Raw genomic sequence first — 62126 nt, 5'->3', positions numbered from 1 at the left:
TATATATATATATATATATATATATATATATATATATATATATATATGATCACGTTCAAATGAGACGGTGCGCCAAGGAGAGAACTCAGAACGCATGACAACCGTCCACGTGTCCTGATCTAACGAAAGAGAAACACTGATTTTTTTTTTTTAAAAAAAAAACGCGGTGACATTTTCGTAAATAATTGAACATCAAAGTGCAAGTAAAATGTATCACAAGTGCAAGTAGCAGTTTCATATAGTGAACCTAAGTGCAAGTAAATTGTATTACAGGTGCAAGTAAAATGTACACTGAACATCAATACTAAGTGCACCTAACGTTATAATTAGGTGCACCTAGGTGCACGAATGTTAACAAGGTAAATCACTTGCACTTGTAAGTGATTTTACTTGCACTTTTTACTTGCAAATGTGCACCAACTACTTGCACTTATAACACAGTTACTTACACCAAAGTTTGAGTTATTTACGAAAATGCCACTACATCGTTTTTTAAAAATTACATCTAATTCGTTGATCTGGACACGTGGACGGCTGTGAATGGTTCTTATTTCTCTCCTTGGCAAGGGTTCTCACCTGAGCGCGCCCATATATGTGTGTGTGTGTGTGTGTGACTGTGTGTGTGTGTGTGTTAGGATCTTGCCATTACTAAACTTTCAAGTTTTCAATAATTATAGAATGAACCCCGCTTTTAAAAATTTTCAATAATTATAAAATTGATCACATATTTTTTTTACTAAAACACTCAACCATGATGAACTATGATGGATGACTGAGATCAATCCTCACTTTTGTTGAACCATGAAGTGTTGTGATGGGGAGAAAAAAGTTAACAAATTTTAAGTTTAATTGATGATAATGTAGGAATTAACAAATGTAGGCTATTCCTAAAAACTCAAAAATAGCGTAATATCGCTGGGCTTGGAATAGTTAGGGGATAGCTCATTACTTGAAATAATATTCTCGTGAATAAAAACCATCAACAATTAACGGAATAAGACCTATTTTTTAGAATGTCATTTCATTCCAAGCCTATTCCATAAACCAAATTAGTGTGCTCATCTTGATTATATTGGTGCTCATATGACTTCATTAACGAAATGCTCAAAATGAAGTAAACAAGCATATAAACATGAATTGCACAAGCAAGGGCTTTACTATGCCTGGTATTTTATTTTACGGCCACACCCATGCTGGGTTAAAAGCGTTGCATGAGTCTGCGTCATCAATACTTGAAGCCAATGCAAGTTGCCATGTCTTGGACCACAGAAATTAGGCATAGGATAATTCACTGCCAGCTCCGAGAAGTCTCCGAGTCAATTACTACGAATAGCTAAGCTAACTGCAAAAAGGTCTAACAGAATTTCTTTCTTTCTTTCATATCATATACGGAGTACATAAATACGAATTTTCTTCAATTATAGAATTCTTGTCTTCAGGGAATCAGGGGGTAAGTGTAAAACAAAGAAAAAAAATCAATTGAATACCACAGCAAAGTGCCTATAGCAGTGCGGCGCGTTAATATGATATGAATAAAAAAGAAAAACCAAAAATTGCAACGTCGCCATTAGATCCCTATATTTAAAAAAATAAAAATAAAAATAAAAATAAAATGTTTCTACTCCGATATCAATGGAACTTGTGGAGTCATTGGGTTGGTGGAATTTCGTCGTTACCCTTTTGTTTGCCCCTAAGCATGTCAGTGAAACCGCCCCTCATGATCCGCCTCAATCTCGTGTCTTCAGTTGGTGATGGCAGTGACGCTGACTTCAATGGCTCCACCGGCTCTGTTACAATTGGCAATGGATCCCCGCTTTCTCTTTTTCCTAATAAACCACCTTCACCAAAGAAGCTGCTTACGGATGAAGCAATTCCCAAATGTGCACCCATCACCTTACTTATAGTATCCAATGTACCACCGGATCTTTCCTTTAATATGATTTCAAGAGCTTCTTTGTGTGCTGGATCAATAGAATCAAAGTCTTTGAGTACGTTCTGAATTGTGGGCATCAGGACATCTCTCACACTAGCAGCAGAAAGATCTGCACCAAATCACACCAAGAAGATGAAATAATACATACATAGTTACTAGAGATACTGTTGAACTTGATAAGATTTGTTTACCAAACCTGTAGCATCAAGTGCACGAATTGCTTCACAGAATGCATTTGCTCTCTCACGACGACGCATCACATCATTTGAAGGGGGTGGTGCAGCTGAAAACTGGAAGATCTTGGATAGCAGATGTATAAAAAGTTAAAGAAAGATTTACTATCAAAGTTTTGGAGAAACAATAAGAACCAACGGGCCAAACCTTAACAAACATTATATCTATCAGTAAGGGAGAACTACTTCAAGCACTAGAAAAACCAAGAGAGATAAGGATATAATCTCGAAGTGTATCTGATGTATGTGGTACAGCAATCACCAAAGAACGAATTACAGCAATTGTAGCTTCATGTGACCCATCCTCAATAAAAGCATCCATTTGAACACGGATTTTGTCAACAATCTGAGAACAAAATTTGGTGATATAATGAGATCAAAGCAGCTTGAATGACAGGATAGCATTGGCATACATAAAAAAGACACACCCATACCGAATCAGTTTTAAAATGTTGTGCTACAGCTCCAAACGCATCAATGCTTGCAAATTTCACATGCAAGTTTTGGTCAGAACCAAGTGTTACAAGAGCAGGCAAAACATGAGATGAGGCAACCTTAACATCAACATATGGGACCTATCCAGTAAAGAATGTATTGAGTCAATACATAAATGCATAATGGACATTGCTTAGCATACACATAAACTCTGGAAGTTCAGTTAAATGAAGCTCTTACAATAACTTTTAAAACATTGGCAGCATCTGTTTTCATTCTAATGTTGGAACTCAGTACCATTTCCCAGAGGATGTTAAAAATCATATAATGATGTTGTTCATACGTGCTGTATACAGAAAATAGCACAAGCCAATCAGCAAAGTAGAAAGATTGGGATAAATCCATTCATGATTTCCAAAAATATTTAAAAAGGAAAAAGTAAAAATAAAAATAAAAAATAAAAAAGACGAACCAAAGGAAGCGAACAGAATTGAAAATCTCATGCTTCGCAATTTGTCTTTCTGGTTCTGAACTCTGCATCAACAAATTTCTCACGTATTCCGTCAATTGTTCCCGCTTGGTAGGGGAGCCCAAAACACCTGCCAAGAGAAGAGGTAGGACACAAATTGTAGCAAGTCTCTCCGCTATAGCAGTTTTTGGACTCAAACCTGTGTCATGAAAGAAAACTCAGCTGTCATTTCCAGGAAATTACAGAAGTTAGGGCACACAAGGATCTAATAGTAGTAAACAAATCTCAAAACTAATTACTTCTTATTTTTGATTGGGATTTATTTGGCAGGTATGTCAAATCACCATTATCACCAACTGCTACCAAGAATACAGGAAGCATGATGTGGGAAAGATAAGGTTCCCCAAAGCGATTTGATACCTCTAGTAAGATCTGCAGTACCAAACCCATATTATTAACAACTAAATGCAAAAAATGGTCAAATCAAAAAATCAGAGTTCATGCCAATAAGAGATGAGAGTACCCTTGTTATCTGACTTCTCAAATTATCTTCCTTTTGAGGTAATAAAGATGCCAATTCAATGAATACAGGAAAGCAGTCAATATGCAACCACTCAAATGAGGGCCACTCTGTCTTTCCCCTGTATAAATAACATAGTCTTATAAGAAGAAAATACAAGAAATAAATCTTACAAATACAATCATGACAGTAGACATTACTCTGCGTAAAGTTCAAGCAGGGAGGTTGAGAAAACTTTTATATTAGTGTCTGAGACTGAAGGGAAAGGACAAGTGTCGAGAACTTTTTGGTGGACAAGTGGAAGCAACTCTACCAGTAACCGCAGCAGGACGTCAATATTCCAGCGCTCTCTTTCACCTAAAACTCGAAAATGTGATTCAATGGAGCCTTCAACACCTGAAAGAGGGGGGCACCGCTGGGGACAAGACAATATATTAGATCCATGTTATCAGAGAGGTATCTGAATCTTGAGAGAAACTAGTGCATAGATTATACCTGAGCTGATCTCAAGACATGAGAGAGCAAAAGTTGTAATATATGGTCCAAACTTTTCCCCCAATTTACCAGAGCTGGAACTAGTTTTTTCATGGTTGTTTCTACGACAACTCCAGATGGATCACAGACCAATTGAAACATCATCTCCTCAACCTAAAACAGAAATGAGGAAAAAGGATTGGACAACTCTATTTTCCTTATCATTCTTTTTATATATTTATTTATTTTTAATTTGACTCATCATATTGTGACCAGGGTGAAATGCTCCATTTCTAGACCACGGAGCTTACATTGTAGGCAATTCTGACAAGTCAGGTTTCTTCTCCATGATTGCCTCGAAGCATATGTAGTGAGGCTGACCTTGAAATATTTGTCCGTATTTGGAAAGAGGGGCAGCAGCAAAGCCAGGTTGTGGGCAGCAGCCTCTCGAACAACTGTTGCAGAATCCTCTATCAGCTGTTGCACAATGGACAAGATAAGGGAATCACGAATCTCTGGGCGAACAAATTCAGCGAGCTCTCCACATGATTGAGCAACCAGCAACCTGCGCTCCTCATACATGTGATTGATCTACAAGCCACAAGATCACCATTAAATATAAGACAAGAAAATGGGTATGGTCAGCATGGGATGGTTTCCAGCAGAAGAACAATTTCTCACTTGTTCCCAGCATTGAGGAAGCAGTTCTGTTTCTGTTCTCATCTCTCCAACATTTCTGGCAAGTGTAACACAAGCCTAAACATGACATGAAAAGTTAAGATAGCTCAAATAGTAAGAACATTTGAAACCACAAATACAGAGTTCTGATATTCTTACATCCATTATAATCCGCCTCTGCTGCTCATCTGGACGCTTGATTAAATTGAATAATGTATGAGTCAAGGAATCACGAGTGCTGCTTTCTGGATGGCGCTCAATTGCACACATTATCAAAGGAAGGAGCTCCTACAGAAATACAACATTTTGGCATAAGTAAGACTGCTGGAAAACTATAAGCAATCTTAATTTCAATGCATGGTTAGCACTAGTGAAATGAAATGGGGCAGAAACAACAACTCACACACCTCCCTATGGTTTATCAAAACGTAAGGTACAATTTTAGGCAATGAATCTGAAAGTATCTGAATAGTCCCCAAACCCTGAAAGTTAAAAGCAACATTAGGGAGGCATGATATATAAATATTCACAAAGTGAACATAGTATGTTGTGGCTGAATAAGGGAATTCACCATCTTTTCAGGAATGGGTTCAGCCACTAGACTGTCTGGTTTTACAACTGGTGAATTTGTTTCTGTGGGTACTTCACCATTAAAAGCAGTAAAATTTTCAGGTTTTTCAGGAAGACTATCGTCAACTAAAGGCACTGATAGTTCCTCAGGTTTCTTGACAACTTCTGAGGTCTGATCTATCAGAAGTTGAGAATCTTCAGTTCTCAAATCACTCAATGAGAGACCATTTCTACATTCTGGAATATTGTAATCATGTAATCCTCCAACTTCATCTTTTTCCTCTGCATTTCTCTCCTCATGACTGGCTTTCAAACTCTGAATTTCATTCACCAGCAACTTCATTTCTTCATTGTACCCATCAACAGAAGGTGATTCATATATTTCAGAAGTACTGGCTAATAGATTCTGTTGAGAATGAGCTTCTTCAATTTGCATTTTTAGTGAAGTTATTTCAGCTCTACAGTCATTCAGTTCTTTCCTTTTTCCATCCAGAGATTGCTTTAAGTTTTGGACCTGAAACACAATATTTTAGTATAGCACTTGTGGTGCATGAATGCTGTCATAACAATAACAACAACAATAACCTACCAGATTCTCCTTGTCCTTAATATCCTTCTGCAGGGACATGACGCGGGCCTCAACCATTTCCTTACTCTTAAACAATGCCTGCTTTTCATGTTTCAGCCTTTCATTTTCTTTTATCAATGATTCATTTTCTCTAATCATAGTTATTTTCTCCTGTAATAGAACACAGTTACATTGCATGCCAATTTCAATTTGAAAAGTAGACATACCAACTTTTTAAGTTTACAACATCACTAAGATGGATATGTTTAATAATCCAAGAGTCAACAGCTAGTCAGTTGAAATAGTGGTCCAGAAAGTACCTCAGCAGCTTCTGTGGAGGAAGACAGGTACTGGTAGTAGTAATGGCGCAAAGCATCTGGGGCACATGCAGATGAGTTTGGCCAAACGTCTAAGCTCTGGTCAGTCACCTGCCATGATTTAAAGTTAAAATATATGCATGTCTTTCTGAGTTTTTACTTTCTTCACTCTCTTATTCATTAATCTTTGTTTTCTTTGTCATGTATGCTAGTAAAATTGCAGGATCAAAAACCACATCTAACATCACTGACTTATGCCTGAAATCAATATGAAGATATCATTTTGACAAAAAAGGAAAGATCTCAATCTTCAAAGAATACCTATAGAATTGAAAAGGTTAGGGGTGCAGGGCATGGGGACACAGATGTATGCAATGGAAAATTTTAGTATAATTTAAATACTCATTGACAGAAAAAAGTTCCTCATTAAGGTTCAATTTATGAACATTTAGAAATAAGAAAGCCACTCTTGTTTAAGATTAAATACCTCTTCATAGAATGTCATGGCAGTCAAACGGTATCCTGCTATCAACAGATACTCCTTTACAGCACAGTTTAGATATTTACGCTCATTATCCTTCAAAGGACCCAAATCAGAGAAAGAAGCTTCCCTTTTCTGCTGCTGAAAATCATTTTCAAGTTTTTCAGAAACATGTACCTTTGACTCTGCAAAACGACATCGGCAGGAAAAATGACAAACAGAAGAAGCATTTCAAGTATTAAATATGTGACAAAAGATTTAAAATACAAATCAAGTTGTATACTACTAGATAATCCAAGTCAATCAGGGAACCAGACAGTTAAGGTATTAGAAACTCTAACCATGACAGACAATTTTGGATGTCATACATTTCAGTAATGAAAAGAATCTAACAACAAAAATAGAAAAAAATTTCCGAATAACATACAAGGCCAATGGTACACCTTATAATCCATTACTTAACTACTCCATATTTTAATCTTTTAAACAATTATAAACAAATGATAGTACATGCTTCAATGAAACAATTTTATCTAAAATGTTTAATAAAATATATGACTAGCAAAAGCATAATCCAAGTGATTTCTGAAGATGAAGCTGTGTCGAAACAAAGAAATGCAAAATAGATGCAATGATTACCATTTTTTTGGTCAAGGACACTATGAGCTCGCCTCTGCAAATCATCCTTGAGTTTCACAATGTCTTCTTGAGCTAAACGAAGATCATACTCTGCAAGTGCCAATTTTTCTTCTAGTGATTCTCGATCTTCCAGAAGTGTCTGGGGGTCAGTAACTGTTCTCACCAAAAAAAAAAAGGTACTTAGCTGACAAATACATTAGATTATACACAAGAAAAGATATGCTTAACTTTAAAGAATCAGAATTTTATAACTCTCTTTTAAATCCTACTTCTGATTACCAATGGAAAAGTTCAACTACAAAGTTAGAGCAATTGGTCTCAATCATATGCTTCAATAGCCTTGAGAATAATTCAATTATTTCAGTCAGCATCATGACTTGGTGAATTGACACCATTTAATAGTAGGAAATTTAGAACAAAAACCTTAGTCCAAATTATAAATTCTAAAGATTGATCATAGCCTCATAGGGAATTTCGAAGAAACCTCCTTCAATTGAAAAACAAAACTTAGTTTCAGTGCTGAAGCAAGTTCTACTGTAGAGGCCTATACAACTAAACAGAACTTAAAACGGATCACGAGTGTTCTACAACAATGTTCAGAATAAAGAAGCTCTAAATAATATGAATGCTAAGAGACGTATCAACCTGAGTTGATTTTTCTTTGGACCCAAATTAAAAAGCAGGAAAGTTCGAAGCACTCAAGAATTAGCATAGCATAATGATTCGCAGGTGCAGGATTGTGCGAAATTTTGAGCAATTAAGAAAAAAATTCGATTATTACAGCTAAAAGAGGCATGTAAAGAAGGAAATAATAAGACGAAGAGCGAGCTAGCAAGCTAGAGTCACTGGACTGAGTGAGAGAGACTCAGAACCTCGAAGCGAGTTGAAACGAGCGATCTGATCAGGAGGAAACTGAATTGGATCGGCGAAGAATTCCTTGAGGCGAATGGCCTGGTCGTCGCGGCCATCATCTAGAAGCTCGTGGAGAAGCTCGAATGCCGTTAAAAGGTAGTTCTCTTCCAACAGGAAATTCACGACGCAATTGCACAGAGACGATCTTTCGACGTCCATTTGATCGCCGGCGATGCAGTGGCGAGCGAACAAACACCTTTGTGTGTGTGTGTGCTCAAATGTATTCACTTGCACCGATCGCATTCGCTCAGATCGTCGGTGAAGGAAATTTTCTAACAGAAACAGATATCGTTCCGAGAAATGGAGACACTCAGACACAGTCCGTGAAGACAGAATAAAAAAAATGATTCAGTGTTTCGCAAGGGAGTTAGAGTTCGTGGTCCGATATGTTGATCTCTAATACCAACCGTGGATCTCATGATCGGGGATCTGCATCGAAGTTTGTTGGTTTTGGCAACGGGGCGCGTGCTATCACTTGAGATTTGCTGCCAAGTCAGTGATCAACAGTCAACGCTTTTTGCAGAAAAGTCGAGAACGGGAAATAAATAAGCGAAAAATTGTGATACTTTTGTAATTAAAAAAAGTCGAGAATGGGAAATAAATAAGCGAAAAATTGTGATACTTTTGTTATTAAAATGTTACCGATTAATTTTTATTTGAGTTAATTTCACTTTGATCTTATGATTATGGGTTCTTGTTAAGTTTTAATCTACGACTATTAAAAGTTTAAAACTATCAATTTTCTTTTTAGTATTATTGACTCTGTTACATGTAGTATCTATTCATATATATATTTTTTCAATCTATTAAAACTCAAAGAGTAAATATCGCCTTACTGAGACTCAAACTCATGACCTCCCATTTGGGAGAGTCACTTCATATCGAATATAGTCATTGACTATAGCGATTTTACTCAATTTAGTTCCAAATGACTTTTTGTACTTTATTTAGTCTTCGACTATGATGGTTTTACAAAATTTAATCCTCTGTTAAGAATTCTGTTTGTTCACTATTAGTAGTAGGGTTAACATGGTAATTTCCTCTCCATTTTATTTTTAATCAAATTAATTACATTTTCTAATTTTCCTAATTTCCTCCCATATTGCCAATGCAATTCCCCCTCCCTAATTTCCCTCCCTCTTCCTCAAGCCCTAGCTACAAAAGTAGAAAACGCACGACAAATGCACAACAAATTCACCGGAAGCAAGTACACAGCAAACTCACTAGAAGCAAAAGCATGCCAACAATTGTTGAACCTTGTTATGCATTGTTGGCATCGGAAGCAAACACCATGGGGGATTTAAGACGAAGCATTGGAACCAAATGCACGCTAAAATACGGTACGCACAAAAAAAAACCTTGTTAGTAGGTTTTTTATGTGGATTTAACTCATTTCTTAATGCTGTTTTTTTGTTTTTTTGAAAAGAATTAATTGTTGTTTAGCATATAGACATTCTTTCGCGTGCAATCCTTGGGACTTAGATTTTCTTTCTTCACTAGTGCTGATTATTTGGACAACTTATTCACCTACATAGTTTCCAATTAAAAATATTCCATTTTTACTCTATAATGTTTGAAATTGTATCACTTTATAAAATATTATTTGATAGTATTTTGGATATTTTAAATTAAATTTGCAACATTTTTCAAAATAAAAAGCAATAAAAGAAAACAATCAAAATTGAGAATCACATCGTACTCCAATGACCAAAATAAGAATAAACTTAAATGAGTTCATGAAGATTTTTTTCTCTTTGCCTTTGTAAATTTTCCTTTAATTTTTGTTTAAAAACAATCGTACTAGTATATTTTCATGAAGAATGTTATTTTTGTTGGAAACTTCACTTCCAATTTAGGTCGGGTTAAAGTGAATTCGAATTTTTTATAATGAGATGAAGAGATTGATATGTTGTACGCTCAAAATAGATAGTGGGTGAATGAGAAATTGATTATCTAAGTAGAGCCATTTGAGTTGGCAAATGAATGTGGAAAGGCTTATAAGTAGCTTTTGACTTTTGTCCACCATTTTATATACAAGAGCTTTTTTAGAGCATCCTTAGTAGTGGAGTTATTTTGCGGTTTTTGAGCAGTTTTTGTAAGTGTGATTAAGAAAGCGAAAATGGGATGGGAGGAAAAAAATAAAACAAATATAGTTTAGAAAAAAAAAAAACAAATAAAACAGTCGCATGTCAGGCGCGCCTAACGCGCTCGCATGGGCACTGCTGTGCGCGAAACGCGCACAACAGATGAAGTTTGTGTCTTCTTTGATGTCAGAAATGTCAGCTAATAACCTCATATTTGCATAGGAACCCCAAACCCTATCTCTCCTCCTCTCTCTCATGCTATGGCGGCCAAAATTATGATATTATCTCCTAAATTACCATTGATGGTGATGCTCTTAGAAAAAGGTAAAATTGTATAGTATAGAAGCTCTCTCTAACCCAACTTCCAAAATGAGCCTAAAGATTAATTTTTGTCTGTTTTCGCTCGACTCATACTAACCCTTAACATTTTGTTTGTATACTTGTTAATTTTTCAGAAATATTATTTTCATAGTAATATTTCGTAACAATTTTTCCCTTGACTTTACTTTTCAATATTTATCTCCTCACGTGATAATAAAACTATTTATATTTATGGGCTACTTTGATTGATCAATTATACTTTTTTGTTTAAAAAAAATCTACTTATTAATCAATTGTTTTTAAAAAATTACAATCAAATATTGACATGTATGAAGATGAATGAATGTTATGAGATAAAATCGAGGAAATATAACATCACTGTATTTTCATTTTATGCCAATTTTTGTTTTATTAAGTGTTGGTCCTTTTTTTTTTTTGAGAAAATTTGATTGATATTTTTTTAGTGTCTCATCTTATATTAATAGTTTTTTTAAAAAAATATCTTCAAAGGGGTAAAGTTTTTTTATTTGTTTTGTTTTTGTAATTTTTTATCAAAATTTTGTTGTAATTTTCATTAGAAGTGTTATAAAAAAATATCCTAACTTTGTTAAACTATACCATGAGACATCTTCGCAAGGAAGCTAATTGATATTGCTGGAACCTGGAAGCAAAACTAAACCTTGATTAAGCAACCATTTGAACTACCCGGTGAGACTATACTTTTTGGTTTTTAAAAAGGAACAAATAATTTTTTAACATTATTTCCATTGGGTAGAACTCAAATTTATAAAACCATTAGTTTGCAAAAGTTTTCAAAAAGATAACAAATCTATTCACCTCTTTCGAACAGATCAACAAATATGGTGGGAAATCGCTAAGCATCTTGGTCCACTAGTTTGCCAAGATTTGTAGCCCCAAAAACAGTATAAAGGGAGGAGGGAAGGGGACTATCCATTTCAGGCATCATTATTTTCACCAGCAATAGTTATTTGCAATTGGTCTTTGTAGTTGGCAATTAGTCTTTTCCATCTAACTTCTCTAGTCTTTTTAGTTATATGATTAACATAATATTTCTCTAACTTTGCAGGGTTTGTTCAGTTAGACAAGCATGTACAAGAACTGGAATAATATAGCAGAAAACAAAAAATATTAAAGAGGCTGAAGAGGAGGATCAATACAAGAAAAGCAATTGAAAGTCCATACTTAAAATGCCTTCTTGGCTTCTTTCATGTACTAATCACTTCCAGTAAGAATAACAAGAGCATGCAAATCCACACTAATGACTATAAATCCCCAACATTCTTTGAAGTTTACAAGAACTTCATACTCAATACAAAATTCACAAGACAGGTTACAAAATTTCCATGGTAACTTGAAAGTTCCACATTTCCAAGATATATAAAACGAATGACCTTTTACACTGTTAAGCTTTTCCTCACCGGAAGTAGGCAGGGAATGGGCAGAGAAAGAACAAATAAATAAACAAATATAGAAAGTAGGGGAAATAAAAAATAAAAAAACAACAGACCAACATATGAAGACTGCAAACTTGAAAAAGAAGAAAAACTTGCCAAAATTTTGCAATTCTATAAACAGTATTTCAAGATTGTTGTAGAAGGGATGAGACCTGGGCTGTTACATCATTCGGGGTTTGCTGCATTGAGGACTCAGATAACTGTACTGTTGCCCCCTTTGTAATGGTTTGGCACTGAGATATAAATGATGGAGCAGGAGGCTGAGTTTTATATATCTGACTGTATGAAAGATCATCGTCAAATTCATTACAATAATTAACAGTATCAATTGATGTTGCACCAACAGGCTTTGGCTCAAGAGGCCCAACAAACGATTGCTGACCCTTGGTAGAAGGTGCACTAGCTGGAGCAGCTGATACGGGGAGATTACTCTGCATATTTGCTGCTGGCTCGGGTACATGTTTAGCTGCCAAGGTCTCCTTATGAAGCACTGGTGGAGGGATCACAGCTCCATGCAGATGCAACGGGGGCAGAATCGAAGCAATATCTGTAGCATCATTTACGCTACACTGCATTGGCATATTTAGAGATTGATTTGGAACCACGGGTACCAAATAAATCGGGTATGGTTGATTTACATGATACGGGCTTTGCTGCTGCTGCTGCGGTAGCACAGGAACGTGGTACAGTGGATAACAAGATGATAATTGCGATGTGGTTGTAGGATATTGAGGTACGTAGTAAGGACCTCCATGGACATATTGCATTCCGGGTTTGTACAGCTTCCCATCAGACTGTTGCGGGAATTCATAAGCTGAAACCTGAACCATTTTCTGCGGCTGAATCATAGTTGATGGGTTAGCCATAGGACTTTCTGGTTCAACAGTGCAGCAGCTTGGGGCCATTCCAGAAACTTGGGCAAATGAGTCTTGGCAGATTGCAGGTTTGGGTTGAGATGCAACACTTCCAACACTGTTATCGCTATAAAGTTGTATGAATATACCATTTCAGTTGCAGCCATTACAAATTTAACAAAATAACAGATACCTCTCCTAGGTCGATTAAGAACATACAGAGTAAAAACTAATGAATCCAGATGAAAACACAAGATTGAGACATGAAAGGCCTCTTCCTTAACTCTTTTAGGCAAATAATTTATACATAACTTCCAATTTCAATCAGATTCACCTCCCGCATTTAACACACACACACACACTTGAATTTCATGTTAATTAGTTTCTCATTAAAAATAAAAATAAAAATCACAGGCAATCTGCTGAAGTAAATTACGCACCTTTCAATTGAAGCTGAAGAGGGCACTCTAACCTTCTTATCCTGCAAATTGGCAGTCCCATCCTCACCGTGAACCCCAAACGCCGGCAAACTCGACATAGAAATAAAGGAACTCGTAGAACCAAATGAAGAACTTGTCTCCAAGACCAGGGACTCGCCGGAAACGGAATCAAAGCCACCAGCAAAATCAAGGCCTATCAATGCACGAGGTAGGTTCGAATCAGTGGACTGAACTCTCCTCTCAATCCGAGTATTGCTCAACGCATCGGAGAACCACGATTCCGCTTTCGGGTCGAGGAATCCGGACCCGAGCGATTCGGGCTTGACGGGGAAGAGAAACAATCGGATGCGGGAAGGATTAGGCGAAATAGATGAGGCGATGCGATCGTGCTCTTCGAGCATGTTCTGGAGGTCCTCATCGGTAGTAACGGAGATGAGCGAGTCGAGGCCCTCGTCGGGGAGCTGGTACTTGAGGAGGAAGGGGCGATTGTTATAGAGAGTGCGGGAAAGATGGGCCGTAAGGGAAGCAAGTGAGAAGGCGGTTGTGAGGCGGTCCACGGCGATTATACGAGTTTCACCGCCGGCATAGAAGAGGGTATTGGTTTGGGGGCGGGGAACTATATGCCCACCGTAGCTGCACATAAGACGGAGCTTGGTGGCGAAAGCAGGCGGCGGAGGGAAAGGCGGTGCATCAACGAGGGAGTGTGTCGCGGCGGAGGTAGGCGGAAATGGCGGCTCCATTAGCCGAATACGGTGGCGGAAATCTTGGTTTTGATGGGAAAGGGGTTTTATAAAGATTCTGCTAATGTTTTTGCTATATATATACATACTTCTCTAGCAATTATAACGTTACATGGCGGTGACTGACACCTACTTTTGTTTGCCAATAGAAAAAGAGTATTTTACCATAAATTATTACTCCATACAAATTAATTTAAAAAAAAAAAAAAAAAAAAAGATGAAATACACCCTTAAACTTTATACCAAAGTGTAATTAGGTCATTGAACTTTAAAAAATATAATTAAACACTCAAACTTGTTAAAATGAGTTAAATAAGTCTGATTTATCGGTAACCTGTGTAATATTATTGATGTTGACCATCATTGACTGTCGTTAACCACTATTAAAAAATAAAAAGAAACTTCCGGTGACCTTTTCCATTGGAGAATACGATCGGTTGTCTTCTCCGATGGAAAAGGTGACCAGATTTGGTCGCCTTCTCCACCGGAGAAGCCGGTCGTCTTCTTCGGTAAGGCCACCTATTTTTTAATTTTTAATTTTTTTTTATTTTTATTGTCACTGGAAACCGGAATCTTAATGACTGGTTATTCCAGGTGAATAATCGGTTATTGGGTTTAAACGCACCAAGATAACAAGTTCGAATGTTTAATTGCTTTTTAAAGTTCAAGAGCCTAATTGCACTTTGGCCGAAAGTTCAAGGGTCTATTTGATCCTTTTTCCAACAAATTTTACTCTTTAATTATGTTGAAAGTCCAAATTACTAAAATACAAATTGGTCATTTGTAAAATTTTCAAAATTCACTCTATTAGTTTTCATATATATGCTACTCTTATGCAAAATCTTCGCTAAACACTGTCTTGATTAATGAGAAATCTAAAATAAAAATGACAAGTACGAGATTACTTAGGATTGAAGATACATCGAATTATAATTTAATATGTTAATTTATTACAATTTTTTCTTTTATTTTATATAAATTACTCTTAAAACAAACAAACAAACCAACAAGCACTTCATTGATTGGCTTCCAAAGCTAAAAGATGCGAAAGGAAAATAGGAGGGTCATAAATCCACTCCTTACAACTAGCAGATAACAACAGCCTCTCGAGTAGATGAATTGTCATCCTTACATTCATGTTCATCCTACTACTCTGTACTACCAAGAAGATGTTCTTTTGTCCTTGCAAGGGCGTGACAACTAAAATAAAGAACTATCAAGATGTACCAGAGTTTTAAAAGAGCCATGTTCTGTTATTACAAACTCCTTTAAGAATGGACTTGAACAAGAACTTAAGGAGGCTTTGACTTTGCATATGAAGGGAAGTTGCGCAATGGAAGCCTTGTGGCGGTTAAGGTTTTGAAGGAACTAAAAGTCCGTAGAGAACAATTGCTTTACCGTTGTAGAGTATGACCTGTATTGCACAGTGAACCACTGCACATTGATACATGTTACAGAGTATTTTTAATACGTTACTGGTTTGTTTTTGCTGTATTACATACTTTTTTTAGTAGGTTCATTATATTTTATATATATAATTTTATTTTTAGTATACTACCTAAAAATAACACATAGTACCCTAAAAATGAACCTATAGTATCTTAAAAATGAACACATCACTAGTTTACCTTGCAACGTGAACTAGTATAATTTTACAATTATACCATGGATCAAGGTCCACCTTGCATTGAAAAGCCTAGTCCAAAACGACATTCAAATTATATACTTGCAATTAACATATTATGTACATTCAGTTAATAGATTAAGTACCTATAAATAAATTGAAGGTATATAATATATTAATTGTAATATGTTCATAATTTATTAATTGAAGGTACATAATATGATAACTGCATGTACCTAATATGTTAATCAATGTTGCAAAAATCCCGCCTATGCGCCGATTAATCCCCGCCTAGGCGCTAGGCGCCCACCGGCGCCTAGCGTATCACTTTAAATGGTGGTCTAGGCGGTTAGCCAGCTAGGCAACCGCCTAGGCCTCCTGGGAGCCGACTAGACCTCCTAGGCCACCTAGTCGGCTAATTAACTATTTTTTTTTTAATTTATGCGTTATTTCACTCAAAATAACATCGTTTTGAACAAAATAACTCTAAATTTTACAAACTCTAAATAATTTTTACGTTAATATTTAATATTTTAGTATTAACTATTAAAGTATTATATAATTTATAATTATTAATCCTTAAAAAATTAAAAATACTTAAACAAATTTTTAAAAAATAAAAAATAAAATAAAAAATACAATGGCGCCTAGGCGTTAGGCGCTCCCCGAGCGCCCGAGGAACGCCTAGCAATTTTTTCAACCATGATGTTAAATTTAATATGTACATAATTTCTCAATTCAAGTTATGTCTTTGGTTTTTTGTTTTGTTTTTTGTTTATGTGTTAATAAAGATATACATTATACTTTAAATGTTGGTTAATGTGAATATAGAGTTATTTTTTATGTGACCAATAAAAAAGGGATAATGTTATAAATCATTTTTTAAAAATTTGTAAACTTTTAATCTCTGAATTATTCAACATATTGAGCCCTTAACCTTTTTTTCTGAAAAAAAAAATTGTAGTTGATTCTTTGCTTTAAAAATTGTAATTTATGTCACTCCATAATATACTAATTATCAATGTTACTCCTGAATTATTAGTGGTGTAAATTTTACCTTTCAATTTTTAAAACGTATAAATATTGCTCCTCCCGTATCGACAGAATGAGCAACATTTACACCAAGATTAAAACAATTAAAAATAAATTTAACTCAAAATTCTTAATACATCAACCATTAATATAATTAAATATTTAAAAAATAAATTTTAACTCAAAATTTTTATGGTCAAATTAAAAAAAAAAAAAAAAACTCTCGGTGGATAAAAGACCCCCAAAAAAACCTCAAAATGTATTTAAACTTTAAAGTAAAATAAAAAATTTAAAAAATAAAAATTTCAAACCGACCGTTGGGTTGTTTATTTTTCTATTCAAACCTGGACTTCTGGTTTCACGGTCTCCCATACTTCCTCACTCACAAGTCACAACAAAGATTGAAGAAATCGACTCAAGAACGACGGACAGAACTTGGAATCCGCGTCGAGACGGCACCATCACCGGCCATAGGACGATGAGTTCGTGGTGAGGAGGTTGGGGGCGACGACGGAGGGATGGAGGAAGCGAGACGGCGGCACCGAGTGTAGGTTTGGTTTAGTACTGTAAACTCCTCTTTTGACAATTTTGAATTCATTTTTTTTCTGCCTTTGATTCTTCAACTTATTAACATCATATATTAGTTTTCTTTTGATCTCCAGAGGGAGGGAGACCGGCCGCCTCTGTTATCCCCATACAATCGGTAAAAGAACACTGTGTGTATAAATTATGTGTATATTGATCTGATGACATTATATAATGATATGTGTAGGCTTTGCATTTCGGATATGAACCTTTTTCTTTATACATATGGCATTGGTTTCTTTCTTTTTATGGAAGTATAAGTTTAATATTGCTTTAATCTGTGAGATTTGAATACAGTTGATGGCTTTATTTTAATTCCCATCTTTTGAGTCCACCTAATGCTGATTTCCTGTACGTGATAATCTTATATTTTGCCCCTTTTTTTTTCATTTTAATGGTAAGAATTACACTACTACAGAAACAACATATAACGTCGGTTATTCATAAAACCGACGTTGTAAATAAAATAAAAAAAATAAAAATTAATAATTACATACGCGACGTCGGTTATTTAAATAACCGTCGTATGTCATATTTTTTTTTATAAAAACTATATAACGTCGGTTATTTATACAGAACCGACATTGTAAATCAAAAATAAAAATTAATAATTACATACGACGTCGGTTATTTATTAAAAACTAAAGTAAGACGTCAGGTTCATATCAAACCGACGTCATATGTTTTTTTTTTTTTTTATAAATTTAAATCTGTTCTCACTATAGGTTAGGGACTTAGGGTTTAATTATCTTCGTTCTTCTCTTCGCTCTGTTTTCTCCCGACCTCTTCTCTCTTCTCTTTGTTTCTCACTCTTTTCTCCCGACGACGCCACCGTCCACAACCGCCATCCGCCGCCGCTGCTGCCGCTACCATCTTCGACCGCCCCAACCACAGCCGCTGTCGGTCCCATCCGCCCCAGCCACAACCGCTGTCAGTGCCATCCGCACCAGCCACATCCGCGACCGCCTCAACCGCTGCCAGCCGCTGCCAGCCACCGCCGCTTACCGGTCACCGTCGCCACCAGCCCTTCCACCTACATTGTGAGTTTTGATTTATTTTTTACAATATTGTTTAAATTTAGTACTTGAACTCAACCCTATTTTGCTAACTTATTTCTCTTTTCCAAATTGGATAGATATTTTAATCTAATATTAAATTAGAAAATTTGCAAAAAAAAAAAAAAAAGTTCAAATTCAATACCAGAAAATGTGTATGTATTGTACTGTGCCTCTAATACATAGTGTTTACTACCTTTGTATTTCAATATTCAAAAATCTCTAGACATTGGATTAGCATTTTGTGTTGATAAATAAATGATTCTTTTTATTGTATCATTTTGAGTTGATAAATAAATGGTGCTGCCAGTTTCTGGATTGCGTAGTGGAATCTTTTAAAGTGAGAATGATTATCTAGATGATGAACTATAAGTCTTTTACTTGTGTCTTATGCATTTGGACAGTTTGGGATTTGATTTTATTTCCTTTTTAGAATAAGTATGCGTGTGCTCTTGTTGTATATAATGAAAACAATCTGCTCGTTTTCTTTTCTGAATTCAACACATTTTATGGCCTTTAAGTTTTCACTTTTAATATTGAACATCATCAATATTTACTGTTTATTTTACACCATCAAATAGATGTGCCATGCATTTCCAGAGTTGTGGAATATAGAGAAAAGGTATGTTTGCACACAATTTTTTCCTTTGTGTTACACAGCTAGATAAGTATCCATCTTATGGTTATCTGAAATCCCTGCTCATTAGGTTTGGCTCAGTCATATTTGGGGCAATTCAATCTAAGATACAGCTAAGAAGAGGAACCAAGGGCAAGTTGGTGCTTAGGATATACACGGTTCCACTTCCTATTACAGTAATTGTAATAATTTTTATAATTAGTGAGCGAATTAGATATCAATCATATCATCAAGGAAAAAACTGAAAAAAGAGAAACCTGCCCTTACTGGTAGCACTTGGAGAAGTAATGCTTTTTAGTTTTGATTTTGATATCTGCAATTGCGTCTTAGTCTTGCTTTTGTTCTCTAACTCCATGTTTTGCAGACACTTACAGATGCATTGTTGCCAGTTTCATTTGCATGATTGATAATGGCATCGGTCAGTTTTGATCTGTGGTGTTTTTTTTATGACAGTCTGATTAGATAATGTTTGATTCTCTAAGGACACTTCAATTGATGGATTTGTCTGTGGAGACACTCAAGGTCTGATCTTTTGCCTTTTATTTTACTGGAAAGTCTACCTTGATAATGATATGTGTTTCTTTATTCGCAGTGACTTAATTAAATGACTCTTGTTTCTTGCAAAATGATCAAATATGTTATCAGTCACTGCATTTGATCATTAGGCAATTATATCTATTCATTCCCTGATTAGTTCCATTTGTGTTGATCATTAGGCAAACAATATGGCTCTTATGGCTCTCAATTATCTTGTTCTCTTCTGCACTATCTTCCAGGTAATAATTTAGGTAGCTTTTCACTTAAAAGCAAATGCATCTTTTTTTATCTAGACTAGATGTTACACATTAAATTGAAAGTTTTATGGCTTACACTGACAATCTTTTGTATATTTCTTTGTCGTATTGTGTGGATGCAGATCATTCAATATGTGGAATTATATGCAAGTATAGATGCCTTAACTATGCAAGTTTTTCTCTGTATGTTTTTAGTTAGTTCATGAGACAAACCTTAAGTTTTTGATTAATTTAGTGTTAATAGTGTTATGTGTTGATAAAATTTTTTAATTAACATTCCAGATGTAGTGGGATTCTTATTCTTCCATAGACCATAGTAGGTTGATAATGCCTTTATTTCTGCTTTTAAAAAAACTATTATTTATGTTTTCTTCTGGCGAATGGTCTTTTTCCACTAATGATTTCCAATTTTTATCTTAGATTCTTGGTAGTTGCTATTTGTTTGTTTGCCTCATTCTCCTTTTTGGAACTTTCTGCTTCATTTTCATTTCATCTTACTCTTTACGGCTCCTCAATGTGAACCCATGGCAATTTGGTTATGCTTCTGTTTGTTTGTATGCTTGATTGATTGTGATACACTACCACCCATTTTATTCTTTTGGAATTTGTTGGTGATTTCCCTTTTGACATTGATCCATTTTCTCTCATGCAGTATTTTCACTTCTGCTGTCTTATTTGACATATTATTCTTCCATTTAGTCTTCAAAAGCGAATCCATAAAGGTCATGGCATTTTCTACATTTGCATAGCCTGCTGGTTCTGGTTTTGTGTGCGATCATATGTCTGAATTTTGCTTAACTGAGATCTGTTTTATATCTAAGAGCAGGGGTAGGGGGGCTGTTAAATAAGGGTTCTTCTTGCATACATCCTTAGTCTCCCTTACCCTTATTGATTTGAGTGTCTCACATGTTTTGGTATAGCATACACATTGAGGTGGGAGTACCTTGGAGTAGATGATAAAGTAATATGCTGTTTGATGCTTTGATGAATAGCTGTATGGTGGAGGAGGTGTTGGAATGAAAAAAAAAAAGAAAAAAAGAAGAAGAATAGAGAAGGAAATAAGAAGGGATATGGGGGATTGTTTGGTGTATGGAGAGCCATTGCTTAGCACATGAGTCGCATGACCTACCCCGGTTAAACCACATAGATCTGTGCGGGGATGGTTGACTTGTGTGCTAAGGGTGGTGGTGAGGGAGCCATTGCTTGGTCACACTAGTCTTAAGCCTTCAGTGGTAAAATACGGAGCTCCGTACACTTGAAGGTGATTGGTGGGATCAAGGGTGGAGTTGGTGAGTTCTATCGCTTGGCTTGAGGTTCATAAAGGTCCCTGGGGAGAAAATACAGAGCTCTGTACCCCGGGGATTGAGGCTTGAGTCAAGGGTAGAGGGTGATGATTTTTACTATTCGGGTATCGGTCCCACCCTCTTGTGTGGGACTGAAAACATGATGATTACAATTTTGAGATTGATATATGGTTTGGGAGTACAGGATATATGCATTTAGAACTCTTAGAAATGGTTAGCCTTACTAGGCTCTTGTTTATGTACATAGCAGTTGAGCAGCTTTAGTGAAGGCTTTAGCCTCGTTGTTGCAGAGGTCACTTTTGGGCCCTGTGTGTATAGACTCTTTTTTTATCTATGAAATTACAGTTAAAAAAAAACACATTTTTTCATGACTTCCTTTCCTGAAGATGTTTGCCTTCTGTTAACTGTTAAGGTAGTATATCTATGATTAACTATCTTCAGAGTTTGATATTCTCAAATGATGTGATTCGGAGTACTGGTTTAAGAAAGCCACTCGATTTGGAAATTTGATCAATTATTCTTCAGTTCATATGATTTCAAATTTAATTGACTTCTTTGTATTGTTTTAAATTTCCTTTCCAAGTTGAGCATGAAATGTATTCCAGATTGTCTGTCTTTAGCATAATCTAATTTCTAGTGTTACTGGTGAAGTTGGATCTCGTATGGATATGGATGGGGTTGCTCTTCTATGATTCTATCACTAGGGCAAATGGGAGTTCAGGAGTTGTTATTATTAAGAACTATAAATTTGAAACTAATGAGAGATTCACATGCTTGTAGTAAGTTGCCAAGACGAAGCATGGTTCGATACAACCAGCATTTTTGAATCTGACTCAGATGGTGATGATGATGATGACTTCAGCAGTGTTCATGGTGGTAATCAACATAATATATATTACTTAAATTCCTATCAATAACTCTTGGTATGCATTGCTTAATATAATTTATGATCCACATGGCCGTACCACATGAACTCAGTGGTCGTAACTTCTTCATGGGGTGGGTTATTTGTGACAGCTTTAACATAATTATTAGATTTATCTTCTTGTTTTCATCTTCTTTGACATGCTTGCTATTTTAACTCAACTTTTTAAATTAATTTTTGTATTCCCTCCTTAGGGACGGTTAAGAGTCCCACTGAAACCAAGGAGAGAAAACGAGAGAGAGACAACAGGTCAGATGCGCAGGACCCAAGGTCCCAAGCCTTCTCTTCAACTTATTAATATCCAACATTGCTTTTTCTAATTTTCTTTACTATTAGTGAAATATAATTCTCAGCTTTACTATTACATGCAGTTATCATATTAGTTTTGAGTAAAAGCAAAACAGGTTGAGTGGATGATATTCAAGGTCTTGATAAACTGCAGTATCTGGTTAGTACTGTTTTGCTTTTACTCAAATCTTTTTTATTTATTTATTTATATTATTTGTTGTATGTGAAGATGTGTGCTGTTTATGGAATATGAATACTTTTTTCACATAAAAAAAGGCCATACTAAGAATCTGAAATGAAGTTTGTTTTTATTACAATATGCTGACTGAATACTTTTGGTTCTAGCACTGTATTTATTTCCCAAGGCCATTTGACTCTTGTGCCATGTTTATTTTTAGATGATGCTCGCATCTGGCACTACAGTGTTTATTTCTGGAGTCAATTCAATTATGACTATATCAAGATTATTTTCAAGTTCCTTGGTTATGCTGAATTTTTTGCCACAGTTTTGTTAAATTTTCAACCTTAGAACATATGTTCTAGTTTGAGGGAGAGTGTTACGTTGTACATATAAAACCCTAGCATAACCCTATTATAGCACTAGCCCATTATGCATTGCATACCTAATTACCTATATAAACATGCGGATCAGTATCAAAATGTACATCATAACATAATTAATATGCTGCTTATGCCTGATGTTTCCTTAATACATGCCTTAGTGATAGCTTATATTAGTTTCTTTTTTTTTTTGCTTGTGATTCATAGGTACAAGCCAGCAGCATTATCAAATCCTGAGTCATTTGCTCACATCAACCGAATTCGCTGAATATTATAACACTGTGCCTGGTGGTAGAATCAGATACAGATGATGATATGGCTTTACAGTCTCAGGTATAAGTTTGCTTTTTCACTTTTTCTATTCACAAGTTTTTTAAGTTTCAGACGAAATTGTGCATGGATATCGGAATCTATAAAGAGGATCTGCCATTTTAATATTTCATTTTTTCAAAAAACAAACAATTTCTCTTTTCACTTCTTCAGTAGACATACTACAAGGAAAGAAAATGGTGTACTGGGTATCTGCTTATCTCATAGTGCATAAGTTATTGCATGAATTTTCATTTTTTAAAAACAAAACTTTTTCTCTTTTCACTTTTTCAGTAGGACATAATGCAACAAATGAAAATGGCCATACTATGTTATTTGCTATAATGCTTATTTTACTTTTCTTCTGACATCTATTTACTTAATCAACTATAGATTAATGACAAATATATGTGTTCTCAACTGTCAACCAAAATAATAATTCATCCTTAATTAAGAGAAATAAACTGTTTTTAATCAAGGGCTTGTGAATGACCCATTTTCTAACTCATATAATCCGGGTGGAGAAATCATCATAACTTTGCTACAATAAATGAACCTTTAGAGTCGCTCAGCACAAATCCCAAACCTACCTTGGATTGTTTGTTGCTTGTTGCATCAATGTCGTTCACTTTGAGCCACCTTTGAGGAGGTTTCTTCCAATTCACTACATTATCAGCTCTTGTGGCACCTTTTAAATTTTTTTTATTCACCGCATAGAGAGGCATCCTCATCAGTACAAAATGCTCAACCCAAACAGCAACCCCAAGGTTCCATAACGGAAGTGCAGTGGGCAATTGAGAATTTTACTTCCTCTTTTAACCGCATCTCCATGCGGAGCGACATTGTCTAGTATGTTTGATGTGTTAAAGATCGAAACGGTTCACAACACTTAATTATAATAGCAACTTGGGCTGAGAATATTTCTAGTGTAAGCTCTCTATCTGTACGCTCCTATGCTACATATTTCATAGCATATTTCTATATGAGATGGGATGATGTACAATGAAAATGGATTGCCTATTTATAGCAAATTCAAGTGAATATTAGCCTTAGATTTGTGTCTAGAATTGTGCGTATTGAGATTTACAATTCCTGCAAACACTTAATGCAAATCTACTTCCTGACACAATTCTTTAATTCCTTAGCTTAAGCTTTAACTAAAACCTTAACTAAGAGCCTTAGCTAGAACCTTAGCTAAAAGCTAGCTTAGCTAGCACCTTAACTAAAAGCTTAGCTAGAACCTTAACTAAAACCTTTGGCACCAAACTTGACTTTATTCTTTACAGGATGAACTTGGAATATAGACGTCTTCAGTGGCAAAACGCAGAAAACTAATCCAATTTATGAAGGAGATTAAGAATTTACCTTTGAGAGAAAGGCCTAGGTCGAGGAAGAAGGTCGGAGATGCCTTGGCCAAACTTACTCGTTAGTGGGAAAGGGAACATGGTCAATAGAACTTGGGAATCGTAATGTATAGGTTAGGATCATTTTTACGCTCGAGTCCAAGTATCAAGGAAATCACTGGAACTTACAAGAGTAGTCGCAAACGTGATGCTGGATTTATTCCACAATTTTTTATTTCCAGCAGACAATCAACAAGAGACAAAAGGTTGGTTGATCCCATTCGGCGAAAGAATGCAAATTCCCCTAATTGTAGCCCAGCATGCAGTAGCAAAGTCACACTTAATAAAAAGATGGGAGATGGTTTCACTATCTAAATTCCTAGTGGTTTAGTGTTTTTAATATGAAAATATGATATGGTAGTTTATATGTGAAGATTCCTGGAGAGAATTTGAGAAAGTTTTACAAAATGACCAATATGTTATTTAATAATTTGAAAATTTAAAATAAATTGTTAATGATAACAACATTTATTAAAGAGGGAAATTTATATAAGATAATAATTAATTAATTGAATTTACAATTTAGGTATAATTAATGGATTAGAAACATCATTTTCTCTAAAATAAATATAGGATTTCATAAGAGCATATTTGGTTTGAGGAACAAAAATTGGGAGGATGGAAATGCAATTTCCTAAAGAATTAAGAAAAAAACACACTTTTTAAGTCCTTAATTATTTTTTGCAATCAGCATTTGACATATTTATCACGAAAAGATCAGATTAATATGAATTTGATATGAGTCACACTTACATTTTAGACAAAATTATGACAAATGACAAGTAAAATAAGATTAATATGAATTTGATATGACACAAAAAATGATAACACAAGATATATACACATGCTATATATTTACTTATTTTTTCAAATATGATTTAGGTACATAATTTGTGTTTATAGGCACAAAAATTCATAATATAAGACACAATTACTAATTCGTTTTAGATTTAAAATTCATACTCTTAAACTACAGAATTTCATCACCTATGACACTAAAACTCACAATATAAGATACATACACATGCACAAGGGTCCACAGTTCACACTGAGCTCTGATCCATGGTATAAGGATTGCGTTTTTTTAGGGACCCTTTGAATGTAGAAAAAAGAAAGAGCTATCAGGTGCACATTGGGTACATTTTGCACCTAACAAACACTTGCATGTGTGTCCCCTGTTGGGGTTCAAACCTATGATCTCTCACTTGGGAGGGTCACAGCTATGCCGCTTAACCACAATGCCTAGATATTATAACTTGTATCAACAGGAATAAATGTAATATGAATAAATATTATTTTCTTCAAACAACTTTGTTGCAGGTCAAGAAGTAAATCCAGAAAATAAATTCTAAAAAAAAAACATTTTGTGTAATATTATTCCTTTAATAGTTTGATTTAGTTTGGAGAATCTCAACTTGATGAAATCAGATGAATTATTATATGTTTTATCTACAATTCATATTCTCTTCCAAAAGATGAGTCGACAAAAGCACGTAGAATATGTAAATTAGGGTAACTCAGTAATTAAATAAACATAATCAAATGTCAGTGTGCACTAAGAACCTGTTCATTTTGAGAGAAAATCCCACTTTTCATTTATCAATTGTTACAAATGATGTAATTTAATCTCATATTTTCAATTTTAACAGACAGCCAAATGTTGTTTTAGTAATAGGGCACGATTTTTGGCAGAAGAATCACCAAACAGCTCAAAGATGACCAGACAAATAACAAAGAAAACAATGTAAATTGCATCAAACAAATCTGGAAATCATCTCAATTAGATTATATTAATACAAGGGATTTTCTGGATTTCTTTTTGGGAGGAAACAAACGAGATCTCAGAGACTCCAATGTAATACCCATCCCCAAACCCTGCCCAAACCCGAACCCGACGCCGAGGCCACACCCCATTCCCACACCAAACGCCACTCGGAGGTGATTCCACGGCGAGCCTCCCAGACCCACACCTCCGACCAGTCCCAGTCCCACTCCGACGCCGCACCCAATGCCGGCGCCGCCGCCGGGTCCCAGCACAGCGCTCTCTATTTTGGAGCAGTTTTCTTGGAAGAAGTCGGGGACCGACGATTGCTTTTGCCTTTTGTATTTGGCTCCCTTGAGATCCCAGAACTGATTTGTGTCTGTCCTGTGGAGGGCATTGAGGTGAAGTGCTTTCCCCTTCTTTTCTCTGTTCATCGCTGGGAATTGAGAAAGGATAAGGCGTTGACCCCTCGGTGTCGTCGGCGGAGAGAACCGGAGGTGAAAGGCCCATGGCTGTTTATATAATTGTTCCTTTTAGGCCCATAGTTGTTTAAAGGCCCCCATAAGGCCCAGATTTTGCCATTTTGTGTGTGAAAAAAATTGATTGTAATAATCAGACCAAATATATAAGGGAAATGTCAATTAGTCCTTTAAATTTTTTTAAAGGTGTAATTATACACATCAATAATTTATTTTGATGCAATGAGACCCAAAAATCGGTTAATGACCTTCTATCATAGGTTATTAAGATTTCGGCTACTCTGCGGTGAAATTTCAGTTGCCGGTCGCCGGTCACAGAGAAGGTACAAAGAAGGTGACCATAGTGGTTGCCTTCCCGCTGGAGAAGGTGACCGAAATATGGGTCACCTTCTCGTTGGAAAACGCGACCACAGTGGTCGTAGTTGAGAAGGCGACCATTGTGGTCGCTGGTCGCCTTCTCATGCCTTCTCCTGTGGAAAGGCGACCCAGATCTAGGCTGCCTTCTCGCCTAAGAAGGCAACCTTGGTTTAATTGCACATACCTTGGTTATATGTAATTTTTGTACTAGTGTTATATTAGGATAAAGTAGATAAATATTCTAATTGCACATATTTTCAAAGTTTGATAGTTTAATTGCACACATTTTAAGTTTAATAGTTTATTTAAAAAGTAAGTTTAGTAGTTTAATTGTATAAAAGTTATAAGTTCATTTATTTTTTTTGATACTTTTTCCCTTTATTTGTACTAGATCATTTTTTTTTTTGAATACTACTAACTCTATTACAATGCAGTATCTGTTCATAACTACTTTCTCAACCTATTGAAGCACAAGAGTCAGTATTGACTCCACTAAGGCCCACCACCTCCCGTATAAAGGGAAGGGTTTGATGCCACTGGACTACAAGGTCCTTGGCTTGTACTAGATCATTTGGAAACACTACAACTTAAATTTGTTTTACGAACATTACAACACACTTTTAGAAACTTTCAAACTAATTTTTTTTAATACAACTGACTCTATTACATTGTAGTATCTGTTCATCTATACTTTTTCAACATGTTAAACACAAAGAGTCAATGTCATTGCATCCACTGAGATTCGATCTCATGACCTCCAAACTAATTTTATTTAATTAAGAGTGTGTGAGTGAATAAGTATGAATATCTAACTCTCGGAGTTTAACACATACTACAAAAGGCTCCCCTCCTCTCCTACCTTCTTTAGGGTTTCCTTATTGAATCTTAAATATTGAAGGTGTTCCCTAAGCGCTAAGAGCATCACCATCAATGTGTTTTAAGGAGATAATGTCAGAAATTTTGTCATGGTGGCATGAGAGAGAGTGTTTGGAGTTCATATACTAATTAGGAGTTATTGGCTGATAATTCTGACATAAAAAAGGAAGCAAAGCCTATCTGCTGTGCGCGAACGCGCACAGCAGCGCCTATGCGGGCACGTGCAGTGCACACGCCCGCTAGGCGCGTCTGACAACATCAATTATATATATATATATATATTTTAAATTTTGAATTGTTTTATTTTTTTCCTCCCACCCCATTTTCTCTTTCCTAATCACACTCACAAAAACTCCTCAATAACCACAAAAAATCCCCACTGATAAGGATGCTCTAAGGCCTCTACTCCTGGACATGTGGCCTAGTTGCTATCAGTATGTTGCAAGGTCATCTCTTTTTAAATGTGTCAAAATCTATCTACCTTTTTCACTCTAATGGCTTAATTTGTCTCAAATCTTTTAAAACTTTGAACATTAAAATTGTAGACAAGTGTTTTAACTTTCTATAAACACTTACTTGAATCACCTCAATTAAATTTCAATTGACAGAGATTACAAATATTCTCTTAACAGATCACAAGTCACATATTTTGCCAATTAAAAAAAGAATTAATACCTCCAATGGTCATCCGAGTATTAGCGATTTACCAGCTGTGATCCCTCGACTTTTAAATGACCTTCAAGTTTTAAAAAATAACCACCCGTGATCATTTTAAGACGTCTCGTGGTCATTTTAAACTCAGGTTATTTTAAGAATTAGGATCACGAGTGGTTATTTAAAAATAGAGGGACCACAACTAGTAAATCGCTAATACTTGGAGGACCATTGGAGGTATTAGCTATTTATAAAAATCTTTAAAATATTAATGAGTTGAACATCATATTCTACCAAAATAAATAAGATACAAGCAAAATTACTATAAATATATAATATTAGAAATAAATGCATTTAAGCACTTATCACAAATAAATAAATAAATAAGGAATTGCAATAGTTATTAAAACTGAAATTAACTCATGTCATTTCATGACGTGATTCTCCCAAGTGAGAGGTCATGGGTTCAAGCCTTAGTGGGGGCAATGTTGACTTTGTTGAGCTTCAGTAGGTTGAGAAAGTATATAGACAGATACTACATGTAACAGGGTCAACAGTATTAAAAAAAAAAAAAAAAAAAACTCATGTCATTTCATTATCCTTGCTTGCTGTGATCTTTATTTATTGTTCTCTTAATCAAATTATAGTCAAGGAAAGAAAGTAGATCAGATAGATGACTTAATAATCACAAAGTGCCACTTTGAGTTAGTCAACTAGGGACAATTTAGACTAATTTACTTTCTGACTATAATCACAAGTCAAGCTTCATCCGGAACGCACCTTCGTGTAGTAGTTGTGAACTTTTCCGTAGATTTAAAAAAAAAAAAAAAAAAAACTTTTTTCTCAATTAAAAAAAAAAAAAGAAAAAAAAGTGCAAAAGTGGTACAATAATGTTGGTGCAACAGATCAGCAAATGAGAACCATCTTGATCGATCATAAGCGTTAATTTTTGTTCAACTTAACAGTTCCTTCACATTTATGGATTACCACCATGAAAGATCCTTTCTCTAGCAATTGATCCCTGCAATTTTCCAGCAAAATAAGATACAATTATCCATATTAATCTCATTTCATTATCAAATAACCACATCTGCTTGCACTTTCACCAAGATGAAGGGCATAGTGATACTAAGCACAGAGACAAAAACATGAACACTAATTAGGATTTATGGAAATATACCTGTTTTTGCCAATCAGTGAAACATGTTATGACACAAAGCAGAAGGGATTGCACTGTAGCCCCTGAATTTAGTCCAATCCAAAGGCCCTTCCCTTTTAAGTGAACAACAAAGCCAAGTACTATGGCCACTGGCATTCCGACCAAATAGAATGCTCCTAGGTTGACGTATGCTCCCAAATGTTGCCACCCGCTTCCTCGTGCAACTCCTGGATTATGCAGAATAGAAATTTTCCGGGCATTAGATAATAAGCTCATGCTCTTAAAATGAAAAGGACAGTTATGACTTATGAGTGCACAAACCAGAGAGAACAGCCTGGATGCAGTCCATTGTGAGTAAGAGGCAAACGAAAGGAACCATTTCGCGTAGGTAATCCACAACTGCCTTCTCGTTACTGAATGCATAGCCCAGGACACGGGAGGAGCCGAGTAGAGCTGCATTTGCTATTATTGCCTCTGCAATCGTAAGCAAAAGTGCAGCCCAGACAGCAGCGCGGGCTGCTTCTGCATTTCCTGCGCCTAGTTGATTTGAAACTCGAGTGCTGCAAACAAGAATTCTTTCTCTCAACATTGTTTCATTCACAAAACACGTGTCTGCTCCAACTACAAATTACTGAATCTTGACGTAGTACGAGTTTCAGAGCAGACCTTGCACCAGCGCCAATGGAGAATGGCACAAAGTAATGCATCGAAGCAATCAATAGGCTGTTTCAGAAACAAACACGCTTTAGTATCAAGAGCAAAATCATCTGGATTAGGAGCCTAGGACTTTAGCATACCATACTGAGAGCACTGAAGTCTCGAGTTGAGGATTAGGCAAGAGACCGGAGAGCAATACAATTATTTCAGATGTCCACCATTCAAGGCTGAAATATTCAAGACCATTAGATGCAAAGCGAAATTAAGCTAGAGTTCTATTATGTTTAATAAAAGAACGGCGAGCAAACTATACCAAACCATGCTAGCAGAAGGGACGGCCAAGCGGAAGAACTCCCCTACTCCAGTAAAAACATCTTTTGATGAGAAACAGTTGACTGAGTTGAGGGTCTTCTTGCAGGATGAAGAATAACGAACATAAACACCAAGTAGGATCACATTAACCCAATATGATAAACCAATTGCTAATGCGGCTCCACCACTGCCCATGTTTATCTTAAATACTAATGCCCAGCAAATTAGAACATGAAAACATAAAGACGCTATTGAGCTTAACAGCATCGGAAGGATCAAGCTCTGTGTTTGCAGGTAACGAACTTGAGCTTGAAGAATAGCATATGGAACCAAGGTCGCAATCAGCCATGTAGAATATCTCCCTGCTTCTGTCGAAATCAGTGGGTCTTGGCCTATAAAGATTAGAAGTTTATCCATGAAAATCCACAGAATAGATATCGGAATACACACTGCAATGAGAGATATTATGGCTGCATAGGTGTATACTCCTAGCTTCTGGTACTGTTCAGCTCCATAAGCTTGGCCACACAAAGTCTCTAGTGCACTAGCCATTCCAAACTGGTCATGAAGTTCAATAACCAATTAGCCACAGTAACAGTTCCACACATCTAGACATTGAAATACCCACATAAACATGTGTAAGAGGTACGAAATGTTGGGCAGAAGCCGATGAAGGGCTAAATCCAGCACAGGCGGCTAGGGGATTATTGGAAAGAGGCCTAAAAAACCAAGTTCAGGACGATGTGACTAAGGATTGTTGGACAGAGGCCTAAAGAACCAAGTCCAGCACCATGTAGCTAAGAATTGTTGGACAGAGTTAAGGGCCAAGTCCAACACCCTACCTCTCGAAAATATGGCAGTATAAAGAAATAAAATCCGGCCTTCACTATCAGCTATAGCTTTTGGCTAACAAGTGGTATCAAGTGTATCTTTCAAGGCAATTAGATATCAAGGGAAAGAATAAAGGCTAACAATTTTATTAACTATCAAAAGTAAAAACCTTTGCGTATGAAAAAAAATATCAAACAGAAGGTGGGTAGAGAAGGGCAACTTACGAGAAGGCTGAAGCCGGTGACGTTGGTGATGGAAGTGGCGATGGCGGCGCCGGAGAGGGATAGCTCACTGAGATGCCCCACCATCATCATGGCCACAACCCTCAATAAGTGCTGGGAAACAGTGACCACCACCATGGGTATGGCTATGAAGCTCACCTTCTTGAACTCCACCACAAACGCTCTCCTCTCCACCTTTTTTTGCAATAGTAGAGCTTCCTCCATCTTCACCCTATCACCAAATTCTGCACTCATTTCCTTTTCGCCTCACTAATTTCTTGAACAGAATTTGAACCTTCTTCGCACCGAATCATGGGTTTTAAAGAATCTGTGTTCTTCTAATGTATTTTAATCGATACCGCTGCGGATTTATTTTTAAAAGAGTGATATCGCATTGCTGTGCTGTCGTTATATTTAATGAGATGTTGAAGGTGTGATATATTTTTTGAGAAAAATGTAATCTTAATCTCTCAATTATTACTTGCTACCAATTTTAATCCCTAACTTTTTATCATGGTAATATATATCTTTACTCTTAAAAAAAATTACAGTTTTAACACCTGAAACAATAAAATTATTAAATTCTATTAAATTTTTAAGTAATATATGTGGATTTTAATATTTTTAATGTTTTTTTTTTAAATTATAATCTTGTTTATAAAATACAAAATATGATTTTTAACAGGATCGTGTAAGAAAAATAGGGACGATGTACCACAATTGAAATGGAAAAATTTAGCGAAGAATGTTGTAAAATCTCTATTTTGCATATGAAATACCAAAACTGACAATGTTATAAAGAACAAAGATAATAAAATTTTAAAATATCCATGTACTAAGTAAAATTTTAATAGAATGTAATAGTTTTGTTGGTCTATAGTTAAAAATGCAAATGGGTCATGCCTGATACTGCAGTTGTGTTGAAAGAGACCTGCAGTTGCGCGGAACAGAGGCCGTTTCATCTGTCTGGAACTGCAGTTTTATTAAACTGATACTGCAGTTGTGTTGAACGGATGAATGACCTCTGTATATGTTCAACACTACTACAGTATCAGTTCAACACAACTGCAGCATCAGTTATGACCATGGTCCAAATGCATAGTGACCATGCTCCATGGTATAATTTGCAGACCTTCATTCAAAATTGGTTGGGCTGAGGATAGCTTAATATAATAACATGAGAAGAATTTTCATTATGGTTAGTGCGATCACAGCTAACATAATTAGCACGTTTTCTTAAAGGTATCTAGAGAGATAGAATCCACTAGACATGCATTAATGCATTATTATGATTTATGAAGGCATTGACAATTTTTAAGAAGGAAAGTATTGAGTTGACAAATTTAGGAAGAGCCGTAAGTATGGACAAAATTGTAAAAACATACTGTCATCAGCCCTGCTTTTAATTACGAGCAAATGATAATTAAAACTTAACCACTTTAAAGAATTGAGAAATATTATTTGAACTAAAATTGTGTAATTATGTTTAACATCTAATCTAAAAATTAATAAGTGTGATTAAATGTTATAACTTTCGCCAAAGACCTTGTGGTCTAGTGGCACGCGGTGTCCCGGTTTTACCCTCCCACATAGATGATGGGAGTGGTTCGAGCCTTAGTGTTAGCAAGTAGCTATGAACGACTCCTTAAGTATAGACAATGTAATAGAGTCAGTAGGCACAGTAGCATTCAATTCAAAAAAATAAAAGTTGTATACCATTATAATTTCCGTTATCTTTTTCCAACTATTATTACCATACACATGCATTTACCGTATTTTTTTATCTTTTCCAATAATAATAATATAGACATTATATATTGAAGTATTATATAAGTTATTTCCTAAAATATAAAAAAAATAGTTTACATTATTATTATTATATAATATAAATATCTAAAATCTAAATAAATTTAAGATTTTAACATAAATTACTAATAATAGGCATCTATTTTTGTACATCACGCATAGAAAATACTAGTTTGTATTATAAATGTGGCAAATGACTAAAGCCCTGTTTGGTAAATGGCTAGCTGATAGCTGCTAGCTGATTGGGTTAGAATGTATAATTAGTTTTGATAACATTAGCTGATTGTAGAAAGGTGTTTGTTAAATTAGCTGTTAGCTGATAGCTGTTTGGTATAATTTCTTTTCTCAAAAAATTAATTGAAAATGCTGCTTTGAGTAGCCTTTTGAATTTTGGTATTTTAGAGTTACAAAAAATTTATTAACCAAACACTTATATTGATTTTTTAACCAAATCAAATAATTAATAGTGGTCAAATAAGCCAAAATTGACTGATAGACTGATTATTTACCAAAGGCCTAAATGTATTTGTATGAAAATTTTGTAATTGAGAATAATTTTCTTCCCGTGTATTTCAAATGTATTTGTATAAAAAAAGATTGGTATTTGAGAATTAATTTTTCTTAATTTATGAGTTCTCATTTTCCCATAAAAAACATCATCTTCCTCTGTAAAAACACTAGATCCTCGCAGTAATTTTAGGTCTCCCTTGTTCCGAACCATAGACTAATTGTATTGTCGTAGGATTTGCTATTTACTTCTATAATTGTTGCAAGGAAATAGTCATGTAAACTTACAATTTTTTTGAAACTGTAAACTTACAATTACTCCAACAAAATTAGGATCATTTAAATATTTATAAGCTCTCATTGTGGTCTAGTGGCATTTGGTTGCACCCCATGTTGGAGGGGGCAGGTTCGAACCTCAGTGGAGGCATGAACAGATACAACATTGTAATCGAGTCAGTAGTTCTCAAAAAACACTCTCTCTGGAATCTCTTTCTACCTTTCCGGTGAATGAATTAAGTTAAGGGCAAAATTGTCATTTCATTTGTTTAAAAAAAAATTCTGCATCCATCTTCCCCCAAACCCAGTTAGCAATTCCATGGCGCAAATCAAATTCATCATTTTCTTCATATTCAAATGGCAATTGTAAACAAGGGAACATAACTTGGATCGAAGAAAATGGCGACTCTGCAGAAATTCAAGTTGTTAGCGGCCCAATGTGCAATCGCGGAAGCCCGACGACCAACCCGGTAATCCACCTCCGCCGTCGAAAGACGCTCCGCATGCTGCTCAGCCGCGGTGGCAGCGGGCACTGATAGCTTGACAACTATAGCGATTCGCAATGGGAGGGAAGGAGTTGGTGGTTAGCCATAAGCTGAAGGATTTGTTCGTGTCGTCTCCGCCAACCACCGTCCCTCGATGAAAAGTCGTCCGGAAGATGGCTACAGAACTCAGAAGGTTGGGGAAGATGCAGCAAGATTGGGGTTTTCTTATTATTTATTTATTTATTTTTATAAATAAAAAATGAAATGACAATTTTGCCCTTAACTTAATTCATTCACCGGAAAAATAGCCACCGGCGACCGGAATTTTGACCGGAAAGACCAAATGTGGTAAAAATTTAAAAGTCGTGGGACTAAATCTGAAAATTTTAATAATCAGAGACCAAAAGTGAAAATAACTCATTATTCAATAATGGTGGTAAGTCTAGTAGGTAGCAAGAGTTCACCTACCCCCACCACCAATGACATCACAGCCTTTAGACTGATAGATATTGACTGTCCAAGTTTATTCCTTTATTCAACCATGACCGTTCTGCATCCACGTCTTCAACAACTTAATGCCGACCAACAACAATAAAAGTAATGGGGCCAACATTCCACTGTTTCACTTTCCCATTAAATGATGGGCAATGGGTGATGTATGGGTCAGAGATCAATATCTTTTTTTGGTAATAATCAGAGATCATTATCTATGTACTCCGTATTTGATATGAGCTCTTTCAAAAACAAGTTTGTCCCAGGGGTGACCACCCCATTAAATGATCATTCAGTGGGGTGTTTAGTAGAACGTACTAGATCCTAGATCTTAAAGTTTCATAGCTCACTAGAACGAGGTGAACAGGCACCGGAATGGTCATTCCCCAAGTCGTTCCATCATTTTGCATAATATAGTTAATTTAACCGACAAAGTATTACAAAGAAAAACTAATTTAAGTTGTCCATATCTGACTAATTCAAACTAAGAAGGATAATAATTGTTTTTATGATGAGTCAAATTTGAAATATTGTAGATACTAAGTCAACAATCTGACCAACTTAATTAAAAGTAAGTTTCAAACTTGAATGGGATGCCAAGCGGTCGTTCATCGAGCTGTTCAATCATTTACCATACTTAGCTATAGGCTTGTGCACACACTCACTAAGCCATTCATCATTTCGAAAAGCTTTGATCTAGGTTTTGACAGAGCTTATTTAAAAGCTTATAACTTATTTTAAACTATTAATAAGCTATAAGCTCTTTTTGATAATGTTCTTAAAATAAGTTAGTAGTTTAAAACAATAGCTTATTTTGAAACGTTACCTTATATATGTTTAAAAAATAAGCTAGTAGCTTCCTAACATTTTTTTTAATCTTTATCCTTATTATTTTAAATAAATGACATCCTTTACCCCCCCAATTAAAACCGTATTAGCCTTTTTAGTCTTTTTACATTTATTAGCTTATCAAAAAGCTAATTTTACTAAACACTTTTAAGCATATCAGTTAGTTTAATAGTTCTTAAGTTTTCAGCTTATAGCTTATATCTTTTCAACTTTCAGCTACATTTTCAGCTATGTTTGTCAAACATAGTCCTAGTGTTGTATGGGGGTTCTCTTGATGTTATTGCATACTTTGTATATTATAAAAATGCGATTTCAAGCTATTTTCTTCCCTTCTAAACTATGGATGAAGCATAATAACTTTCATTCATTTTCATTCATATTTTTAGGTTAGATTATATCTAAATTTACTTTCCATTACATTTAGAAAGTTGTAATAGAATATTTGAGACTTGAATTTCAAGATTTACCCAGCTTTCACTTTAATATGTAAGTTTGATTTCCTTTAATTTCAATCACTTCCCTTTGTTATGTAGGCCTAATACTTGTGTACTTGTGCGTTTTATGCTTATGTTTTGTGAGTAGCTCATTTAAGGGTTTGTGTTAGGGTAGGATTATATATCTAGATGCTATTGTGTTAAATATTACTCCTTTCATCCTATGTGTCTGATTCGGTTAACGGGGCTTAACTGAAGTTATTTTTAATCCAATTTCTTATAATATTAAGTTTAATATTAGTATACAAAATTTATATAGTTAGAAATTACACTAAAAGAGTAAAAGTATTATTGAACACAAAAAATCAAATTTAAAAATAAGTAAAAATATTAAAGAAAATAAACAAAGAATAAAAAATTTGTTTGACCAATGAATAGTAAGTATAACATATAAAATGAGATAGATGGAGTATATAAATGGTAGAATTCCTAACCTAAGGTTATTGATAAGGGTGAGCTAATTTTCCGTTAACGACCTAATAACTATTAACTAAAAGTTGAACTTATTGAAAATTTTGGATTTTAGTCAATTTCGGTTATTATATTTAAAAAAACTTTAAGAAGGGTGTGGTTGGTTGACAAGTTTAGCTATTAGGAATGAGTATCAAAATTATTGTTATTGTTTAGTTGATAAATTTTTAGAACACTACTATGAATTTTGATTACCCTGACCTTTAATTGCAAAATTCATTACTTAATAAAATAAATGTTTCATCCCTTCATCCTCAACCAACCCATTACAATTACCAAGTATTTGATATCCATTCCGATTCCGATTTTCAGGTGCTAACCAAACACATCCAAAATCTTCTTCTAAAAAAGGAAATAGACATTTGGACGGGAAAATGTCCATTCGCTTTGGCAGGAGATTTTGTTTTTATATATGTATAGATTATTATTATAAAAATATAGATATTAGCTGGTATGATTAGTTGATAGAGTTAATACCCAATATAGTCCTCGACTACAGTGGTTTTACTCGATTTAGTCTTAAGTGACTTTTTGTGCTTAATTTAGTCCTCGACTTTGATGGTTTTACGCAATTTAGTCCTCTGTTAGTAATTCCGTCAGTTGGCTGTTAGAAGAAGGGTTAACATGGTAATTTCCCCTTTTTTATTTTTATTTTTTATTGTTAGATTGCCTTCTTTTCTCATTACTAACCTTGTTACCCAAGTACTGGACGCTGTCGTTTGGTGATGATCGAAGGAAGGAAATGGGGCTTCCGGAGGGTTTCGATTCAGAGTTGTTCGAAGTTGTTGATGCGTATGTGAAAATGCAGGGTTTGGACGCCGGCAGGCGGATACAGACCTAGACCAGGAATTACGACTCCTTAATCTTCATGGAAAGAAGTATGCATTTTTTGTTTGCTCTATCTCCTGTTCATCACTACCAATAATGCATTTTGATATACAAGTGAATGAGTGATTTTAATGTTTATTGTTCAGTTTCTTACGCCATCCAGTACTTGGGTAACAAGGTCAATAATGGGAAGAAGAATGCAATCTGACCCCTCCCTAAAAAAGGAAGGAAAATTACTATGTTAATCCTATTTTTAACGATCCACAAACAGAATTGTTAACAGAGGATTAAATTGAGTAAAATCATCAAAGTCTAGGACTAAATTAAGCACAAAAAGTTACTTAGGACTAAATTGAGTAAAACCACTATAGTCGAGGACTATATTGTAAGAAGGTGTTTGGTAAATTAGCTGTTAGCTGATAGCTGTTTGATATAATTTCTTTTCTCAAAAAACTAATTGAAAATGTTGCTTTGAGTAACCTTTTAAATTTTAGTATTTTGGAGATATAAAAAGCTTATTAATCAAACATTTAATATTGATTTTTTAACAAAGTCAAACAATTAATAGTAATCAATAAGTTAAAATTGATTGATAGGTTAATTATTTACCAAACACTGATTGATTTGTCATGAGATCTGATTATGCGAATATATTTTATAATATTCCTACACAGCAAAATACTCCAGCACAGAATTACCAGAACTGTGAGCTTGGTAAAGAACCAACGGTTCTTCAGATACTTGGATACGCCTGCAACGAGGCACTGGCCGTAGGTGCGGTCACGGGTCTGGACCGGAGAAGGATCACCGCCTTGTTTGGTTTCAGGAATCTCACCATCCTTGCGCCTCTCCTCCTCCGCTGGTGATCTCTGCCTCTTTCTCGCGCTCTATCACTCGTCTCGTCTCATCTCGTCTAGATAAGACCGTCTAACATAGTAGAAGAAGAAGAAGAAAGCAATGCTCTGTGTTCGTGGGGGTATACTCTCTCTGCTTCTTTCTCATTTCATTTAAATATACATTTGCACTAGCATACACAAGTGGCCTGAAATGCACATTAAGTGTTTGTCAATATTCCCCATAGAAGGATTTTTTTTTGGGGGGTTTGGCGTTACTTGCAAATACATTTCCTACCTAGACGGCGAATTTGTTTTTCAGGGCTAAATGCGGGGATCCAGCTTAAACCCGAAATCAAAAACTTGCTCGCGCGAGGTAATCAAGAATCTTCAAGTTTTCAAATCTCTCTCTTTTCTTTTTGGTTTTGGTTTTCGTACGACTTCATCATTTTAGTAAGAATGCAAGATGTTGAGCAATTAAGTGGATACAAATCCAAAATTTCCCTTTTTAATGGATTATTTGGAAAATGGGTGGGAGGAAATTTTGAGGAGCTTCAACCTGTGGTGTATTAGGAACTTGTCAATGCACATCAAGGTGTGCATTTAATCCAACATGTTTTAATTGCTGTTGTTAGTTAAATAATGCTCCTGATTCTCTTTGCACAGTATAAAAATCTTCCCAAACAGATGCACATAATACTTTAATAAAGTGAAATTCTGTTTAGTAGTGCCTTTTTATGGAATGTTTCTTCTGTAAAACTGGGAGATTGTGCATGTGAATTACTGATAAGTGATAACTAGTTATTTTTGCTGGCTCATAATGCATTGATTGTTGTCTTGTATATTCATTCATTCTGCAGATCTGTCAAGTAGAGAAACACATTCTGCTAGCATAAAAACTTCCTCAAGGAACAGAGCATGCATATTGAAGTCAACCAAAGTATCCTGTGCTCACAACGAGCAACAAGAGAAAAGACATTTAGTCAAAATGTGTGGAATAACATCAGCTAGAGATGCTGCTTTGGCAGCAGAAGCTGGTGCTGATTTTATAGGTATGATTATATGGCCTAACTCAAAGCGTTCTATTTCACTAACTGTTGCGAAGGAAATTTCAAAAGTTGCGAGGGAATATGGAGCAAAGCCTGTTGGGGTCTTTGTAGATGATGATACTGATACAATATTGAAAGCATCTGATGCAGCAGACCTTGAATTGGTTCAGGTAAATAACTCGTGTATATTAATTTCCTTCTTAGATTACTTAGTTGTTCTTCTTCAGCACATAACATGTAAAAACGATGCAGCTTCATGGGACTGGTTCACGAGATGCTTTTCCAATTCTAGTGAAGGAAAAACGAGTAATATATGTTCTTCATGCAAATGAAGATGGAGAACTTTTGAACACTATTTCTGATGAAGAGTGTTCTATGGTTGATTGGGTTCTAGTTGATAGTGCCAAAGGTGGCAGGTATCAGCAAATCCTACTATTTCTATGCTCTCAAGTTTTCATGCCAATTCATTATCTCTAAAGCTTAGTTCGCTACATCTTATAAAGATTGGATAGGAACCAACTTTAAGTAATTGCTTGGGTGTTCTTGTGTTTCGGGTTTTGTTACACTACTTACTGAATTGGTCGATGGAATGCTTGATTTGTCTTTTGTTAACTAACCTATAAATTGCATTGCGAATTTATTCATACCATAGACATTTCAACAACTTAATATTTACAAGCAGAATGCTTTTCTGTTTGGTCAAACCTAAATTTTAATAATTTGCAGAGTTACTGAACAGCTTGGTGAAATTAAGGTTTTTTTTTTTTTTCCTTATTCTTAAATGAAAAATATATTTACTTTTCAGTGGTAAAGGATTCAATTGGGCACGCTTTAAGCTCCCGCCAATCAGAAGTAAATACGGGTGGCTCTTGGCTGGAGGGATTTACCCCGGGAATGTATGTGAAGCGCTTTCTACTCTAAAACCACATGGAATTGATGTCAGCAGCGGCATTTGTGCTCCAGATGGGATTCAAAAGGATAAGTTGCAGATACTCTCCTTCATGAATGCGGTGAATTCTCTATGTTGTTAGATGACATCACTACTTGCAAACAGACCTTGTGTTAGAGTATGAGCAGAACTGTGTTAAGAGTACGTCTTTATATAGAGGGTCTTTGCGCCATTCTTATATAAAGAGTGCAAGATTATTAGCATACATTATTTCTCATTTTGGTTCACTTGCTCTGCTCAAAAAGGTGCAACATGATTGGACAATTAGAACATGTTGAATGAACATTATTGAAAGCAGTCTGCATTAGTGCAACGGCATTCTTGTTGATGGTTTGTGGTGAAATTACTCCAAAAATCAGGTGTGAATATTCATTGTTGTGTACCAACTGTGTCTGGGATGGGGTCCATCTTCTCATGAAATGAGATGAGTGTAAGTTAGGCAATGCTAGGAAGCTGGTGCTACAGATGATTAGGGATGACAATGGAGCGGTAAGCATATCACTGCCATACCTATACGAGTACAAAAAATCTGCTCAATCCCGCCCTTTTGTCCAAACCTCACTATTGGAACAGGATACATATATCTTGTCGGGTGTAGATACAATTGACATCCAATCTTGCAATTTGTGGTGTGGTAGTACTTGATAAAATGGGAACCAAATTGCATCATGTTTGCATATAAAACTACTACCTGTATTGTATTTTATATTTGAGAGTAAATTTTACTTTTCTTTCTTCAATCAATTTTTTATATGTAATTTTTAAATTTGACTTTTATTTCCAATAAAACTTTTAATATAATTTTAAAATATATAATTAATGTTCAATTAAATAATACATAACATTGAAGACTTGATTAATTGAATCAAACACATAAACAAGATGGGTTGGAGAAATTACAATATTAGACATGTGGTTAGAGCAATTAGTCCTTGATCTTGGTTGGATACTTGGATATTCAAGGAAGCATACTTTAGTGTCAAGATTGATGATTATTTCTCCTAAATAGAGATAATAAAACTTTTCATGTGGTGTAAAGAAAAGATCTAGTAGGGACATGATTGGGTGGATTTTTGGATAAGAAAAACATAAGGTTATGGACTCGGTTTCATGAGATTGTAGCTTTCATGGATAGCTTAGTTAATTTTCAAGTGAAAAATTGTATCTAAAGACACATGATTGCGTCCAGATAGCTATAGTGTAGGAGTTCCATCCCTCTTGTGAGGTAATTCTTTGTGAGCACTAGACACTGGTCTTCCTACTTAAGGGATTGTTGTGTCACTATAATTTAATTCCTCCACAATTCTTGTGAGGCTACGGTGTGAGGACAAGGATTTTCACCCTTTGCATCTAAGATTTTACGAGAATATAATTATTTATTTGGCAAAACTAATGATTCTTATGGTTATTATAAATGTACCTTCATTATGAGTTGATGATGCTTTTCAGCATTCCATCAATTATTTCTTCATTTTATTTAGGTTATCCTCTTACATGGCATCAATACCATAGCTGGGCAAGAGTAACAGTTACCATAATCACTCTCACCGAAAATGAAACCTTGTTCTCATTACAACTTTTTTTGTTTTGTTTTTTGGTCCTTTTGTGAGCAATCTCCCATCATCTTTGGAAATTGGAACAGTTTGTCACTATTCTCAGTGGTCCACATTCCACAACTAGTATAAGGTAGTGGCAGGATTTTCATAATATGTCCGTACGAGCTTAGCATAGTGATTTAATATTGAATGCAATTATAAAATTATGAGTTTTTCTAGATTGAGACAGATGCTCTTCATGTCATCCATGAGCTTCATGCTACCAATCTTGACTTTCAATTTGATCTCATCTTACTTTATGTAAAGATATACCATCATTCTTTTTAAATATTTTTTATATCTTTTGCTAAACGATCAGACTGCTCATATGTTAACTCGAGATTATATTTCTATGTCTGATTGTTAAGAGTGACTTGAGCACCCACCTTCTTATATTTGTGATTTTTGTACTCGAGTTTTGTTAATGGTATTTTCTTTGTTGCTTCAAAAAAAGAAGTTAATGCACTATCCAGTATCCATAACAATTTTCAACCAATAATATCCTGACACAAGGCCGGCCTATGACCATTGACCAAAACCCTGCTCCCATCTCGCCTCTGCGCCTTCGCTCATCCCTGCATCGCTATCGGCAGTTTTCAAGGTTCAAATTGAAAATTGAAAATCTTTTTTATATTCTTCGTTCTTCAACTTTAAGAGGGATGAATAAATTATGTTGGAAAAGGACAAACAGGCGAAATTTACGTTCTTAATGAATGCTTACATACGCACAATCATATATGTGTTTTGCTGTTGATCTGCGTAGCTTTTTATTGAGGGAAGCCGCAGTTTCGCAAGTCTAGAGAACTGAAGAGAAAGTTCGTTTCTGTTTTTCTTCTAATTTGTGATTTTATTATTTTAATAGCCGTTGATATTCTATTGTTTAATTTTCACGTCCTGGTAACTGGTAAGATGATCGGATGCAGATTTTGGAAAAATTTATTGTAATTAGAATATATAATCGTTTCTGTGAAATTCACTTACAGACTTGCCATTCACACAATGCTTTGTTTGTAATACCAGAATGGAGAATGTTTGTATGACAAGAATGGGAAAAGAATGTGTAGATGATTGTGATTAGAGAAGAAAGATTTGGGGTTTTTTAGTTTTTTAATCACCTGATTAGTCTATTACTCTACTAGATCACTCACTGGGAAATGGGAATACGCCTGACAGGACTATTATTTTATTTCTTATGTTAGTTGAAGCAAACCCACTTTTGAATTTGGATTTTCCATGGGATTGGTGTCTTTTAACGAATCTGCTAAAGGTGCAGCTCGATTGGGAAGTAGAAAACTGTGCTAATTCCAGTAGTTGCGGATGGATTGGATTTGGAATTTGGATTCAGTGCTTCTCTGATTATTATTTGCAGGTGTGAATATTAGGGGTGAAGTGGTAAACAAAATGATAAAAAGGCGATCTTACAAGCTTGACCATGGGGATAGAGATGCTCCTTCTGAGTCATCTTCGTCTTCCTCTGACTCTGAATTAGAGACTAAAGCAACAGAAGAAGATCATGAACAAAAAAATCATGAAGAAGAAGATGATGATAAGGACGACTACAAAGACAGTAGTGGTGGTTATAAAAATAACAGAGTCACCGAAATGCAAAAGCAAAATATAATAGGTTCTTCATCGTCTGGTAAGTCCCTGACCAATTTTAATTCCTTGTTGGCCTCTTCATACTCATTCTCTGGTTGATTAATTGTGGGTGCTTTCATTCTCCTTAAAGAGAACAATAAATTAAGGAAAAGAAAACAGTGATCTTTTACTTCCAAATTCAAACTCTTATGATAGTGTTTAAATCAAACTTCCACAGTTAGTTGGTTTATAATAAGACTAACTGTAGTTGTTTTTAGACTTGAATTTAAGTTATGACATGGTTTCATTGCTGAAGCTAGGAATGACAATGGGGTGGGGAGGGGGATATATTCCTGCCCCCCACACCCGCATTCCCACCCCACACCCTGCACCCGTGCCATCCCTCATCCCTGGGATGCGGGTAGGATTGCCATCCCTAGCTGAAGCTCTTAATTTCCTTATGTTCTCACCTTTTTTTCTTTATTCCTATATGCAGGATATGAGAGTGAAGATAGCTCTGCGCATGAAGTCAATCTAGACTCCTCAGGTTGAAATGTTAAATGCAGTTACTTCCTGCTCTAGTCTTTGTTGTCCACATGGCATTGCTGTGCATATATTTTTGTGCAATATGCTTAAAATCTTCTGTACTACATAGGAGAGGTTATAAATGTAAAGTGGGGACTCTTCAGTTTCCCTTCCCCTCTGAATAAGGTTATTTCATTATGCTTTGTTTCTCCACAGCCTTTATAATGGGGAACGAAAGAAATTTGTAGTAGGGAAAAGGCCAAAAAGTTAACTGTCCATTTATTTATTTTTCACTTACTATTGGAGTAGATAATTGAATAATTCCTTGTTCTAGTTTCCTAGTTAATGCCACTTTCATTGCTTCTTTGGGCAAAAAGGGTTTAAGGTTTTCTGACTTATGAGGAACATTTGAAGGCAACTATAATCGTATGCTAGGTCTCCTATATATCCCAAACATCAAGGCCAAAACATAAACCACATGAAGCTCATTCTATTATGTATCATATCTGTCACCTCAATTAGAATTTATAGAAAATAACTTCATCACTTGAATGCTAACTGGAAAATTGGTTCAAGCCCAAGAGGTAAAAGTGTTCAGGTACTTAATCACTTTAATTTTGGATGCGATAGTCAGGTTGAATGCCTACAAGAGCTGAATATAGTTTGTTAATGTTGCTTCAATTTGCAGCACCATTGCAAACTTAATTGTCTACCACATATATTTGGTATTGAATACTTGAGTTTTTTCATGTATACTTCTAGCACAATGCTCCCTTGGCTTTTGATCTTCTTTCCCAATTGATGTAGATAATTTAAATCCTTTGTCATTATTCATTGTTTTAAAGCTTTCTAATTTTTAGTATTGTTATTACTGGCAGGGCCTCCAACAAGTGATGATGATATTGAAACTATAAATGACAGAAAAAGCATCAGCGAAAATCATTTGTTTAGCAGGGGCATTGGTGAATCAGAAAATATTCAGCATAAAACTGTGACCAAAGTGGATGATATGCCTTGTGAACGTTCAAACTACATCCTGAAGCATAAATCTGTTTTCAAGTGCAGGATATGTCCTAGAATCGTCTGCTTGTCAGAGGAGACTTTGAATATTCATCTGAAATCCAGAGTAAGTATTTACTCTGACAACTTTTCTTTTCCAAATCAAAATGAAATAATTTCATGAAATATCCTCATTGCTGAAGACTTGGGGTCTGTTTACTCGGGAATCTGTTATATGTCCTCCGCCAGTTGACTGATTAACAGAGGGCACTGCATTTTATTGTTAGAGGCATGCCAGATCTGAGAAGTTACTAAAAGATGGTAGGCTAAAGATTATGCTCAATGACAATGGGAAAATTGATAGAGAAGAGGAGCATTCAAGGAGAAAGGTATGCTCTTCTGCATTTTGGATCTTGATTAACCTGATACTCATGTAGGCTGCTCAATTTATTTGCTCAATACGTCATAGGAAAAGACAGTGCAGGTAACAAAGAGAAAGAAAGGATTCAAGAGGCAGAGGTGGGGGAAGAGGTCACGGAAGGTAAAATAATGTTGATTCATCTGCCTATGTTGCTCATGCTGTGATTACATATAAAATAGACTGAGTGCATGTTGATTCTATAAAAAGACATTGTAGGAAAACAAAAAACTGTTTGAGCATGGATAATACAAGAACAAAGATCAAGCCCAAGATAGGGTGGAAAAATGACAGCTGAGAAATATGTGATCAGTGATTGCCTCTTGTGATTTGGGCAAGTACAGGAACTGTGCAATAAGGAAGCGTGTACATACATGCAGGAGAAGTTGAAAGTAAGCTTTTGATTACGGCTTTTAAGCAGAAGTATCATTTCGGACCGACAGAAACCGTTCTTTCCCAAAATTTTGAGCAGGCAGTGGGGTGGTTTAATACGAAGACTAGAATTTTGTCAATGAATGTCGGTCCTTTGGCATGAAGAACAGAAGTTTATATTAGGAGTGAGATAAATTTTGAAGACCCTTTATTTGATCCATAAATTTTCATCAATTCTTGGTGTTCTTGATTGTGCCAAATCTTTAGATGTTATTTCTTGAAGATATGCCAATGATATGAATACTGGATTAAGTTTGTAGTTTCCTTCACCTTTAATCAAACACTTATATTGGTTGTTTAATCAAGCCAAACAGTTAATAGTGGTCAAATAAGGTAAAATTGACCGATAAGCTAATTATATTACCAAATAGAATTATTAAGACAAAGGAAATGGATAAACTTTTCACGGAACTAACACAAATTTCAAAATGTCGTATCACACGCTCTCTCTAGTTGTTATAACCTAGATTGTATGATTGAGCCAATCTAATTAGATGCCCAAAAGAATGCATGATTGCTAGCAGCGTCCATGCAAGAGGAATGTAATATTTAAACCTCTTTGGATGTTAGCATTCAAGTGCGTGCAACATTATTGAAAGAATCCAAATTTACCCCCTTTTTTTTGGTCAAGAAGTCAAAAACATGAGAGAGAAAAGTAAGAAGAAAAAAGTTAGGGTGAGTGGGTGAATGTCAATTGGCTACTATCCTGATGTGCTCATTAGGTAGAGGCGTAGAGCTGGTGTGTGTAACAGATACCACTCCTTTTTAATGACTTTTTAAATTCAAGGAAAAAAATCTAATTTTAACACTTAAACTTGATTTTTTCTCTCTTTACATCATTTTCTTATTCTCAAAAAGTAATAACTTAACATTTTGAGCCAATGAAGATGCTCTAAGAGCAACCCCGACAAGTTTAATTTTTTTGACAAATTTTTTCTTGCCAAATGAAAAAGAGAGGATGATTTTAAAAAAAATAAATAAATAATAAATAAATAAATAAAACCAAAGCTGCTGAAAAAACAATTAAACGCATCCGATTGGCGCACTAACATTCAACTAAAAGGAGACATGACATAAATCCTTTCGAAAGACAACATTCAACTGAAAGGAAGACATTATATGAACTTTTTCAAAAGCCAACATTCAAACAAGAAGAAGGCATTATATAAACCCTCAGAGAAGCTAAGGCAAAAAGGAGGCATCACTTAAGCCATTTCGGGGGATAGTGCAAACTGCAAGGAAAAGGACAAAGTCCTTCTAAATAGGAAATGAAGGCACCAAGCAATTTTCTAGAATACATATCGTAGGTAAGAAAGGTCACAATGTAAAGGATTTCCTAAGTTGATTCCCAAGCCAATGGGAGCTTCACCCAAGCATCCTCTATATGGGGGATGAATGGAAAGTGCAACATTGTAGTCACCACTCACCATCATGTGAGACTATTCTACCCAAGGAATACTTTGCACTTTTGTAGTTAGCTAAAAAGGACAAGGGCACAAATAGTCAAATATAGTTATGTTCATATCATCATTAGTCAAATATAGTTATGTTCATATCATCATAATACTATTGTACAATAGATTATGAATTTGTAATTAATTTAAGGGTGTTACAAGCACATAATATGAATATGGTCCATAATGCGCATGGTGGACCTTGATCCATGATATAATGATTGAAAATGTTTGGTTGGAATAGCAAAATCTCATTTCATAAGTTGTAACACATTTCAAGGAAAGATAAGTCTCATCTTTAGTAGTTTTTCGTCCACGTCACAAACTATCTAAAGTAGCCTTGTTTATTAAGAGTTAATTTTCCGTACACGTCACAAATTATCTAAAATAGCCTTGTGATTAGGAAAGAGAAGATGAGAAGGGATGAAAAAAAACAAAATTGAATTTTTAAAAAAATTATTTGAATTGTCAGGCTGGGCGCGTGCAGTGCACGGACGCGCACAACATTCATTGCTTTGTTTAATCTTTCTCTTTCTTGGGACCACAAATATCTCCTAATTTGCAGAAGCATTCAACCCTTCTCTCTCTTAATTTCTCTATCATTCATGTGGCACAAGATCTGACATGAACCCCAACAAAAACCGCTTATAACGATGCTCTAGGAGTTCTACTACATAATTCTAAAATTTCACTCACCCAAATTACTTGATGTGACAAGCTTGGATAGGACATCTTCATCTTGTGGATCCTAGAGAAAGTTGTCTACATCATATATTTGGGAGTAGGGAATAAAAATTGAGAGTAAATTTGAAATTACACACTGTATACTTTTCAGAGTACTAATACACAAAAGACCCTACTCCTATACTAAGGAGTAAGGAGTAGGGAAGATCTCAAAATTAGTAATGAACTTTGAAGCACATACTCATGAAGCAAGAGATCACTTCATCCACCATCTATTGCAAAATTGAATTTCCACCAGTGAGTTACTAACTATACACAGCATTCCTTTCCACAGATAACAAGCTACTAGCTCTATATACACAACCCCCAAAATCATTATTTAGGTTCATTGCTGACATCCATTTTTCGAGTCTGAGAACTAAACATTTCAGCAATATCCGCAGCTATGCTACATTCCTCGGGATTTCTATCAGCAACGGAGCGAATGAACCTTGGGAATCTGACAGAAATACCCCGAGATGGATGAACTAAACCCATTGCTGCATGATGAACTGGTGATACTGTGAACTCAGCACCCCGTATCTCCCAAACTAGTTCGGGAGAAAACCACACATCAGGGACTTCAGCAGTTTGATAGTATGGTGGTTTTTGCCCCAAAATCTTATCCCCAGAGAAGAAGTCTTTCATCTGCAAAAAATGTAGTAAAGAAAGCAACAGTTCAATGTATGAGTATATTTAATTGAAATTGTTCTTACGGAATTATGCATTTATGCAACCCAGGTCCCAAAGCCCATACCAGCTGCAATGTAATTATGATAGTGTGTGTGTATGTGGGGTGGGGTGGGTCGATTACAGGGTAAAAACTAAAAAGAAGTTTCTTAATCAAATTCTCATTACATTTGTTTTCCATATTCATGTCCAAACAAAAAGTGGAATATTTTGTCAATGAGTTCACCTCTTTATAGAAAGCATCTGAAAACCCAGACATGGCACGACAGACGCTCTGATATTCTTCAGTGTCGGGGTTATAACAAGCCATGAGGAAAGGACTGTACCTGCAATGCAATAATGAAAGCACATAACAGTCACATGAGCCACACTGGAGTCAGCATACATATCTCCTCAATGCCATTAAAAAGTAGATAGAAGGTATATATATATATATATATATATATGAAGGTTTTCTTACACAGGCATGTGCTTGCATTACCAAGACTAAGCCCGCTACATTTCATAGATCACAATTTACCCCAGAAGATATTCCAATAAACTCATCCCAGATCTCCAAGTTGAACTCAAATATGATGTTGCGAGACAACTAAGGAGTAGAAATTATATAAGAAACAGAGATATTAATCATTACCATCCTGCTTTCCTTCCGTTCCCGTACCAGGCACCAATGGGCACCAAGTCGAGGGAGTCACTTAATCCTTCCACATAATCTTTCTTAACCTGCAAAATTGAAAAGATAGTTCAGCAGCAGAAACTATATTAAACTGTAAAATAACATGTTAAAAAATAATACCTTCAGCCATGCATCAGAGCGCTTTGATGGTGTATACCCAGCATCTACATCAAGAGATTTAACCATAATTCCTTCACATGAAGATTGTAATGCATCATTGAGAAAGCAGTTAATCCTTGTTAATGTAGCTTCATTATCTGTAGAAGAATCATCTGCTTCTACCTAAAAGAAGGTCGAATTAGTGGAACCAACAACAAAGTGACAAAAATTTAATGCAACCAAAACAAACTTACTGTCATTTCTCTTGCATACTCAAAGTATCCTCCTTTACCCTCACCAAACAAATCCTTCAAATCTGATGGCTTAAAAAGAAAAACGTTAGCATATATTATCCTCTAGGTATAGTAAACAGTAAATATTTACAAAAATAGAGACATGCACACATTTTCGTCTTTGCCGCAGTGGAAGATTCAACAACCTGCCACAAACAGAAATTCTCCAGGCTTCAGAATCTCCTTTAGCATCACATAAACAGTCCGGACAGGACAGGAAGAAAGAAGAAATACCATAGAAAAGCTGGTAAATTTATCAAAGCTGTAATAATATTAAGAACTATATGGAAATCAGAGTATGGAGAGAATCCAACAACTCAAGAATTAAACAAGATTACTGGATTTATTGCTAAGGCCTATTTGAGAATTGCACCTCGTGTGATGCATATCAGGGTATAAATTGTATGCTTATGCATGAAAAATAAACACAACTTATAACAACAATAAAGCCACATTGACTAAGGAACTTGCCTAATGACAACATTACATCATAAAACATCAATATACACAGAATATCTAGAGCACCATTTCACCTTCACTTCTTCAACTTTAATAAGCTTAAAGTAAATGAAATCTTCCTACAATCAAAACATTCCATATGCTAATACAAGTACTACACTATGAGTCCAGGAATGCTAAAGGTGTGTCCATCTACAAGACTACAACATGAACCCAAAACAGGATGCTACACAGATTAGCTTGTGGATGATTAAAGAGCAAACACCCATATGAAGTGATCAAAATCTGTGAACTGCTGTTTTCTGCAGATCCACAAATCAATGTTGCATTTTAAGTAACTGTTAAGAAAGTGCAATAATCTATAATATTAATTGATAGCAGTGCAAGAATATGTGGCAAGACAGTACAACAAATTGAAGAAGTGGTTTGGAGATAATTACTGCGCTCCATTGGCAAACATGATATCAAAGACAAAAATGCATATATCAACCTGGAAGAAGAAAAAAAATATCAGAAAGAGTAGAATAACTTCAAAATTATTGCAGGAATATGAAGGATTTAAAGCTGCAGATAAAACTGTTCACCACTGAAGAGTAGCAGCACAAGGTGAGCAAATTTTTTGTAACTAATAGAGGTTAAACCAGAAGTGCTCAAAATTTTCAATCAAATCCTGATCTTCTAACAACCCACGGGGGATAGAACTATGTGTATTAATAGTGCATATGCATGGGGATGGTAGACCTTTATTTTATCTAATGTGATCAAGGAATCTTTACTCCCTCTTTCTCGGGAAGATAATTCTTGGAATGACATGAGTTTTGAATCATTTTTCCTATCTATTGCAACCACCTGTGAGCAAAATAATAGGGTATCATCACTCAGTAAACAGCAGAAGTTTCTTAATAACAATACAGTTGTGGCTATTTACTGTGACATTCCGTGCAACTAAGTGCAAAAGCAATACCTCAGCATCTAGTATGAAAGTTTGTCCAGTAAGATTGCATGATTCTTTAATTATATCAACTACATCAGGGAATCTTCTTGTTGTTTCATCCCCATTCCTTGAGAAAATGCGCACAGAGCCATCAGCTAATCTGTGAATCTGGGCTCGCTGGCCATCATATCTGAAAAATATAAGTTTCCAAATTCCTGATTATATATTCTAACATTACAAGTTTTAGTAATAAAAACATATAAAATGGTTGAATATTAAGTTTGTACTTGAAACAAACTCTCATTTTTTATAGACATACGACTCATTTCTTCATTAAACTGCATTAAGAAATAATGAGTTGGATGGCCTTGGGGACAAAGATCCACCACTAACCACTAGGAAGCTCCATATGTTAAGCAAGTAAAATAATAGTAGAGTTACATTATTACCAAATAATAATAACTTGATAGAAATATTACAATAGCCTCATTTGTTCATAAGCTGAGAGGTAGCTAAGGAGTCTCTTGATATTCCAACATGTGTTAATCATGAAACTAAACTCTTCAACTAAAAGCCCATGAAGTTTGAACTTCTAGCAAGAATAACAAAAGCTGCAAAACCCACTAGTTTCTTACATTCTTAACAAACTGTTTGGGTACATGCACCTCCAAATGGATGGCTTGTCTACAAATGTGTGGATATGTTCTAGTTACATAAAAAGGATGAAAGAACAAGGATGATATACAAACCTGAAATATGTAAAAGAAACTTTTAAGTTCCATGAAACTTACTTGTATTCACATGTAAAGGCTTTGTTTTGAAAACGGTTCAGTACTTGAGAGGCTCCATTAGTAATTCTACCAAGAGAATCAACAGATTTTAACAATAAGGATAACTATGATGATATTGTAAAAGAAACAAGTGCAGGACTGATTCAGCTAATCATAAAAATGATAGAAACATATGTAAATGTACTTTGCAAGCATTGGCTTGATTGGTATGCCTGGAACCATAGACAAGATCATTGAAGAAAATTCAGTCCCTTTTTCCATTAAAGAAGGAACAAGCAGATCCTATTCACAATAGATAAATGCCATTAATAAATGAAAAGACATAGAAGAAGTAGAGGAAGAAACTAAACAGATTTTTTTCCTACATTTACAAGCTGATAAATACACACGTACTAGTTAGCCTTCATCTATCCTAGACTCCTATCTAACTCTTTGTATATTCTGACTATTTATTTCCTTAACGCCAGCAAGAAAGCATGATTAAAAGAAAAAAAAAAAACAAACAAAAAAAAAACAAACAAAAAAACAAACAAAAAAAATAATAATAAAAAAATTATCATAATATTTCTCATGCATGAAAGCATGTTTTTGGATACTACTCCGTACTAAATAAAACCAAAGTAACAATCTCTCTAGGATAAGTATGACATGAACAGCCAACTACACTAATTAAATATCTGCAAGAAAAATCAACTTTGCAATTCAATACAAAAATTGAAGGCTCTACAACATTTTAAATGTGCAAGTCCTTAATGGACAGAAGAATATTCTTATCAGAGTTAAGACTTTTTCCACCAGCTAATCTTCTATATAGAGTACACAACAATGCTCCAATCATCAAACCATGCATGGATAGGTACCAAAAGGTGAGAAAAAGTGCAATGTTAATTAAGGAGAACTTCAATTTCAACTTCAGAAACGGAGTAACTAGAAAGAATATTTTGAGCTTTTAAGGAAATGGATAAGAGATCCCATTCCATGACAAAATTGTCCTTAGTCAATCATCAAATTCCACAAGGGAAAAGGAAAGGGCGGAAATGTCAGGAGATGACATGAAATCATGAGTATCCTTTATTTCCCCTACAAATCTTGAAAAAGAGAGACTTCTGTCCTATTTCAGATGTTCAGGAACCTAGTACAGTTATTAGTATGTACTAAAATTAGAATAACATTACATTTTAAATATACAGGACTTCAGAACAATGGAAAGCACATAAATTTGGCAAGTCGTTGATGTATTCTTTAAAGGGACTGGAAAATAAGCAAAGAAACCTAAATCAAACACAGGTAAACAACTTACCAAACTGGGAAGAATGTTATATGCTTCAACTACTTCTGTTGAAAGGCGCTAAAATTGAGGGAAAATGGACTGTTAGTAGCAGGAAGATCCCAACGGCAATAGCAGTAGGTTAACAAAAGAGTCTTAAATAATAAATGAGGGTATGGATATATTCATCCACAACCAGTGGGGGAAAAATGGATTTCTACTGCAAACAGGAAAAGATGAAAGTATGATTTTGCCCAGAAAAGAAGGGAGAAAGTGAGACAAATAAACAACAGACCTGTAAATGTTCTTTCATATTGCCAACAAGGTCTTTACTAGAACTAGAATGGATTGCAATTGCTTGAGCAAATGCAGGCAGAACAGTTCTCATCATGGCTCCAATGCGCAAATTTCTAACCTATGTATTAAAAGAATATCAAGAACATGCAAATATGCAATACAAGGTTTAAATCATACTGGTACAATAATCTGCAAGCGGAAAAAAAAACCACACACAAACAAAAAAACTGCTTGCGCGCACCTTCACCACATCTTTTGACATTGGCCCATGAAAGTACATGAAAATATATTATAGTACATAAAGGTACAATGGTACATTTAAAAGACATTTTTACATAAGTATTTTGCCTTTAAATATTAGTTGATTCTTATGAAGGCCATACAAATACTAAACAGCACGATGCATTAATTTAAACCTAAGCATACCAAAGTTCTGACAATAAACTTCATTTCCTTCTCTCTACATGAACGCAAGAGACTCAAAACAAGGCTTTTCTTCCGGATAGTACTCCCACTGCCTGTTTGAACACTGATGAATCATATCATACATAAGAATAATAATTTTGACAAAAAAGCTAAGATAGAAAAATAATCCACCACTTCTAAGGTTTATTCCAATGGTAAGTTTTAAGAGATAATAGTTTTGTTATTGAAGATAAAAATTTCAGCATAGGACACATTTCTACAAAGCAAGAAGGAATACCACAGGAAATGACAACTTACAAATCATACACAGGCCTACATATCGTTAAAGGAACAAGAGTAATGTTTAAGAGAGGGAACACAAAACAAACCACGAAATAGAGTGAGAGAACAGCCTTCACATAGCTGAAGAATGCAAGGGAATCTTTCATAGTAAATAAAATCACATCAACAAAAGAACCTGTTAAAAGGCTAGGTGTAAAGGTGGGCTGCTCAAGACATTTTCTAATATTTCCAACAGAACCCAACAACATATTGAGAGAACTGTTGTGCCATTGTGACGTAATCATGGTTGACACTGTACTGACACCCTCATTGAATTCCAATGGACCATAAATATGCAATTCACAGTCATAGAGCCTTTAAATTACCAAAAATAGAAGGAAAAAAAAAAACGTAACATAACATAGCATAACAAATACCTTATCTGTTTGAGTGTGGAAAATACACTTTGAATTGTTAACGTAGCAGGTGGAGCTAGTAAAGATTGTGTTTGCCGGCAAACTTGAGCAACATCACCTAATTCACTATTGACTTTTTAATAAATGTCCAAAATTTTAAATCAAAGGAAAAATCAAAAGTGCTATTCACCCAATCATAACCAGAAAAGGAAAAAAATAAATAAATAAAAGGGAAGCTGAAGAATGTAAAAAGGCATATATGTTTATACCAAGATCACCAAGATTTTTATACAAATCTTGTATTTTGGCTTTCTTTGCCCCACATGCCTCTTCCAGTGCTGCTATAACAATACTACCACCAATATTCAATTCCTGGATCACCAAAATTACACAACTTAGGTTGAGAATAAAGGATTCTTCTAAGAAAATACAATAGTAATCATAATAAAGGATTCTTCTACAAACAAATAAGAAACTGATTAGTACTTGAGAATCACAAGCAGAACCCCAAAGAAATTCCTCTCATAAGATTTCAAAGGTATTAGCCTTCAACAATTATATATGCCCTTTTAATAATTTATGAATAAATTCCCTGTCAATATACAATAAAAGATCCAAATTCAAATATTCAACAATTTAGATACGGAAACTTGGTTACTTAGGTACATAAACCATGATGAATGCAGAACAAAGGGAATAACCTAAAACAATGCTTAAAACAAAGCAAACCAAAAGTAACTATTTACCAGTAACCAAGGAACACATATAAATTCACCGCCATGGAATTGCAAGAGAGCTAAATAATTTTTACACTTTTACACAAAGCTAACTTGACTTTGTTCATGCCCTATGATGCCAAGTATTCAATAGTATATTGGTTTGATCAAAGAGTATAGTTAAAGTAAAGTTAGCTTTACGTAATAGTGTATAAAGTTAGAGTATGCATATAGTATTATTCTAAAATGCAAGGCAATAATTATCATTTCAAATAAATAAGAAGAGAAATATCTCATTAATTTCATGGAAATTTCAGGCTTACAAGCAAATAGCCAAGCATGGAATTAGACTAACAATATTTTCATGGTCAGGAGCTATCTTGTTTGTGCACAAATACATGGCAGGTAACACATCCTCTGGAGACAAAGCCAGCAAACTGCAAATAAGAAAAATTGGAATAAAATTGCACAACGTAATGGCACTTAAAGGAAAAAAGGTTACTGAAAGTTTCACCACTAGGTAATTTGACATGATAGCACCTAGCAACCAACAATTCTACTATGGAATCCAGGTAACATACCTCCTAAACATGTTGCACAACATTGATGTAGCTTTTACCTTTCCCTTTTCTTCCTCAACCAGTTCAAAAGTCCGTGCAAGATGTAGGTAAGGCGCATGCTGTCCACTCCTCCAGCAAGCTGGGGGAAGAGAAGAGGAAAAACACTCTTATGATAAAGTAAATTCATCAAAATGGATGCAGGAAACATAAACAATGGATTGCAATTAGTAACCATGTTCATTACAGGATACCAACCATGTCCCAGGGGTGAATATTTTTCTGGTGGAAGCGACACATAATTTTCAGCAATGTTCTCCATTGATGGTCCATTCAAAACCATATGAACCTCAGCTCCCCATTTTTTAGATGACTTAGAATCTTGAGAAGAAACCACCTTTTGAACACATTGAGATTTGACCCCCTTACTGCTATCATCATGGATATCTTGTTTCACTTCTGTTGCTTCATTGGCATGGTTAAAATATACATCCAATGCCCTATTGATGTCACCTTTAGTCTTCTGAAGTATAGAAGCAGCATGGTTTTGTAATGATTCATTACCATTAACAATTCGAATAAATTCATCAATCTCATCTTTATATGGCTCAGTAATGGCATTCAGTGCTGCATTTTTATCATTGTGGCAATACTCAATTGCGGCTCCATCATTTTCACTTTTGGAGTCAGGAGGCACTGTTTTACTGAAGAACTTTGTTATAGTACATTGCTTTGATCCACTAGAATCCATCTTAGAATTCAATTTTGCTCTTTTAGAAGATTTAGTTTCAGTATTTCTCTTCTTTTTACCCGGAGAAATACCACTAGTAGCTGACTTCTTCCTACTAGAAGATTTATAGTTCTGACTAGGACTTTTACTTAAAGAAACAATGTCATTTCTTTTGAGGCTCTTAAGAGGCAATGGCTGTGAAAGAGAGGATTCACTCTGAGTTAATTTAAAAGGCAATGAAAACTCATTCTTACAGATTTCCTGGGATATAGATGCACAAGATTCGCTGGTTACTACTTGTTCATGAAACTCAGTTTCATGCTCATAAAAATGAGAAACAGCATCAACAAGATTTCTTTCTGAAATCCTAAGTAAATCCATCATCTGTGATCGATTGACCCAAGAGGGCAAGAAGTCTTGAAGTTCTTTTATAGATTCCTCCATGGCATCTTCATCAATATTTTCTAAGCCTTGTAATTTAGATTCATTTTGAGGAAATGACTCCTCAATATTCTCCAAATTACCATCTTTACTGCCTTTGAGATCTGATAAAATGGGCTCATTCTGTATCTCTGATATCCCTATGTCACAAGCAGGTTTTTTGACAATATTCTCATCCACTCCTTGGATCACACGATGAAATCCCATTAGAAAATCTTGCTTAATAGCCATTTCATCAACCAAGCCAGCAAAATGCTTACGCATGGCATTAGCATGCTTGCTATCAAGCTTCTCAACATCTATACCAACTGTAGGAATAACACACTTAGGTTTCAAAAACTTCACATATTCTCTAAGCTCATCATAGTTTGAATGCTCACTATACGGCACAAGATGAATTTCAAAGGAATCTTTCTTCCTCACTGGAAACTTATTCCGCTTTACCTCATAACTCCAACCAGTAGGAACAAAGCCCACAACTTTAGAATACCCTTTCTCAGTCATAATCTCTTGTATTCTCACAAAATTAGGCCTAAAAAAGGGCCAGGTCTCACCCAAGACATTCCATCCAACTACATGAATATCAGTTTCAGATTCATCTTCAGTAAAAACTCCATCCCCATGCCCCAAGATTCTCAGGACTAACATTTTTCTATTTTCCACATGGATCTTCCTCTGACATCTCCGTGCAATTTCCATCAAAATCTTCTCTTTCCCGATAACATAGGTAGCAACAAGAAACAGGACACTCTTGAATGAGCCCTCATTCTCAACTCCACTCGACTCTATAACACCAACAATGTAATCAATAGCCTCTTCTTGACTGGGAAACACATACTTCGGATTACAATAAGTAGTATCCAGAAAGACAGCATCAGCACCAACAAATGCATTTAGTGTATGATCTAACTTCATCGAATCGCAGTACCGAAAATCACCAGTATGAACATATCGCTCAAACTTACCATTACAACTATGAACCGGAATTCTAAATAGGAACTGAACTGCGCCAGGGCAATGATTAGCATCAACCAGAAATACCTCACAGCCGTCTATTAATACCTGCTTTGATAGAGGTAAAGACACCACAAAGGGTGCCGGGACTTGAAGGACTTCGACAAGGAGGCGAGCAGTGATTGACGAGCAATAGATAACACCTCTGGTCCAATTGGGAGAAAGGCCGGTATAGTGGTCGGAGTGGAAATGAGAGAGGAAGTAGGAGATGGAGAAGTCGCCAGCGTGTTTGAAGCCATCGATGATGAAGCGAGTTTTGGGAATAAGTTTGGGTTGGGGGATAGTGGAAGGTAGAGTAGGGAGGGGAAGAGAGGGCGCAGGAATTTGGGAGGAAATGGAGTTGAGAGCGGCAGTGTAGATGGATGTGGAGTCTAGGGTTAGGGTTTCGGGTGCAGTGGACATGGCCGCCGGAGAGACGACGACTGTTACATGGAAGGGGAATAGCCGAATAGGTCGGTAGTGATCGGAAAAAATTAAAACAATCAAAATTAAAAATTGGGAAGATGATTTAGAAACTGTGGGAACTGTTGGCGTGGCGCCAAAGCTTCAGCTTATCTTAGAAGACACAAATTATGAATGGCAAAGCTCACCTTACAGGGTAGATTTGGGATAAGTATAAATAAATTATCCAATTATTTGAGTATTATAACTCTGTTAGAATGTAGTATTTGTTCATAGTTACTTTCTCTCAACCTACAGAAGCACAAAGAGTTAACAATTATCTTCACTGAGGCTCGAACTCAATCCCATCATTCATGTGAGAGTGTAAATCGGGACACCGGGTGCTACTAAAAAAAATTATCCAATTATTTAAAAAATAATAATTAAGCCATTTGATTTAAATAAGTTCAAACCAAATCTACGAACCTACAAAAATGTGGTAATAAACTTTTTTAATATATGACCTACCAGTTGTTACTTACTATAATTGTTACGTGTATTTATTTTTCTAACTAGGATTGTTGTGTGTATTTTGTTTAAAATAAAAAATTTCACCATGTACTTAAACCATCTACCAAATCTACAATTTCTTCTAAACATACCTAGATTGCAGCAAAAGTGCAACGACCAACATAGAAGAAGGAGCAAATATAGAGAAATTTTAGAGATAGGAATACAATCAGATCACTATAAAAGCACTAGCAATCAATGAGCAAGCTCAACGCTACAGGTTCAAGTAGCTGGTTCACCAGTATACAAGATAGAAGAAAGCTTGGCAAAGGAGGCTTTGGACAAGTCTATGTTGGTCGCCGAATTTATGGTGGTAATGCAATTGAAAGAACCGGCCCTAGAGCAATTGAAGTATATGTCATGGCACCCTTACTAATAAATTGGATTTCTCTCGTGTGTGTTCAATGCAAACATGCTTATGTTTTGGTGTTCTGCTACTGCATGTGGTTTTGAAATTTGAGCATCGAAATAGTAAAGGATGCAACTATGGAGCACCTTATGAATGACATGTTTACAAGTAAGTTAAATAATTGTCTATGATAAGTAATAAAACAACTCAAAATTGAAATCCAGAGTGTACATGAGCAATTAGTGTAAATTATGATCTTTTCTTCATACTTTCATGCTACAGGTCTTAACATTGTTTGTAGGGGCTCTCTTGGAAAAGCAAGTTGTAGTAGTTTGTTTGAATTTGGTAGGCGTCCTTACACGCCTTTTAATAAGATGAATCTTATAGTTGGAGAAGTTCTTTTTTTTTTATTTATTTATATTTTAAATGCCTTCGTGTATTTGTGGGAAGCCATTTCATGATTTTCATCTATTATGTAATCCTATCCTTTCAAAACCCATTCTGTTATTCACATTCTCTTCTACTTAAACGAAAAAATGTAAGGCATATTATATGCTTGCATTATAATTGAGCTTTTCGAGATTTTAAATTAATTAATTAAAGTTGTCTTAAAAAAGCTTTCAGTGGCCAAAGACCTTGTGTCAAGTCGCTGTGACCCTCTCAAGTGAAATGTCACAGGTTTAGTCCCCAGTGAGGGTGTCGGCAATTAAATCATAATTTCACCGTCTTAAAACACAATAGTGGTGGTTTGAAACCGCCGCTAAATGCCTTATTTGGTATAGTGGTTCCATACACCATTCCTTGCTTCCCAGATGGTGTACAGAGAACATCTGCAACCAGGCCAACTGATCAACACAAGCTCGTCGCAGTCAATATAATGCATGTGAATAAACTAATTTAAATTGGATATATAAATATATACTCTGATCTAGCTAGCTGTTTTGTTATTACCGTATGTAATAAAGAAAGCAATTAAATTGTGATTTGATTGTAAAGTTCACAATAAGAGAATTTGTAATCAATTTGGTTGGTTGTCTTTTACCACCGGACCCGCGATGAATCCTAGAATCCGCGAAATGCATCATATCGTCAAGTCCGAAAACCATCTATCGATCTCAACGTCTGCATCGTTACAAATTGAAGCCCCTCTCCCACTTAGATTGATGCTTGAATTGGCGGGCGGTAGCTAATTAGTGATGCATCGGCGGCATTACGATGAGGATGACTACTCATCGGAGTCGTGTTTGGATGGGTTGGATATGCAGCTGATAGGCAACTTCCTGAGCTTCGCCTCCAGGGGGGACAGAGTAGGGTTGAACAAGATGCTCAGAGAAGGCATCAATCCCAACGTCCAAGACTACGACAAGAGAACCGCTCTCCATCTCGCCGCCAGCGAGGGCCATGCCCCCATTGTTGAGCTTCTTCTCGCTTACAAAGCTAATGTCAATCTCAAAGATCGCTGGCGTAGAACTGTAAGTAATAATAACTCAATATAATAAATAATTTTATTTACACAATAATAGTAATAATAAAAAATTATAGATGCTTTCTAAATACTTTTTCTTTTAAGTTAAATTAATTTCGAGTTTTTAACTTTTTAGAGTAATTTAAATAGGATGACACATATTAGAAAATTCAATATTACTTTTTAATTGAATACTTGAACTTAATGTTTATTCAGGCTCATATTATAACCCAAACTATTTATGTTTTCTATTATAATGATAATACCTGATACCATCAAGATTTTGCTTTACTTGCACTTCTAATATATTGGAAATAATAACCAATTTAATTTTTTCTGTTTGTTTTTTGTAATGTTGATGTTAAGCCTTTAACAGATGCAAAGGAATATGGACATCAAGACATATGCCGGATTCTTGAGGTGAATGGTGGAAAGGAGTCCGATGCTCATCCAATGGTAATTTAATGATTATGATTAATTACTATTCGATCTTGCTAGATATATCTTTGTAATTCTTCCATATTGATAGGTCAAGGAGATGTATTTTGTAATCTATTGTTATA

At 35.4% G+C, this 62126-nt stretch overlaps 8 protein-coding genes across 27 annotated transcripts in view; 4 read left to right on the top strand and 4 right to left on the bottom strand.

Annotated features, from left to right (window-relative positions):
• Nucleotides 1-1394: 1394 nt before the first annotated feature.
• On the bottom strand, nt 1395-8519 carry LOC116020087 (RAB11-binding protein RELCH homolog). Of its 2 annotated transcripts, none has more exons than XM_031260559.1 (20): nt 8190-8519; nt 7318-7470; nt 6685-6863; nt 6201-6308; nt 5902-6051; nt 5314-5826; nt 5150-5224; nt 4902-5030; nt 4746-4820; nt 4446-4655; nt 4086-4238; nt 3791-4005; nt 3594-3711; nt 3370-3502; nt 3074-3269; nt 2842-2947; nt 2601-2741; nt 2389-2512; nt 2130-2246; nt 1395-2042 (listed from the first exon to the last, which is right to left on the bottom strand). In XM_031260559.1, the coding sequence occupies exons 1-20, from the start codon at nt 8470-8472 to the stop codon at nt 1648-1650; spliced, it is 3573 nt and encodes a 1190-aa protein (XP_031116419.1). In that variant the 5' UTR covers nt 8473-8519; the 3' UTR covers nt 1395-1647. The 2 variants fall into 2 exon arrangements, with proteins under 2 accessions (XP_031116419.1, XP_031116420.1); XM_031260560.1 differs by having other exon boundaries at nt 6685-6819.
• Nucleotides 8520-11834: 3315 nt separating this feature from the next.
• Nucleotides 11835-14175, bottom strand: LOC116018831. Of its 2 annotated transcripts, none has more exons than XM_031258837.1 (2): nt 13404-14175; nt 11835-13090 (listed from the first exon to the last, which is right to left on the bottom strand). In XM_031258837.1, the coding sequence occupies exons 1-2, from the start codon at nt 14141-14143 to the stop codon at nt 12235-12237; spliced, it is 1596 nt and encodes a 531-aa protein (XP_031114697.1). In that variant the 5' UTR covers nt 14144-14175; the 3' UTR covers nt 11835-12234. The 2 variants fall into 2 exon arrangements, with proteins under 2 accessions (XP_031114697.1, XP_031114698.1); XM_031258838.1 differs by having other exon boundaries at nt 11835-13081.
• Nucleotides 14176-18126: 3951 nt separating this feature from the next.
• LOC116018906 lies at nt 18127-24321 on the top strand. 10 transcript variants are annotated; one of them, XM_031258935.1, is made up of 11 exons: nt 18127-18424; nt 19021-19061; nt 19147-19258; nt 19530-19598; nt 19793-19852; nt 19993-20053; nt 21955-22050; nt 22294-22369; nt 22471-22547; nt 23156-23281; nt 23975-24321. In XM_031258935.1, exons 4-9 carry the CDS (start codon nt 19542-19544, stop codon nt 22490-22492), a joined length of 372 nt encoding a protein of 123 aa, XP_031114795.1. In that variant the 5' UTR covers nt 18127-18424; nt 19021-19061; nt 19147-19258; nt 19530-19541; the 3' UTR covers nt 22493-22547; nt 23156-23281; nt 23975-24321. The 10 variants fall into 10 exon arrangements, 9 of the variants coding, with proteins under 9 accessions (XP_031114795.1, XP_031114798.1, XP_031114796.1 ...); XM_031258938.1 differs by lacking the exon at nt 19147-19258; XM_031258936.1 differs by having other exon boundaries at nt 19158-19598.
• A 5113-nt stretch (nt 24322-29434) lies between these two features.
• On the bottom strand, nt 29435-32356 carry LOC116019328 (protein DETOXIFICATION 14-like). The gene is made up of 7 exons (XM_031259485.1): nt 31972-32356; nt 30918-31474; nt 30745-30831; nt 30614-30670; nt 30269-30507; nt 29969-30174; nt 29435-29809 (listed from the first exon to the last, which is right to left on the bottom strand). The coding sequence occupies exons 1-7, from the start codon at nt 32221-32223 to the stop codon at nt 29765-29767; spliced, it is 1443 nt and encodes a 480-aa protein (XP_031115345.1). The 5' UTR covers nt 32224-32356; the 3' UTR covers nt 29435-29764.
• Nucleotides 32357-38871: 6515 nt separating this feature from the next.
• On the top strand, nt 38872-41747 carry LOC116019665 (N-(5'-phosphoribosyl)anthranilate isomerase 1, chloroplastic-like). Its single transcript, XM_031259954.1, has 5 exons — nt 38872-39152; nt 39332-39385; nt 39870-40228; nt 40311-40474; nt 40864-41747. The coding sequence occupies exons 1-5, from the start codon at nt 39134-39136 to the stop codon at nt 41087-41089; spliced, it is 822 nt and encodes a 273-aa protein (XP_031115814.1). The 5' UTR covers nt 38872-39133; the 3' UTR covers nt 41090-41747.
• Nucleotides 41748-43077: 1330 nt separating this feature from the next.
• Nucleotides 43078-46813, top strand: LOC116019666. Of its 4 annotated transcripts, none has more exons than XM_031259956.1 (7): nt 43078-43203; nt 43972-44241; nt 44677-44727; nt 45584-45831; nt 45992-46093; nt 46174-46245; nt 46333-46813. In XM_031259956.1, the coding sequence occupies exons 2-7, from the start codon at nt 44004-44006 to the stop codon at nt 46339-46341; spliced, it is 720 nt and encodes a 239-aa protein (XP_031115816.1). In that variant the 5' UTR covers nt 43078-43203; nt 43972-44003; the 3' UTR covers nt 46342-46813. The 4 variants fall into 4 exon arrangements, with proteins under 4 accessions (XP_031115816.1, XP_031115817.1, XP_031115815.1 ...); XM_031259957.1 differs by lacking the exon at nt 43078-43203 and adding an exon at nt 43210-43417 and having other exon boundaries at nt 46189-46245; XM_031259955.1 differs by lacking the exon at nt 43078-43203 and adding an exon at nt 43210-43417.
• A 1984-nt stretch (nt 46814-48797) lies between these two features.
• On the bottom strand, nt 48798-59367 carry LOC116019664 (DNA ligase 6). 6 transcript variants are annotated; one of them, XM_031259950.1, is made up of 19 exons: nt 56872-59367; nt 56638-56755; nt 56412-56493; nt 55610-55712; nt 55362-55458; nt 54664-54766; nt 54236-54355; nt 53974-54021; nt 52858-52955; nt 52674-52739; nt 51913-52072; nt 51690-51797; nt 51389-51438; nt 50601-50635; nt 50451-50512; nt 50218-50379; nt 50056-50144; nt 49648-49747; nt 48798-49379 (listed from the first exon to the last, which is right to left on the bottom strand). In XM_031259950.1, the coding sequence occupies exons 1-19, from the start codon at nt 59198-59200 to the stop codon at nt 49068-49070; spliced, it is 4242 nt and encodes a 1413-aa protein (XP_031115810.1). In that variant the 5' UTR covers nt 59201-59367; the 3' UTR covers nt 48798-49067. The 6 variants fall into 6 exon arrangements, 3 of the variants coding, with proteins under 3 accessions (XP_031115810.1, XP_031115811.1, XP_031115812.1); XR_004098748.1 differs by lacking the exons at nt 48798-49379; nt 49648-49747 and having other exon boundaries at nt 50068-50144; nt 50218-50375; XM_031259951.1 differs by lacking the exons at nt 48798-49379; nt 49648-49747; nt 50056-50144 and having other exon boundaries at nt 50237-50379; nt 50451-50519.
• A 1703-nt stretch (nt 59368-61070) lies between these two features.
• LOC116021169 (integrin-linked protein kinase 1-like) overlaps nt 61071-62126 on the top strand; it is a 5597-nt gene continuing 4541 nt past the window's right edge. The window contains exons 1-2 of the mRNA XM_031261780.1: nt 61071-61570; nt 61930-62019. Coding sequence (XP_031117640.1) covers nt 61295-61570; nt 61930-62019 — 366 coding nt within the window. The 5' untranslated portion in view covers nt 61071-61294. The remainder of the gene's footprint in view (nt 61571-61929; nt 62020-62126) is intronic.

This window comes from Ipomoea triloba, chromosome 5, assembly GCF_003576645.1.
Source record: "Ipomoea triloba cultivar NCNSP0323 chromosome 5, ASM357664v1".
In the NCBI taxonomy this organism is placed as follows: Eukaryota; Viridiplantae; Streptophyta; class Magnoliopsida; order Solanales; family Convolvulaceae; genus Ipomoea; species Ipomoea triloba.
This window is presented reverse-complemented; position numbering and strand designations above follow the sequence as displayed.

Coding starts and splice junctions, on each gene's coding strand:
- LOC116019664 (XM_031259950.1), bottom strand. CDS start 59,200: ATGTCCACTGCACCCGAAACCCTAACCCTAGACTCCACATCCATCTAC. Junction 52,956..53,973: donor ATAACATTCTTCCCAGTTTG/GTAAGTTGTTTA, acceptor TATTGTGAATAG/GATCTGCTTGTTCCTTCTTT. Junction 49,380..49,647: donor CAGATGCTTTCTATAAAGAG/GTGAACTCATTG, acceptor CATTTTTTGCAG/ATGAAAGACTTCTTCTCTGG.
- LOC116019665 (XM_031259954.1), top strand. Junction 39,386..39,869: donor CAAAAACTTGCTCGCGCGAG/GTAATCAAGAAT, acceptor TTCATTCTGCAG/ATCTGTCAAGTAGAGAAACA. Junction 40,475..40,863: donor GATAGTGCCAAAGGTGGCAG/GTATCAGCAAAT, acceptor TTTACTTTTCAG/TGGTAAAGGATTCAATTGGG.
- LOC116019328 (XM_031259485.1), bottom strand. CDS start 32,223: ATGAGTGCAGAATTTGGTGATAGGGTGAAGATGGAGGAAGCTCTACTA. Junction 31,475..31,971: donor TCACCGGCTTCAGCCTTCTC/GTAAGTTGCCCT, acceptor CTTCATGACCAG/TTTGGAATGGCTAGTGCACT. Junction 30,175..30,268: donor CATCCAGGCTGTTCTCTCTG/GTTTGTGCACTC, acceptor TGCATAATCCAG/GAGTTGCACGAGGAAGCGGG.
- LOC116018831 (XM_031258837.1), bottom strand. CDS start 14,143: ATGGAGCCGCCATTTCCGCCTACCTCCGCCGCGACACACTCCCTCGTT. Junction 13,091..13,403: donor TCTTCAGCTTCAATTGAAAG/GTGCGTAATTTA, acceptor ACAACTTTATAG/CGATAACAGTGTTGGAAGTG.
- LOC116020087 (XM_031260559.1), bottom strand. CDS start 8,472: ATGCGATCGGTGCAAGTGAATACATTTGAGCACACACACACACAAAGG. Junction 3,712..3,790: donor CTGCTTGAACTTTACGCAGA/GTAATGTCTACT, acceptor TTATTTATACAG/GGGAAAGACAGAGTGGCCCT. Junction 2,742..2,841: donor CCAATGTTTTAAAAGTTATT/GTAAGAGCTTCA, acceptor TTTACTGGATAG/GTCCCATATGTTGATGTTAA.
- LOC116019666 (XM_031259956.1), top strand. CDS start 44,004: ATGATAAAAAGGCGATCTTACAAGCTTGACCATGGGGATAGAGATGCT. Junction 44,728..45,583: donor AGTCAATCTAGACTCCTCAG/GTTGAAATGTTA, acceptor TATTACTGGCAG/GGCCTCCAACAAGTGATGAT. Junction 46,094..46,173: donor AGGAGCATTCAAGGAGAAAG/GTATGCTCTTCT, acceptor AATACGTCATAG/GAAAAGACAGTGCAGGTAAC.
- LOC116018906 (XM_031258939.1), top strand. CDS start 19,542: ATGTTTGATTCTCTAAGGACACTTCAATTGATGGATTTGTCTGTGGAG. Junction 22,051..22,293: donor CTTCAGCAGTGTTCATGGTG/GTAATCAACATA, acceptor TTCCCTCCTTAG/GGACGGTTAAGAGTCCCACT. Junction 22,370..22,470: donor TCAGATGCGCAGGACCCAAG/GTCCCAAGCCTT, acceptor TATTACATGCAG/TTATCATATTAGTTTTGAGT.